Here is a 66,446-nt window from a genome sequence, read left to right as displayed (position 1 = left end):
ACAGTTACCCAACAAACACCACTGACTATTCAATAAAATTCAGTGATGCAGTGGATCTTATGTTTTTCAATTGTTCTGTTTTTCTCGAACCATATACCATTTGCAGTCATTTATTGTGCGCGTATTCAGGAATTGTATCATCTTGCTCACTGCTCTTCTTCCAATCTACAGAAGAGGGAAATATGTAGTATTTAAGTGAAGAAGAGAGAGAAACCAGATTGTTTTGAAATTTGTGAATAAATATTATGAACCTCCTCCAACTTCTCTATTACCCTTAAGTGCCCTCATGTTTTCTGCATTGAAATGACTAGCAAGAAGTTGGAAGGCCATTGCTTTTCTAATCCGGCATAAACAGCAAGAACCCTTCAGACAGCATGTTTATTTTTCTTCACGGTTACATTTTACTCAACTAGATGTTCAGACCACTGTGTGGCCTTCCCACCATATTACGTTTGTGATGTAACACATGATGTAACATCTGCATTTGGACAGAAATGTCACGTTTGTTTGACATTTTTGCACCCGTTAAAATGATGTTTGTGTTGTCCCAGTCAGAGTTATAAAGGATAGAGTGCGGACTAGGAGCGACAGCCCCACCCCCGCTATAAATTTCAATGGTAGTTAGTGGCGTTTTGAAGCACCCGGAAGACTGCTGGAAGTACAATTATAACTCAATGGCTCAAGCGAGCGGAAGTTGAGAGCGGTCTCAAATGTGTGGTCAGGGTTGATGCACGTTACGCACATGACGTCACTGAACGTCCGTCCACCTCCATGAAGGTGCTGCAGTTCCAGTTTTGGCCAGTAGGTAGTGGCTTCATAGTTTGATGGGGGCACACCACACATGCCAACTGTAATAGGCTCCCCTCCTACTATATTTCTCCCCTCCTTCCACTGCTCCTCCCCTCCTAGCTGCCACTTATATTGACTCATGTGGCACAAACGTTATGCACAGACAATTGGCTCATGAAGCGCAATGGACATGCTGGCCGATCATAGGTACTGCACCATACATTATGGCTGAGGCTTAAGACACATGAACGAGCGAAAAGGGTTTTGTCCAATGGACTCAACTCACGAGCTTGCGCACAGGGGTGCGCACGGAGGTGAGTCAGGTGACACTACTGCGCATACGAGATGACGCAAAATGCGTCACAAACACCCAAAATCGGCTCTGCGGCTACCCGTCCTTTTCCAACCCGGTGAAAAGGGAGTATATGCGCTGGGTGAGCAACTCCATACAAGTGAATGGAAGGCGATTTCCTGTGCTCTCTTTATTATTTTTGAGGAGCTCTATCCCCTCCAATGAATGGCATGTAATTATTTGCCAGTCAAGTCTATGGACTTTAATGATTGTTTAGGGCAGTAAATGATGACGTAAGACGTCATCTCGCTGATATAAACTATATTTAATGCCCTCACTTCACATGAGTGGGATTTTTTACTTTATGATGTAAAGTCATATGCCATGTCATTGTACTTGGTGGGAAAGTATGTAGAATAGATGGTCTTCCAAGAGTAGTACTATACTATAAATGTTGCTTAACCGTATGTATACATGTTGCTAATATTTGTAGTCAACCTACAACCATCTTTGATGGTCACTCAGAGTCGAGTTTGACTGTCCTTGTGGGTTTGATTGATTGACTGAATACTTCTGACTTCTGTCTTTAATTTGTCTTCATGTGTGTGTGAAGAGGAAGATTCTAGAGCCACGTATTTTGGGGCAGTGTGGTCAGGGGTGAGCGATGGTGGTTGTCGGTTTAGTTTGGGGGTGTATGGTTGAAGCCCGGCCTTTCCTTCCTGAGTGCGCTTGTCTTATGCAGCATGGCAGAGGTCATTTTCATGCAGCATGTTGCCAGACAAGTTTTCTCCAAGTCTCCAAGGTGTGAGTCAGATACATAGATGACATGGCCAGGCCATCTGAGCTGGTGTTGGGCGATGGTGGCAGTGCATGATTATGATGGAGATATCACCTTCATCCATGGTGCTGGTGTTGGTGCGTCTATCTTCAGAGCTGATCTTGAGGATTTTTCAGAGGCACCTCTGATCCGTTGCTGCTGTTGGGGAGGCAGCGTGGAGTAGAGCGGGATGATTTTGATGTCGCCCGCATCGGGGCCCAGGTCATCGATCTCCCTCTTGATTCGCTTGCAGGCCTCGTCAATTTCCTCTTGTCCGGTGAGGAAGAGCAGGAGGTCTCCCTCGTCCTCCTCGCACATGTGGATCTGGATGACGGTGCGAATGGCCGCCTCCAGGTAGTCACTCTCGGGCTCCGGCGTGTAGAAGATCTCCACCGGGTCGCCCAGGGATGGTCAGCAGCGGGCAGCTGTCGAAGTACACCTGGAACTTACCGGCGTCTAGCGTGGCGCTCATTACAATGACCTTGAGGTCAGCCCTCTGGCGGACCACCTCCTTCAGGACCCCCATGAGGATGTCGGTGGCGAGCGTTCGCTCGTGGGCCTCGTCCAGGATGATGACGCCGTAGCGCTCCAGCAGCGGGTCGTTCATGGCCTCGCGCAGCAACATTCCATCCGTCATGTAGTTGAGTATGGTCTTGGCCGAGCTGCAGTCCTCAAACCTGATGGAGTAGCCCACCTCTTGGCCCAACATGACGTCCATCTCGTCGGCCACCCTCTGGGCCACGCTCATGGCCGCCACTCTCCTGGGCTGGGTGCAAGCCACGGCTCTCTTTGGCCCTGGGACGGCCTTCATCATGTCCACACACCACTGGGGGATCTGTGTGGTCTTCCCGGAGCCTGTCTCGCCCACCAGCACGAAGCTCTGGTTGCGGGCCAGGATCTCGTTGAAGGTCTCCTTGTACTCCTAGACGGGCAGCTGAAGCCTCTTCTTGAGGATCTCGTAGTAGCCTGTGCGGCAGGTTGGTGAAGGGGTTGATCTGCTGCTGCATGGCCGTCTGCTTGAGGAAGCCCAGGGGCTCAGGGGCGAGTTGAGGGGCACCGACGTGGGCAACTTTATGGCCCTGTCTCTGTCGCGCCCGTCAGAGGACGATTTATTTTTGCCCGACGAGTGATCGTCGCCCAGATCTAACCGATGTCGCTTCGACATGTTATTCACCCGACTCTCCCAAGACTAGTGTTAAAGATAACAATATTATAATGCTGTTGGCGGTGGTGGTGCGTCAATAACCAATGCTGCAGTTTTAGCCTCCGCAAGTCAAAGTCTTAATTTCACCTTTTAGCCGGGCCCATCTGAGAGTCAAGACATTGTGGGACGCTTTTTGAAAAGTACTGCCCACTGGGCTAAACTATGCTCCAAAATCAAATTTTTATGACACCAATATGTGTCAGTCAGTGTCTGGTGCTTTGTCAGAGTACCTGTTGTACCATCTGTCTGTGTCTCTTTTGTGCCCATATATAGGGAGATTTCTGTATGTATCTGTTTACCTGTGTCCTTTTTATGTCCATATATGGAGATCCCTGATGCCATCAGTTTATGCCCATATATTGGCATTCCCATATTTGGGTATATCATTTTGATCCGATTTTGGATAACTGCATATCCATACATGCCGATATATGGACATATCGGTCAGATCGGCGGTTCTGGACAACCGCATAACCGAAAGTCTCGGCGGCTGATTTAGCCATGAGAGACACCACAGAGCGACATGCGCTAAAAGCGCATGTCGCTCTGTGGTGTCTGACGACCTTCCCCAGTCTGCCAATCACTTCCCCCACTGGGAAAGTGCCAGCCCAACGAGTTTGAGTAAGGTCGCGCTGTGATTGGCCAGTGCACTTGAGCAAGGACGTGCTGTGATTGGCCAGTAGCGGCTAAAGCATGCAAGTTGCCGTGTCAAACGTTGCTTCACTGACTCAGCCCCGTTCGAATTGCGACCCGATACTGCCACTCAAAGTGGCTACTGGCCAATCACAGCACGTCCTTGCTCAAGTGCACTGGCCAATCACAGCGCGACCTTACTCAAACTCGTTGGGCTGGCACTTTCCCAGTGGGGGAAGTGATTGGCAGACTGGGGAAGGTCGTCAGCCACTGAGCCTCACCTGGGGTTAATTAGGGGAACCCATATATAAAGCTGTGGGAACTAACAAATTTCACCCTGTCTCTTCTCCTCCAGTGAGCAGCTTCATTCTTTTTGTTTGCACTGTAAATAAAAATAATATCTGTGATTACACTAAACTGCCCTACACTACACTGACACTATACCATACTATGCTATGCTGTACTACTGCATGCTTTGTTAAAACTGTACTAGGATTAGTGAAGAACTAATTACTTTTTGCTTTTTTGATTTGTTGTCTCTACCAGCCGTCCAGATATTGCCATGCTGTGGTTCCTCATTCCATTCAAAGCAGCAAAAAACCTACTCTGCAACCAGTACAGGTGGCTGACCATCAAGATTGTCTTTGCTCTCCTGCTCTTGGCCATCGTGGGATTGTTGGTCTACAGCGTGCCTGGATACATGGTGAAGAAAATGCTGGGGGCTTGAGGTATTCTGGGAAATGTATTTCTTCATACTTATTTTCCTGGTATTTTGCGTGTCACTTTGGCATTCAGCACCTATACCTGTCTGACCATCACAGGGACTTGGGTTAATGAAAGACACACTGGCATACTGTAAAGACGTTGTTTCATTAGTAACATCTTTTTTATCTTGTCATTTCTTTAAAACAATTTTGCCACTTAACAAACATTCTGTTAAAGGACCACTTCACCACTTTTCAACCTCTCTTCATATAATTGGTCCTCACTAATGATAAAATAGCCAATTTCTTTTTCTATTCAGTCTGTGTCTCATAGGAGGGCTCTGGGCAGTTCAGAAAACTGTCCACCAGTGACATCATCGATGGGGAATCCAAGCTAATACAAACTGCAGGCTTTCTATTCCTGACAAGTTGCAATGCGAAAATGGAAGCCATCGTTCTCACAATAATACAAATCTAAATATATATATATTTAAATCTTGTTTAAAAATAATCTGCCTAACGATGATGTCACTGGTGGACGGGTTTCTGAACTGCCAATGGCCCTCCTATGAGACACAGACCGAGTAGACAAACATTGTGGTATTTTATCATGAACATTAGTGAGGACCAATTATATGAAGAGATGTTGAAAAGTGGTGAAGTGGTCCTTTAATCATATTCTTGAAATATTATTGGAAAGGCTAAACAAAAGGGAACCTTTAATTCATTGTAATGAAAGGATTTTACAGATTGACAACATATTATCTACAGTAGCCTATATAATAATCAGTTAAACTATTAGTGGTGGCGCAAAATTGTCATTCCACAGAACTTTTTGTTTTGTATTGCTGTCCAAAATATACGTATTGGTCTTCACTAACATATCACTACCATCTTAAATAATGATCATTTCTGTCTACCTCCTACCTCAGTACCTCACTGTGGACAGTTCAGAAATATTCCTCCAATGATGTCGACGGTGGTCATTTCAAACTTGCGTTTATTGTTTTATTGATGCAAGTACAATTGCTCCTATTTCAGTAGCCTATGCTAAATTTCCTAGGTTTCCAGGAAGAGAGAAGCTAGTAGTAGTACACAGTCCACTGTCCACCTGAGACACAGAGTGAGTAGACAGAAATGGTGCCATCTTGTAATATGCATTAGTGAGGACCATGAAGATGGGTGAAGTGCTCCTTAAGGGAACTACAGTGTGTCTTGTGTTTTTTGTTTTATTGTCTTCTTTTGGTCCAGCACCTGCCTTAACTTTGGAAGTGCGTAACAACTAGGCCTAGCTACTAGGCTACTGTTTGTTGGTAAAACAAGCAATTCATTTATTTCACAGTGAAAAAGTGTGCAGTATGTATGACTTGAAAATTCAGAATAAACTGGCAATAACAACCAACCTTTTTTAATCATCTTTTGTAGCTTAAAGTCAAAAAACATATACCCTAACATGATGTAAGAGTTATTATTTTAACAACTGTATGGGAAGGTTGCCCATGTTAAAGGGTATACTATACTGTACTTTAAAACACTTCTGGGGAATTTTAAAGGTATATTCAGTGATTTCACTTAATTCAAATATCACTTTTTGTTTTGTTGTGATAATCCTCCCTACTATAGAGTGTGCTGACCATATAAGGAGTTCCTCCCTGTCCCCAGTTAACCCCTGGGGGTTAACTGGGGACGTGCAGATCTTGTTAGCGGGGCGGACCGGGGGTTTTCCAAATCACCAAAATCACTGAATGCTCCTTTAACATGTACTCAGGCTTTTCAAATGATCACAAATGTCAAATCACTGCTTTGGGGTGATCATTCAATCATCAGCCAATGTTTGTGTTCACACAGACCTGGAAAGCTGGGCATAGGAGGGGCTAGCGCCCCTAAAACAAACAGTATATATAGTGTGTGTGTGTGTGTGTGTGTGTGTGTGTGTGTGTGTGTGTGAGAGAGTGTGAGTGTGAGTGTGAATGTGAGTGTGAGTGTGTGTGTGTGTGTCAAATAAAGGCTTCTGCAATTTTACATTCATGCAGGTATATAATCTAAAGCAGACAAATTGACACATGTATGTGACAAATCTCCCACATACATAACGGATAACAGACTAGAGCTGATGTTATATGTTGCCCCCTACTGTAGCAAAATGGTATAACCAGAGCTCTTGAAAGAGAAGTTCCAATTCCAGAGTGTATACAATTGTTAAATATTAATTCAGTTGTCATCTGGACAGTTTAAAATGTGCCACAGAACCAACATCGTTATTAATTTTATATTTTACTTGTGTAGCTGGAAATTAAATTAGGCCTGTGTACATTTGACAATGAATAAACAACAAAAATCAAATTATTTCACAACTGTTTATTTTCTCAAAACTCAAAAGATGAGTGTTCTGCAAACATTTACACACGTTCATTGAAGGCGAGTGCAGATGACCAGTGGTCAGTCTTTGCAGTAAAAGTAAAATAGCAGGGGATAGACACTCCTGTAGATTAATTAGATGCTAATGACGACCAGCATCATTCTGAACTGGTCACAGACCCCTTCATTCTGACGTCCCTACTCTGTTAGCGTCTACTTATATACCCCTCAACTGGGCAACCCTTTAAATAAAAGTGTAAACGTGATAAGTGGCAAAAAGAACAACTGCCAAGAAACGATTTGGCCTGTTTGGCATGTTAATTCGGTGTGAGAATTTGGATAGGATTAGGAATAGGATAAACATTGTAATAACTACAATCTAAAAGCCACTTGTCAGTGGCTTGACAGGGGGGCTTAAGTTATAGCCTCACATAAGTGTATAATGGCCTAATAAATACAATGCCAGATAACTAGAATTGTCAAGTAAAGATCCCCACATAAAATACATTTGACAAAATGTCACTAATTCACAGTCGATGTGTAACATTCTGATGCTCAGATATGTTGCTTGCTGATCAATCATGAAGAGTCAAAGAGCATTGATCATTTATGCATTAAGTAATTACATCACCTCAATTCCTTCAGTAATTTCAACAACACATCAAATCTTTCATAAGAACAAAACCAAAAGCTCTATCGACTCGAACACAAACCAAAAAGTTAATGTGGGCCATCAGTGTTTCATTTATGTACAGTAGATTTTGCACCAACATTTGCTACCAAGAGTTGCTAATCTAAATTAAATTAATTAAATTAAGTTGCATAAATAAGAAATTATACTTTAAAATGTGAAATGTTTTCTTGCTTAGAGCTTAAAAGGCTGTGGAATATCTTGATTTAAACATGGGCGCAGTGCCTGTCTGTGCTCTTCAATAGAAGTAAAACATAACAGAAGAAAGACAAATAAAGAAATGCGTGATGAGTGAAAACTTTGTTCTATTAGCACCATATACCATAATAACCTCCATACCATTGTCTCGGTTTGGCTCGAGTTTCTGTTACTCATGCTGAAATAACTTGGATTATCAACATTATTTCATTGTCGTTGCTACAGTGTCTGTGTTGGGCGATGGGGGAGCAGCAAATGATATCGTTTGTTGTAGTGTATAGTACATACTGTAGACAGCCAGAGGGGGCAGAGAGGGGACAAACAGATATATGTATGACAGAAGGAGAGGAAAAGAGAGCAAGAACAAGGAAGAAGTATATTTTAGACAGCGTGCAGAGAGAATGTTAAACAAATGGACAAAGGACAAAAGGGGAATGAGGGGTGGGGTGGTTGAGGTATGGATAAAGATCTACGGGAGAAGCTTGGGAAGGGTTTCAGTATTCATCTTGGTCCAGATGGGCCTGCTCATCAAGCTCATCCTCCTCCGGGGGCGCAAACCCATCCTGAGGTAAAAAGAACAAAACGGAAAGATTTAGTCCAACTTTTATCAGAAATAAATACAACTCTGTTCAGTTTAATTGAATTCTCAGTTAAATCATCCATGGGCAGAAATGTGACATCTTGTTTCTATGTTTAGTAGTAAGATTCTCTTAACATCTCATCCAGTCAGGGCCGGTTGGCACCTAGGTGGCGCTATAAGCGAGATATTTTTTTGTTGTTTATCTTTTTTCCCCTTCCGGTTCAACCCGGACCGGAAGGGTCAGCTGTTAAACCTGTCTCCTATAGGCAACGCAGCGTAGAGGATTCATTTTTAGACGGTGGCGACTACCCCCCCTAGCGTCTAACATTTGTCACCTCATCCAATGTGAATGTGTGGGTTCCCAGGTGCCCGACCGATATCCCCCCACTTAAAGCAGAAACCAGTGAGGGTTTAAGTGGCGCCCCTAAGAGGTGGCGCTTGAAGCGCCTGCTTCGTCGGCCTGTACTAAGAACCGGGCCTGCATCCAGTCTGGTCACAGACGTCATCTTTGACAATTCATTACACAGTGCACTTTTATGGGTCAGGTACACACCTCTGTTGCGTAGAGAATGTCAATGATCTTGCTGAGGACAGTGTTGGTTTCACTCTCGTGTTCCTGGCAGATGAGCTCAATGTCCCGTAGTTTGCTGAAGTAGAAATCTCTCTCCTTTTCTAATCCATCCACTGTCAACTTCAGCTCCATCAACTTAATAGAAACATACAAAGACAAAGTGTAAAAGGAAGAGTTGGTATCAACCAGTTGGAAAAACAAATTAAAATTAAAAACAATAATAAAAGTGGGAGAATGGGGTGGAATATTGTATACATTGTAAATTCACTGAACTAAGTGGAGCACTTTTCTCAATGTCTGGTCCGGGATCCACCAGGGTCCAAATGGGAGTGTACAAATGGAGCTCCATTACGGAGCTATGTGTGTCCGTATGTATGTCTGTCTCTGTGTTTGTATGTCCGAGCACGGAATGCTGCAACACCTAAAGTGGCCAGTACAGCACAGAGTAAAGTGGCACAGAGTACACTAGAGCAGTGTTTCTCAACCTATGTACCGCGTACATATGTACCTATGTAGTGACTAGAGTACGAGCCCTGGGCCGTTCCTGGGGGATGTTCCGGGGACCCCCATACGGTAACTCCATCATTTCTCGGCCTTTTCGGACGAGGGGCGGCTCCCTGGGCACGTTCCTGGAGGTCTGGATGTTCCGGGGACCCCCGCACAGTAGAGTACATACAGACTGTAACTAGAAAAAGTGCCCCCCAGGGCACATGTCTCCACCAGGGCAGGTCAGGTTGTGGCCTCCTTGTGCCGCTATAATAGGCCAATGTGAAAAGGGTGATTTCTTCTTACAACTTGGATTGGATGATTTGAGGCATTTTGTTCCAAAAATGTGTTTTTCAAAAATCCACCTGTTGGTGGCGCTGTAACAGGCCAATGTGAAAAGGGTGGGATATATTCCTCAGTCTAGTAGGAAAGTCCGTGAACGATTTCACGTAAATTGCACGCTCCGTTCATGATTTGAGGCTTTTTATATCGGACAGATCCGTCCTGACTAGAGATAGTGTGTAACGATTTGCGGGATTTTTGGACAGGTTTTTGGACAGAATCTGGAGGAGTAATGTAAAATTATAATTTTTTTCAAAATTCGGCCTCCTGGTGGCGCTATAACAGGCTGGACGGACACAAGCACACACGGACGGACGGAGTGCAAAACATACTCTCTCCCCATGCCTTCGGCCTGGAGGAGACAACTATAACAATAAATGTCTGTAGTTGCACCAGTTCACACAGGTGTGATGTTTTCAATGTTTTCACACAATCTACACTGTAAAATCCTCATTGTTCATTTAACTCTCAGAGTTACAGACCTGGGTCATCAAAACCAGTAGGGTTATAGCAATCTGCTCATTATAGTATAGGTATTATAGGTTTCGTTTCATAAATATGTTATAACGTCCTCAGAAAATGGACAACTTTAGTTTTTTTCAACCACAGTTCATGTTTTAGGTTGTTATTCGAGAAAGTAAAAGATGAGTTTTTTCATTTGCTGCTTTCTTTCGTTTTAGGGATTTTAGCTGTTTTTGACAGGGGGCGAGGGCATTAGAGCATGGGGCTAAATATGTACTTTTTTACAAAATGTTATAGCGATTTATTATTTTATTTACTCTAGTCCTACTAGACCCCAATAAATGACACCTGGCCACAAAAGATCACGGGATCTACCGAATTTTGAGCCTATGACACACACTGTGGCTTACCCCATTAGGCTACCTTCACATTCAGTAGATCCTGTGATCTTTTGTGGCCAGATGTAATTTCTTGGGGTCTAGTAGAACTATAGTAAATAAAATAAAAATAAATCACTATAAAATTGTGTAAAAGAATACATATTTAGCCCCATGCTCGAACGCCCCCTGTCAAAAAATCCCTAAAATGAAAGAAAGTAGCAAATTAAAAATAATGAACACTCATCTTTTACTTTCTCACAACAACCTAAAACATGAACTTTGGTTGAAAGTTGTCCTTTAAGTAGCATGTGACATTTTTCATGATTTTGAATCCATTCCAAGCATTAGTTTTACACAAAAAACATTCCTTGGGTTAAAAATGGCCATAGCCATTTGTGATAACATGTTGTGATGATGAAACAAAAAAAAGCGTTTCTGTTGCAATTTGTTTGCGGTTAACCCCTTTTTATCCATAGAATGCTAGATACTAATAAGATTGAGATTTTATGCATTTTTGTCTGAAAGTGGTGCTAGAGGTTACAGTATAATATCATGGGGTCCCTCAATGCCTCAGGTTAGAGTGCATCCACAACTCTCAGCAATATTATTTTGATAGTATGTTTAGACAGATGCTACAATGATGTTTACCTGCTATCCTAGTTACTTTGTAGCAATTCATGTCTTAACACTCTTATTACTTGTTTTTGGCCACATTTTGAGCTGTACTGTGTGCTAATTGAAAGTTTTGGGCTAATGGTGGCACAAGAGGCAAAGGCCATTTGTTGACGAGAAGAAGCACAGTTCTTTCTTTGAGTTTAAAGGCTAATTGCACAGATTTAAATATTGTGTCTAATGTGTTGAACTTTTTAGTGTGGAGGCCTCCTCCCAATACCTTACCTGTTGATTTAGCTCCATGATCTCAGCATCACTGCCCCCATTTCTAGATAAAGTTGGGTTCTTCCTCACTGTGGTGTGTTGGACCCTCTGTGGTGCTGGCATGTTTTTGGGAACTGTAGGAGATGTCCTCTGTGGTCCTGGGGTGGTCAGATATTGTCAGCCATGTTTAGCATACGAGTGAATATAGAGAGTAACATCATGGCAATGTATGTATGCAGCATTTTACTGCCAGCTAAAGTTGAAATCATAGCAAAAATGTGTTGTGTCTTTGATATGGCGATTTAGTTTTTTCCCCAAAGTTGGACATTTCAGATTGTTCTGCATCAAAGCCTATATAAAAGGCACAACGCTGGGCAATCCAATGTCAAAGGCTAATCAGATCATTTGATTTAAACAGAATTGCATTATAGACAGGGAATATTATCAGAAAATTTCCCAATCTGAGAATAAATTCCTTACCAATAAAGTTCTTCACCAAGGTGTCTAGCAACACATCTCACAAAGACTGAAATTCAGTTTCCTTATGGGAGTCTGTGACAGCTGCTGAAAGTTATTTGCAATGAATAAATATACAGGCAAAATTTAAAATGTTGTAGATGTTCTGCTTTTAGCATGTGAGGTGTCAAACTAGGGATTTTTCATGATATGATTCTGAATTCATTGCAATTCATTGTTTTTAACGGAACACTATGGCCGTTTTTAGCCCAAGGAGTGTTTTTCATGCAAAACAAACGTTTGCAATGGATTCAGAATCCTATCATGAAAAAAACTATAATTTGACCCCTCACATGCTACTTAAGTGTTGAAAATGTTGCATGCATATATGGGTTATTATTAATGGTACCCCAACTTTCAGCAGCTGTCAGATTCCAGATTGTGAAACTGAATTTGACTTTGTGAGATATGTTAACTAGTCACCTTTACAAACACATTGATGAAGAAATGTATTGGTAAGGAATTTATTTTCATTGTTTTAATATCCTCCAATAATTAGTATCTGAAAAAATAAACAATAATAATAATAAATCGTCAATGCTTTAGTGTTTCAAAAACCATGCCAACACACTTTATCATTATTTTGTAAAATATTCTCTTTTCAACCAGACTGCTTGGCAGTAACAATGTCACACAGCAGGCTGAGCAGTGTTGCAACCTTATGCCAAAGGCGAAGCAAAAAGAAAAGCTCTCACACAGACAGTGAAGCTTCAGCTTAAGAGTGAGACTTCACTGTTGCTAGTATGAAACAACTGAATCATGTATCAGTCCAACACTCCAATCAAATAATGATTTGATTTAATTTAGTGATTTTTGAGACATGGCAGATCACAGTCAATTGAGCAGGTATTTAAAACAACAGTGTGTTGTTTCATGAAGTTTCATCAAATCTACTGCTGCATCCCACTAGTCATTGAGGTGATTAGTGCAATCCCAGCAGTGACTCTACACAATATCATGTTGCTTGTCAGTGCTGGGCAGTGAGATGGATCTAAATAGCAATCATTCTGTGAATCGTGCGCACACCACTTGCTTGGAGGGAGCGCTTTTGAGCCATCCAAAGCTCAGCAAGACCGTGCAGCAAAGGTCAAACCATTTGGTTACCTGGGTTTCTCTTTGGTCTGTGGATAAAGTGATCACCTGGATTGGGGGCAGGGGCCATATCCTGCCCCTGTCTGGCTAGTAGGGGGTCATACTCCTTGCCATCATAGTTTGCATCAAAGAACTTCTTGAACCATTGCACAAATTCAAAGTTGTCCTGGAACTTTCCTTTTACGAGTTTTTCTACAGGGATAATCTGCAAAAATATGAAGGTGATAGGAATACATTATGCTGATGTACAATAGGACTTGGAAGAAAGCTAAGAATACACTGTACACAAACTAATTAACAAGGTATCATATGAATGATATATTTATATGAGACAAGAACAGGAATCTGACTTTATCAACACTCATCCTTTTGAAGGTTGCCTGAAGAACTTTGAAGTTATGAATGAACTCGTGTTCCAATTTGGCTTGAAATTTGACCTTTTTCAGAAGAACACAACCTGGAAACAGCATGTCCATAAACTGGCAATATGCTGCTCCTGGAAACAAGGACATTCAAAGATATCATTAACAGACCAAACAAAAGTAGCTTGTCACCATCAAACGCTGTTCCTGATTGAATGGTACATTTGAGAGTACATTTTGGCATAATTCTGTATTCGCCTGAAACTTGCTTAACCCATTAAAACCGGGAAAGTATCTGTCATTTTAGATTTTAGCGTTGGCCAAAAACAGCAGCTCGTCCCTTTGTGCCATGCTGCGAGCTTATTTGCGACCATTTATGAAAAATCTTGAAAGTGTTTGAAAAATATTGAATACTTTTCAATTACTCTGCCTCACGTCTTTTTTCTGTTCAAGCCTCACCTGAACATAGCTGTTCAATCTTGGTGTAAGTGAGCTGCAAGGAGTCGTTGACCCATGCCAACATATCATGTCGACTTAGGTTGTCAATGGACACAGACGTGGCATACACATTCACTGCCATCCCCTATACCTGTAACACACACAGGATTGAAAATCTGTTATTTTCGCCAGGTGAAGCGGTCATCATACCATGTGGAAAAATGTATAGGCAACTCTTTTCAGGGTCTATACAAGTGCAGTTGCTGACACAGCTCCCCTATGTATTTTGATAGACATATGCATGGCGCTTGATGTTCACATTGATTCACTAAAATCAATCGCATTCAACCAAAATGTTGCAGATTTACCTCTTCATTGGCACAATGTGTGATACAATATTTAAACATTTAGCAAATAATCAAGTTTACTAACTTGTAGTAACTTCCCAGAGCAGTCACTGTCTGAGAAGCAATCAACATTTAATCTGTTGTATTTATGTGTTGTAGCTGTAATCCTAGATTCGATTTTAGTTCTTAATGCCCTTGTGAGGGGCACACATTGCACATCTGGGCTGGCTTTCCTGCCTGCTCTTTAGTAATGCCATTGCCTTCCATGGGTGTCAAAAATGGTCTTCTATCATCATATGTTCATTAGCTTAGGCCTACTTCATATTGCCTGTGTGAGGTATGAAGACATGCATGCAGATATTATAGCCTAGCTATTAGGAATTTATTCAGAAGTGAGTAGGCTATACTTGTCTTGGCCTAATCACAATTATAGCTTTTTGGTCCAATTTATATTAGACATATTATTCTAGCATTTATATATATAGCAGATATAACTACAAACCTATTAAGATTAAAGGTAATTATGGGCTGGGGAACAAATTATTCTATGAAGATGGTGATTGATTCTGATACCTCCAGGATTAGAACTGCACTTTCCATGAGGCTTGCCTACAATTAGATGATTACTTTCTGTCCTATAATTATAAATCTGTATATGAGGAATACTACATAATCTCATGTGCCAAATTCCACCGCATAGCATAGGCTTCATGCAGTCCTAACTAGACTATTACAATATATGGAATAGGATGGTTACAACCGTTGCACATGAAGCTATACCGGCAATCATAAAGACCTATCCGACCGGGCCTTTAAAGGGCCGCGTGTACAATCATTGCAGCGATGTTAAACGTTTAAAGCAACATTTTAAAATCTGTTGGGAATCTTGCGGGGCCCTGGCATTGCAGGCAATGCATTTCCGAGAGAACAATAAATGTGCACATTTGTTGTGTGTCGCAACGTTGTTGCTATCCAAGCTGCCCCCTCTACAGGCCTCCGCGAATACCTCAGGACTGTCAATGCAAGCGAAATTATTCTTACTGGGTGGGAATAAAAGACCGGTTTCACCGCAAACACAGCCGCATGCATGCAGAGATTAATGCAGAAAAGCAAAAGCAAAATAATAATACAGATTTTAAAAAGAAGGCTAATTTGGCGTGCTTGCATCAATACTCACTGTATACTAGGGCTATCTCTGTTGTTATCACGCTGCCAGACAGTAGTCAGTAATGTCAAAGCCCGTTGCTGTTGTCGCTAGCAGATCCTGCGCGCCGCGGTGCAGTGGTTGGTAACGGGCCACCCCCAGTCCCCCACCAGTGCACCACCACAGCCGCTCCGTCTGGGCTGCAACAACACAACGCCCCAATGCGCATGCGCCCGACTCCATGCTGTTTAGAGGCTCATTATAAATAGGACTTTGGCCTATTCTAACCAGGGGGGCAGTCAGCCAGATATTTCGTGAAGCCTCATTTGAAATCGGTAGTTCATATAATGGCCTGTTGTGGCGCTGGACCGGACCCAAAAAGCCCCATAGCTCCATAGAGGCCCATGTATTTTGGCCCAACTTCACCTAGACTGTATTACCTTAATAAACATGGTCATGAATACTTTCTTCTTCCAGTCACTAGTTTAAAGTCTCATTTCTAATGTCATAATATTCTTTTTGGAAAATTATGGTCCCATTAATTAAAAAAATGACCATAAAGAAAAAAAACCATCGCGTATGTTCTGAGGGGCGTGGCTACCATTACAGTCTATGATCGGGATTCCCCTCCCACTCGAGTCAAAATAAAAACCAACGGAGAAGAAGGGGGGAAGTCCCGCCTCGTTGTCTGGGCAGCCAATGACCAGCTGGTATACAAAACGGAGCCAGCCAATGGCCAGCTGGTACCAAAGATGGCGACTTACATCAGGAATTAGCATATTATTACAGGCTTCATTTTACGTTCATGTTAGACCCGGGGAACGCTTTGTCCATATTTTTTACAGTCTATGATTCTAACAGACACATGATGTGTCTGGTTGGTTTTTAGGCCTACCACCAATGAGTAATGTTTTGTAATAATAGGCTAGTGGTTCTCAAGCATGTTCAAGTCAAGGGACACCCAAATTAATATGTATTTTTGCCACAGACCCCCACCTATAAAGATTTTGTGCCAGGGTCATGCAAGATTTGTGTAGTTAAATCTAAATGTAAAAACAACAAACAAACAATAAAAGAGATATGGAAAAAATGATCTACAAGATGACAATGTGTTCTTGTGCCCAAAAGGTAGATCTGATCTACCAGATCACAATAGGCTGTATAGGTAGACCACACCCCCAAAAATATATAATTTAAATATAAACAACACTATTTTTGGCATCTGCCTGCACTTGAATTAAGCTGACTTGATTGATTGACATAAAAAATGGGCTGTCAACTCAAACCCAGAAAAAAGCAATATTTTGCTATGCTAATATGTTGCACACAAACAATATAACATTACAAATAATTAACCCCCGCTAAATTAAGGACACAAGCCACTGGGGTGCACGGACCCCACTCTGCAGAGAATCAGTGTTAGGCGACCATACAGCTACGGCATACAGCCAGTATTAAGTTAATGTTTTGTCTTTACAATATAGGCATTAAGCAGGTCTACGCTCTTAATCCAGAGTGATTTACAGTAAGCAAGGGAAACACAAGGCAATACATCAAATGTATAGAAATAGGTAAACTAAATAAATCATCAGCCTAAGCAGTATAATATCGAAAAGATCTATAATCAACATTGAAACACTAGGATGCCAGGTCTAAAAATAACCTGGTACTGTATCTGTCTACATAACATGCAATCTTAGTTACATTTTAGCCTTTGCATAAGCCTGCAAGGTCATCAGGGCACATTCGAAGTGAACTTCAAGCCAGGCCATTATAGATGATTATGGAGTCAAAGGTGATTCAACTTGGGATTTCATTGTGGTTTATTTGCACTCAATCATGTGATAAAGAGCTGCAAGAACAAGTGAAAGATAGAATAACCAAACATGATAACACTTCATGCACTAACTAGATAATATACACAAGTGTGTTTTTGAGTTGATTTAATAATGTATTTTATTGAGCCTATAGTTGCCATATCTGGCCAAATCCTAAAAAATCTCACGTCAGAATTAACACACCTTGACATTATTATGGATTATTATTATTACAATGTCCAGGTGAAAGACCAAATGTTTAGGTGTCATACAAAATAAATATTTTCACTTTTTAATTGTTTGTAATTGTTAAATGTGTATTTCTAATTGTTGTGTGTATCTCATTGTTTGTATTCTTCCATTCTGTATGCCGTATGCAGTTTTCCATTGCTATACCTTGTGTATTATGCAGTACTACCCAGTGAACAATTTATGACAAAAACAAAATCTAAATCAAATACAAATTCATTCACAAACAAAAATTATCATAAAATCTAACAAACAATGATAGACGATAATAATTCATAGATGCAGTGCTTTTTCTCTGAAGTTGCTTCCTGTTGTGGCACTGAGCTGTACATGGCATATTATGAAGACATTCGATCCCCTAAAAACATGACATTTATTTATCTAAACTGTAAAAGTTGCAAAGATACAACAGACCAAGAGGATCAATTTGCCCTCTGTATGCATCACAGTGGTGGTATAGGTTACATTGGAAAGTGCCAGGAGGTATAAGCACAACAGTCAGAGGGAACAATTAATTGTACCCATTTCAGTGCAAGACCAGAAGTACATAAAAATTGCTAAAAAGAATGCTCTGTCTAAACAATATGACAGTTATCAACATGATCTATAATGCTGACTGGTCTATATGGTGGTACAGATTATGTGCCTGGTGTGTGAGATGATTACTGTGGTGAGATAAAGGCAGTTTGTGGTGGTGTGCATTTTCCTTACAGTGGAAATGTACTACTGTATGAGCATTTTTGCTTGGAATGCTGCATGATTCCAGTGTTTAAATTGTGAGTTATGGGCTATCTATGGCTGCCACCATAGGCTACTGTATGTACAGTGTGTATTAGTAGTAGGCACACCATAGACTCATTAACATGTGGTGTGGTAATGAAGAATAATGCTAGAATTTGTACAATGTTGTAAACATGTTTTGGAATGCTATTTTGAAACGGCTAAGTTACTGTACTTAGACATCATACGTATTTTATTTTATTTTGGAGTCTGTTTTGATAAAGATTGCTAAATACAATGTTTACATAGAATAAATAAATAGACATATAAAAAAAGAAATTCCAGCCTGTATTCAAATGTTTTTCATTAGCTGGTTAAATGTGACCTATGTTTTGTATTTACTAGTGATGCCATATTAAAGTCATGTCAGTTCCTTTGTAGTGACTTCACTGACTTATGACATTTATTTCACAATGGCATTGCGTAGAAAGACTCCATTTGTGACACATTAAATCATGTAAAAAAGGCAGCTAAGTAGTACATGATACAAGTGCAATGTCGTATTTAACAGTGTGGTAAAAACATCATAATGCAGAAACCAACTCGCTCTCATATCCCTAAAACTATTAGTAAGTTACAGCATACAGTATACTTTCACTAATTCTGATCCAGTGGTCAAATTAACTACCTGTTATCTGCTGCTGTCATTTGGTTAACATTCAACTGAAATGCGTTATGCTTATCTTATGCTATTCTTGGCTAAGACATACCGTAATACAGTATAATGTTCCACTGACCCTGCCCTAAACAACTGTGTTGAAGTAAAAATGTGACCTTTAGCCCCCTCCTCAGGTTTTCTTGCTTGGCCTTGTGACATTTCCTTCCGGCTTGGTGCTCTGCTTTGTGGAACCGCCATTGGTTACCATAGTTACCAGATGCCGCTGGACCTTCCCCCGGGAGGAGCCAGAATCCTAGCTGACGATCTCTTTGGAATCTTGTCGTCAAGTTGGGAGCCTGACAAATAATGGGTAATGGGACTGTGTTAGTCTTGCAATTTTCAAATGCTTCCGTCATATATTGTCTGGAGCACGGAAGCTCTGATCATGAGTAAAATATAAAGCGGAAATATCTAATATCTAATTTAAAATATATTTTTGTGAACGGAAATGACAAACAGATTACTCAGATTTTGGGAGGTGTAGTTCCTGACTATAGCATTCAGAGATTGTGGAATAGTTGTCTGGCTACACGAGACTACTTGCTTCCTAAAAGGTACCATCATCACCCCTACTGTTATCTAGAAGAGTCAACAGCACTAAAGCAATAAAGCATGCAATAAAAACTAAGTTTTAATTGTGTAACACGCATGCACGCACACACGCACGCACGCACGCACGCACACAACATTTTGTTATTATGCCGATTATCCATCCCTACACATTTCTGTGTTGCCTATTGTACCATGCTGGCTCACCTGCCTGTTAGTGAGGTGCCTGAATACTGGTACCTCTGTCCTACTCTTTCCGTTCAACACACCCAATCAAACGTTTATCCACAATGGACCACAGCACCCCTAAATAACATGGATACTTCCCCCAAACCTGTGGTATGCACTCCCCAATATACTATCAGAGAAGCCCCCACCCTCCAATCCTTCCAAACCGCTCTCAAAACCCACCTCTTCAATATTCAATATTATTGTAAAATGATGATGGTGGCCACAACATTCAAATTAATGTGCAGTTGGAATTATACGTTCAGAGGGGTATGTAACCCAGGTGTGCCAAAACACTGCTAAATGTGTTTGCATAAACACTTTGCATTGTCGGATGATCCGCGTGGATTCAAACCCCTAGATGCTGTGGTGGTAGACAGGTATTTTACCCCTGTTTCACTTGAGTACAGTAGACCACTTAACTGTTTTAAATGTGCACAGTAGTCTTGCACAGCCAAGCCAGACGATCAGAGATCTCCTCCTACTGATACAGTACATCTAGGCTAGGGCAATCTAAATTCAATGTATGAGCGTGCTAACAAACCTACGACCACTGCTTTGAAAATCAATCCTGATACCAGCCCAATATTTTTATTTATTTAATTTAGTTCCTTATTTATTTCACAGAAACAAGTACAAATGGGAAATGGGAAATGGGATTTTAAATGATTTGACAATAGAATAATACATATATTGCACTAATAGTTTAGTGCAGGAGTTTCTGTGTGGCAGCTGTGTATGATTTGGGTGTCAGCTGTAAGCAGCAGTGACAACATGGGTTGGCGATCAGGGGCCTATTTCACGAAATTTGGATTAGAGATTAAACCGGGCTTTAACACATATCCTGGCTTAATATATCCTGGATCAGTGCTTAACCGGTTTCATGAAAGCTGGTTGATCTTGCCAGATTAACTTAACCAGTTAACCTGGATATGTTGAGGCTTGATTCGGTTTCATGAAAGTGATGCTACATAAATTACCATGGAAACTAATGCTTTGGACTTAGCCTGCTCCGGACCAGGCTAACAGCCAGGTTTAACCTAATCCTGATGTCTTTACTGTTCATTAAGCAGTCAAACTGATCACAAACCAATGATGTTTTCCAGATTTATTAAATTATTATGGGTTTATGTTGCCTTATTTGTATCGGTCTGCATTAAAGGACTAATTTAAGCACTATATAAAATCAAATAACCAAAATATATAGGCTGCACAACATCATGACAGCTTGTGAGCTTGTAGATCAGCTGCTTTTGGTGAATGTTCCCCATGAATAGGTTTGCTGTCGTGCAAGTGCAGTGCACGGTTAAGAAGAATTATTATATTATATTATTATTATTATTATTTGTAAAAGTGAAAACCACTAAATATTACCATTACTCATTGTTTTACAACATATTACCATTGTAACGTTTCACCCACTACTAGTCCTACATACTTACACCTAGAAACCCCATTCAAACCTATTTAGGTTCATCCTACGGTGGACATGTGTGCCTGAAAAGGAATCTTTGAAATGTTTCATAGTTTTAGAAATATAGTGCTTTCAAATTTGAGACATTTATAGGCAGATAGTGGCACTTCAAAAAATCACTTTCACCTAGAAACTCCATTCACACTTTGTAAAATTCAGCTTACTGTGGAGACACATGCTGGAACTTTTTACTTTGAAATGTTTTGTAGTTTCTGAGTTATTTAACTTAAACGCCCAATGCATTCTCAATGGCAATAGCACAAACTTTGGCATGCTCCCATGACCCTCACCAGTCTGGCCCCTGTCTGGACAACAACCCCCTTCCCCAAAGGTAGCTCCCTCAGAGGAGGGAGTTAAGGCCAAATATCACAATGCGACAATATCATTATGCTTACAATATTAAGAATTCTGTTTTAAGTTAATAGTAGTGGTAAAATGTAAACTATATTTTTGGGGTAGTTAATCATTCAGTCTATCCACTATTGAGAGTATGTTCTCTCTTTAATTACAGCAGCAGTATTTATTTTAGAAGCTTAAGTCCTTGTATCAGTAAGTCTTGAATAGATTAGTAAAGATAATGAGATATACAGAAGGGGGCTGTAATGCAACTATTAAGAATGCAAACTGCCTTAATACCCCATGAAGAAGAAGGATCAGTAAATCTGTGTTCTACAGAATGGGTCTAGAGACAAAAAGCCAGACTGTCTATTAAGCCAGGCTTGCTGATCCCGGCTCGCCAAATCCACCAATTCTGAGCCTCGCTTGGCTTTAGTGGAACGGAATAAACCAGGCTGTAAAGATCAGGATTTAAAAAGCCTGGTTTTGGCCTAAATCCTGGATTAGTTAATCCAAGTTTCGTGAAACAGGCCCCAGGTGCGGCAGCTAACACCTACAAGCAATTGCTCTGATTGATACCAGGTTTGTAAGAGGCTTGCAGACCTACACTGATAAGCTGCTGCTAGAGACTGTTATGAAAAGATCAGCTATTAAAGCCTTGGTTTTTAGTTTACCTTTTGATGAAAGGACAACTCCAAAATGTCTTGTAAACAACATGTTGACTGTCAGTGGATATTAGGACAGGGGAGCTTCTGTATTATGTATTACGCCTTACCAGAAAGACTGAAGCTGGACTCATGGAGGTCTCTCACCCCCCCATGTCTGGTACAGGGGCGTGTGGGTGTGTCCAGGTCTGAAGCCCCAAAGTCCTTCTTTGAGTTGGTCACTGCTACAACATCACCTGTGTAGGGCTCTCGTTCCACAGCTTTTACAGCCTGGCTCTGTATGGATGGATCACACGCATGTACAGAGGTGAGTGTCACACTCACACACACACACACACACACACACACACACACACACACACACACACACACACACACGTTACGACATAAGTTACTCTGGATGAGGGCATCATCCACCTAATGTGTATATTATTTACAACATACCGTAAATGTGTCTGTATTCACGGGATTGGGATGCCTCTGCACTACCCAATACCTTTTAAGTTTGAGCATCGCAGATTTATATCTGTTAATGTACCTTTTCTCTCTGGACCATCTTCTTGTAAAGGTAGTCTGGGAAAGTTCTGAGTGGGTAGAATTTTCCGGAGCCCTCTGCGCATGTGAACATGCCATTTTCATAAACCAGACGGCCACGGCTAATGGTAACCAGGGGTACACCATGGCAACGAAGTCCTTCATACAGATTCATATCTCCCCCTTGGAACTGGTTTTCCACAGAGATGGTCCTGTAGAGAACGAAAGTAAAAAGTAAGACTAAAACCGTATGTATAGGCCAATAGTAAAAATATGTAATATATTGAAATTTAAAAGCAATAAGGAATCTCTAAAACTATAACAACTGGTACAAAATATATTACACTCTTCACTGAAGTGTGTCACTGTACAGTGTACACAAGCATTAACAAACATTAACAGCCTCAGGAGGCATGATATATGATAGATCAGCAGAGAGAAAAGATTGTCGATTCAGGGATGGATAGGGTTCCATACTTAGATCCCTCGGGATCCCAGACCACCACATCAGCGTCTGCCCCGGGAATTATCCTGCCCTTCCTGGGGTATAGGTTGTAGATCTTTGCTGCGTTCGAGCTGGTGACCGCTACAAAACGGTTCTCATCCATCTTGCCTCCGACCTAGGTCACATGACAGGGTTAACCTCTTAAAAACAAGCACATAATACTTAATAAGCTGAGACTGGCTCCCTTGATTTGCACATGAAGATTTCGGGACGACCGATTTAGTTTAACCCATTTTGCACGGGAACCCCTTTTGGTGTTAGCATTATGTTATGCTTTATCTATTGAAAAATAGCAGATCTACAAGCTCATAGAGCGCCACTTGGTGGCGTGCTATGAGCTTGTAGATCTGCTATTTTTGAAAAATCGAAGAACGACTGACATAGAAACATAGCTTTATCAGAAAACTGTCATTTTCAAACAGACATTTTTAGAATCTGATCTCAGATCTCAAAATGGGTTAAGACATTGTTGTTGTTTTTATTAGGCACAGTAGCAAGATGGGAAGGAATAAGAGCACCACGAGCTGGATTTGAACACATGATACTAAGGTCTGTGGATAAACAGTGCACAAATAATTGGCTGAGGGCCTACAGTAGGTGGCCCCAAGGGATTCTTATCCTAACGCAGCAATAGAGACAACTAGAAAATCGCAGTCAGTGCAGAGATTTAGCATGTGTGGTGCCCACTCCATAGCAGGCACCACATATGGTAAATCTCTGCACCCCACAAATGTCATAAGTGCAATAACCTTTTGCTAAATGGGACACTGCATTCGTGATTGGAGCCATTTTGTGTGAAATGGGCCCTCCTGCAAACTTTGAAATTGTAGCCAATCAGAAAGAAATGTGAAAATTGCACAGATAACTCGATGTAGGAGTAGTAGCAAAACGTATGTTTTGAAGGAAACGCAAAATCTTCCAAGTGTAAATGGTAGAGCCTATTATGTGGAGTGGCGTCACGGAATCTGGGGAAACTAAATGTGTGCGTCCGGTCCTACAGTTAAAGAGTTAAAGGCCAAGTGATACATTAGCATGGCCGATTTGAAAGTTGAGGTTCTTCCTTGGAACTGCGGACATGCTAAAGAAGGCATTTTGCTCCCAAATTTGTATGCACCCTAACCATTCAGCTCTGTTGGATATCTTTGGAGGAGTTAGTTTCCTCACAAGCAAAGGAGAACAAAGGGTTTACACATACCACTCCTCTCTCCCAGATGACGCTCATGCGGTCCTGGATGCCTGGGAGTCCATGGGGGATCTTTGTGAAGTCGTCCTTGCCCATGGACTTCTGTTTTATGGTGAAGGGCCGGTGGTCAGACGCCACAACATTTAGGGTGTCACTGTTGAGAGAGGAGGGGCGAGAGACTGGGATGGTCGTTGTAACGATGTGTGCTGTACGATATTACCTACCCTGAAGAAGGCATTTTGTGCCAAAACGTTAGTCATCATAAAATCAAGTTTTTTGCATTGTGACTATACGATTTGTGAGACCTCTTTCTTTTTAAAGTTTATCTCCCGTGGTCAGCACCTCCCCATACTATTGGTGTGCACTCCTACCTCTTTGTTTGTTCTATACGGTATTACAAACACATTTTAGCCATTTAGATGTTTTTATAATTCACACCAATTAATTGATGAGATTGAAACAATGAGATTAAAAAACAATGTGCCCACACACAGTACAAATACAAAAATGTGGCAACTGGCAATATCATGCTGAGCAGAAAAAAGAGACTACTAGAGCTACATAAAAAATGTACTAGTTGCTCATGTATGACATGTTCTGTTGTCCTGTTATCTGTCCCTTTGACTTACCTTCCTAGCAAGCTCATTAGATAATTTGGTGTGTTTGGATCTAGGCGGAGGGGAGGCACCGTAACATAGGCAGCAGCGTGGGCCCAGTCCTGATGATAGTACTGTAGACCGTTCAGCACAGCATGCGCTGTGGTTGTTTCCCCATGGACAACCTTACCTGTCCATAGATCACAGCACATGATACAATTATGCTAGAAACACATGATGTCGGTGACCAGTGCATAGATGGTGCAAAAAGGTGCAAATCAAGTGACACCGGCTTAATATCTAAATAAACTTATTTTACGACTAATTAGTGATGTCTCGATTGGGTCAAAGACTAGTCAGATCTGGCCCAGAATATCACCTGATTTCAATCAACATAAATTCTGCCCACTAAGACAGACGGACGTCCCTGGATGAATCAGAGAGAGCACGATCGAGGCCAGATCAGCTTAAGTCATATCATAACTAGTCAAATCTGGCCCAGAATAAGCTATATTATTTCAACTGGTGAAGACGTCCTGGAAATGACGTAAAGACCATCCCCATATGAGCTGGGATCTGGCCTAGTCCTGAACGTCACCGGAGGACGAATCAAAATCACATTCAAAAGTGTTTTTACTATCCAAGACATGACTAAAAGTACAACATGATGTTTCAGCAATAATTCTGTAAAAGTAACCATTGATATCTCAGTGTGGAATTACATTCTTCACATGGAAATAGTTAAATACATTTGCCTTACCCTGCATCTTGGCTGTGGCCACAACATCTCCAGCAGACATACTGGACACATTAACAAGGTAAATGGGAGAATGGGCCTAAAATAAAAAGTACATATCATAAATTGTAGGGATATGTTACGCTTTGTCTTTTATTATGTGTTTCTATTAATGTAATAGAGATTGTTCTCACCCTGTTGGCAATGGTAATTGCCCTGTGGGCTGCCTCTGCTTCCAACTGTTAAAGGAAAGAACATTGTGATGTGATCATGCAGCATATCGGGTGGTCTTTTGAGTTTGCTGACATCTAAAGCAGAGGTTCCCAACCACTGGTACTAGTACCACTGGTACTATAGTACCACTGGTGGTAATTGAGCCCCCCTCTGGTGGTACACAGAGGAGTCGCCCAAAAAAAGAAAAGTGGAATGAAATATTTAGATTATTTATTATTATTATTCTGACCAAGCAATTGGTTGAAATAGGCTATCCAGCCGTGCTGAAATGAGCATGACAGCACACCTAGCCGATAATAGAAGATTTGAGAACGGATTAATAACATTCGAATTATCACCAGTTGTGCTGATTACTGATTACACAGAGTTTTGTCAGAGCATTATTGGATTAAGAATGTAACAAAAAGGGCAGGTATACGCTCCTGTATCAGTTATGGTAGTACTTGGAGAGCCAAATATTTTCTGAGGTGGTACTTCAGTATAAAAAGGTTGGGAACCAATGATTCTAAAGGATAAAAGTCATCAAGAGTTAGACTGACCTTGGTACAGTATTAATGCAAAAACACAGCTCCAGCTATTAATAATGTTAGGTGTTGACGTGTGTATTAGGTTTAGACAATGTATTTATAATTTTCTATCCCACATTTCTTTCTCTTTTCTCTTTTGCGCTCACTCTACCTCTATCCTCTCTTCTCTACAAAATACACCAACTTTCTTTTACACCTAAACCTGTGACGTGACAATAAATAAATAAATAAAATGTAGATGCCTGCAAACTCTCTAAAGTTACCTAAGGTTTAGTTCCCATTAAAGTAGATGCTGAATTTGGTTAGAAATTGCAGTAAAAGTCTTGATAATCACAAAGAATCGAAACATGTCTCACCTCTTCAGGTCTACTGATTTCAATGCCCTCTGGACCGCTGATTCCTAAGTCCAATGCTTCCTTTGCACCCTGGAAATATGGAATGTCAGAACAGGTTTAGCTCCATATATGGAGATCTAAGGGTTTGAGGTGAGGTCAGGGGTGTGTGTGTGTGTGTGTGTGTGTGTGTGTGTGTGTGTGTGTGTGTGTGTGTGTGTGTGTGTGTGTGTGTGTGTGTGTGTGTGTGTGTGTGTGTGTGTGTGTGTGTGTGTGTGTGTGTGTGTGTGTGTGTGTGTGTGAATGGGTGATCGTCCTTTAATTGAATTATTGCTACTCACCTCCGCCACCAGTTCTCCGTTTTCAGCATGAACCCTGGCTATGGCTCCAATGTCTTTACAGTTCTGGAGCACCTGGTAGAGTTCACTGTCCCGGAGCATGTATGTATCCTTATAGGCCATGAACATCTGGAAAGAATTCACTCCTTTCTCTCTCACCAGCTTCTCCATCTCAGCCCGCACCTGCAAGATCAGAATGTGAATGTGTATCCACTTCCCTCAGTTAGCACTGCACTGTAATGTCAGAACAAGTGCCTAACAGCAGAGAGGAAAGTGGATGCAATATATGGCAGCTTCCAATGTGTGTGTGTGTGTGTGTGTGTGTGTGTGTGTGTGTGTGTGTGTGTGTGTGTGTGTGTGTGTGTGTGTGTGTGTGTGTGTGTGTGTGTGTGTGTGTGTGTGTGTGTGTGTGTGTGTGTGTGTGTGTGTGTGTGTGTGTGTGTGCAGTGCACGCACGTGCATGTCTGTCCTGTGTCATGTGTGCAGGTGCGTGCGTGCACACTGTCCTGTGTATACATAACTTATACAAAATGATATGATTTGGTGTATAATTTCAGTACCGGTATGTCAAATTCCTTATATATGCAAATATACTTATATATAATGTCACAATATAGAATTAGAATTCTGTACTGTAGGATCTGTCCATTTGTGTACACTCACATTTTACTGTATGAGTTCTGATTTTTGTTTCTAGACAGACATCTATGATACGTCTGATGGGGGATGTGTGGTGTGACAATACCTTGGGTCCCCACCAAGTAACTCCCACATGCAGAGCGTAGTCACAGCAGGCTTTAGGGTCAGCCATGCTGCGGCACTTGTCGTACGCATCCAGCAAGGACTCATTCTTCTCTGGTAGCACATGTCCTATCACCATAGTGGTACCACCAGCCAGAGCAGCCTTGAGGAAACACACACAAACAGTAATATTCAGACATTTGGGCACATAACGTTGTGTCTGCTATTGTCATCTACAGTAGGATCATGTCAGTCATCACAGAATGTATGTGTGAATGGGTGAATGTAATGCACAATCATCGTCAAGCACCTTGATAAAGGCGTAATATAAATGCACTACTTACCATTTATAACTGCATTATAATGCATTATAAATGTGTTGTATAACTTGTATACTATTGTAAATTTGAAAGTGGTTGTATAAAAATTGTCAACCCTGCAAACCTATCGGTGGTTAAGAGCTACTTCCTATTCAGTATTTAAGTCTGACGTCATTTTGTAGTGCTACGTTACGTCCGGGTCCAAGTGGCACCAGCTCCCGTCCGCATCTCATTGTAAATAGAATATCTAAACGCGTGAATCTTTTTACAATGACGTTATTTTTCATAAAGGAAGCCATTGAGGGTTAAAATGGGTCTTAATGCTTCCAACTCGAGTAGAATTCTTAATGTTTTGTACAAGTGTCCATGACAAAGAAAATATATGATGTGGAGACAATAAAGACTATTATTATCATTATTATTGAAGGTGGTAACAGTCCATTTGCTCAGTACAATATTTCGGGGGCATATTTAGAATGTATGCAGGCTTGAGTATGTTGAATCTAGTTTGCAATTAATGAGGATTTAGTTGACACAATGAAATAAAATGGCGATAGTATTCCGTGTGGGGCAGACGGCCTGTCACATCCAGATTTGGGAGAGCAGCAGCTTTGTTGTTCCGAGGAAAGCGGTAAAATTAGACTTTCGTGGTTGTTTTCATCTCAGATTTAGTCAGACGGAGCGTCACAGTATAACTCTATGGGGACACAAAAGCGACACAAAAGTAGGACCCGGAAGTATCTCTGGAGGGGGCGCTCATGTCATGGCTAAAATACTGAATAGGTGTATAATCAAGAGTCACGACACTTTTATAGCCACAATCATCTACTGACAGTACCAACTACAGTATATCTTAATAACCCAAGCAGTGCTCAGAAATAATTACAAATGCGAGGACAAACTATTTTGTGTCTAAGTGCATGCTTCACTGAGCATCTGTCAGCTGACCCTAGAGAGTAGAGTAGTGTCTAGGGGTGGGGTGGGGGGGGGGGGTTGTCTGAGAACTATTGTTTCCTAGCACAATTGCGTTAAGTGAAAAAAGGCTTTGCAGCAGCCCCCCTGTAGCCATGGAAACCGAAGCCGGTCCGTATTTGTCTCCGGAATTGGTCGAATATGCAGCGGGATTGTAGGGGGAGAGGGGCAGGGTAGAGCGAGGGATGAGGGGCGGGGAGAGGTAGAGAATAGTAACCCTCTGTTTGAAGCAGTGTATGCCAGCCCTCATTCCAGTGAATAGGCCCTCCTGACGTGTTTCTCTTGACATAAATACTATATGCTGCTCCCAGCTTTTATCATTTCTGAGTGCTACAGTACAGAACCATGACTCACCATTGTGGCTCTGAAGAATAATGGGGGTATCCCTTGTAAGTCACCATGCTGACTCTACTATGTCTGGAAGCGTTATTGCCTTGTATTTATACTGCTTGCTATATAGCATCGAGAGCAAATTGCAACATCATAGGAATGTTTTCTGTTGTGCATTTTGTTGAGAATATTGTTGGCCTCAAAGAATGCATCAGTGAATACAGTATAGTCATGCATCACATCAGTATAACCTGAGCAGACTGTTAATTTATATCAGCCTCAGAAGGGTGCTGCTGATTAAAGTTCTCAAACTCTGCCCGAACCCGACCAGGCCCGACCAAGCCCGACCCGACCCGACGTTTTAGGGCCGGGCCGGGCCCAAAAAATATGCTAATTAGTCGGGCCGGGCCGAGCCTCGGGCTCTGTGATTTTCCGCAATTTTGTTCTTTTTTTTTTTTTTTTTTTTTAAGTGTTATAATAAAAATAGCAATTCTGTTATTTGTGTAATGTGATTGTGTATACGTGTATGCATTTATTATGAAGAGGGCTGGCTAGGCGATTCACTTGTGACAGGAGGAGGACTGGAGACGGGGTCGCATCGCACTGGCATTTCAGACTCGGAGGCCTCGTACACACATGTCAAACCACGTGACTTCCATTGGAAAAGCATTGAGAATGAGGCGGCCATGAAACACAGACAGAACAGATCATGTCAGTCCAGCATGTGTGTACGAGGCCAGAGCAGCATTGTAGCCTGCCCCGCGCGCAGGCAGTAGACTAGAGAACAGTGAACGGTGAGAGACTTGCGTGCCTTGCTACCGCTGGTTTCCCTCTGGTTTGCGCACCAAACGAGCTACTAACCACCAGTTAACTTGCCAAGTTGCCATATGCTTAAATATTTTATAAAATCAATCGGATTATCACAGCTGAAGAAGCGTCAGGTTTTCGTCATGTTGCACCGAGAGTCTCGTTAACCCAGCTGGCTGCGATGAATAAAACCTAATTATTAATCAACGTCACCAAACGATCCAGTGATATATAACTTATAGCTACACGTAAAGCAACTTCACTTCAGAGGAAACTAAGGGAGGGAGATGCAGCAGCTATTCATGTTTACTCACCAGTCACCACCACCACTGTATGGAATCCATTAGAATGATTGGAAATGGAAGTTATGGAACATTAATAGCCTCTTCTAACGTGAGTTACATACATCCTTTATTTCGATAAATCCGTTGATCTCCGTTCTCACTTTCACACTGAAACACGGCGCCGCTGCGCTGCCATTTAGTGCTGCTTTTTTTTCTCTCTTTTTTTTGCCGGGCTTTTGTCGGGCTTCGGGCTTAACATTATGGCAATTTTTAGGGTAGGGCCGAGCCTCGGGCCCACCCAGTTAGGGTAGGGTCGGGCCGGGCCATAATTTTTGGGCCCGTTGAGAACTTTACTGCTGATGGTGCCATTGGCTATCTGCAATGGGCTAACTCTAACTCCCATATGGATGGGGCAAGCCTCACCAATACTATCTAGCCATTTCTGATTGGGGAGATGTTGAGGAACACATGGATATGAAAACCAGCATGGTGTGGTGGATCACAGACTGCCTGATGAACACCTGTAGCTGTAAGCCTATAGAGTTATGTGTCAGAAGAATGAGGGGAGAATACTCCCATTTGTTGTAAGGTATGCCTGTCCAGTATGTGTATAAAGTACTATAATGAGCTACAGAAGTTAGAACGGGATTTGGCAATGTGTGATTGTGGTGGCCTGTTCTCTTGATGGCTCTCAATAAAGAAAACTTGCATCAACATACAAGATCTCCAACATGTTTCCTATATCATTGTGCTGCTGTATCATTCTGGGTCCTTCTCATGCCTATATCTCTTTACTTCCCTTCCAGCCAGGACCTCCCTACCTTGGTGCCGCTGTAGTAGTCATCCGCTGTGGTTGCATTCATGAAGGTCTCTTCGAGGTGCACACTGGTATCGATGCCGCCTGGCAAGACCAGTTTACCTGAGGCGTCGATCACCTTGGCCCCGCCCGGGATCATCATGTCCTTCCCCACCTGCTGGATGATTCCGTTCTCGATGTAAACGTCAGCCTCCAGGGTGCAGTCATCGTTCACCACCTTACCACCCTTTATCAGAATCCGACTCGTTGCTGTGTTAGAAGACATGTTGGCTGTGCTGGCTGTAGCTCTGGAAGAGACAAATACAGGTACCGTAAGTAAGCTGTATTATTGATTCATTTATTATTTTTATTAATTTATTTTTTGTTATGTGTCTGTTGAATGCCAGTACGGATGCACAATTGATCCTGTGTGGTTGCATCGGTTTTATTTATTGGTTTTAGTTTACAAAATTAATTCACCATTTTATTTAATCAGCAATATAATATTACAATTTTGCCATTTAGCAGATGCTCTTAATCCAGAACGATTTACAGTAACTACAGTAAGCATATTCAAACATTTAATTTCAGGAGACACACTGTAGTTGAAGATACATAAGCTACTGTATTGATTTAAAATGAATATATAAGTGTAATAAAAAAGTGTAATAAAACAATTATATTCCACGAATCATCAAACATTATTATTCATTCTCAATAATAGCCTAATGGTCATCACAATATTTTGCTAAATAAAATTGATTATTATTTCAGACAAGGATAAAAAACTAAAACTGATATTTGCTATTAACTTCACAAAACGAACAGCTGAACATTCAGCTGAAAACACAACTATAAGTGAAGAAGAAAAACGACTTTTACTGTACCTCATTTTGACTGGCTGCTATAAGCCTAGCTGACGGAATGGTCAATGAATGATATTGCTCTGTGTTTGGCATGGCCAGTCAGTCAGGCTGTGTAAGTGACATCAGCTACAAGACTGTGTCAGTCACTGCCTGTGACCTACAGTACATCACAATGGGCAGTGATGGAGTGGTAGCCAGTGGTAGCTCTACAGTACAGTCTACTTGCTAACTATGTATGTACAGTATGTGTGTACTATTCTATTACCAATACCACCATGCAGCTATACCAGAATAAAAACGATGTTCTGTCAGAAGAGTCTTTAAAGCTATTAAGATATTATCCAATCCTCCTCCCACTCCCCTTTGTCTATAAGTGTGTGTGTGTGTGTGTGTGTGTGTGTGTGTGTGTGTGTGTGTGTGTGTGTGTGTGTGTGTGTGTGTGTGTGTGTGTGTGTGTGTGTGTGTGTGCGTGTGCGTGTGCGTGTGCGTGTGCGTGTGTGTGTCGACCTGCATGCATGTGTGTCTATAGACTAGATGCTGTCCGGTGTGAGTATGCACGCATAGACGGTGTGGATGGTGGGTGCGGCAACTTTACCGCATGGACTCCATAGATTTAGATTTCATTTGGAAGCAGATAATGACATGGAAATGAGCTCATTTGTCCACAGGCGTCTTTAAACACTAATTGGCAACATGGTTACATTACACATGCAGGGATGTCGCCTCTTTCCTAAATTATGAATATAGCTAGAGAAAACACATATTAAAAAAACTATAGTTATCTTTTCATTTTTACAGACAGCCACATTGAAAGTAGGCAAGTAGCCTACTAAAAGCAGCCAAGCAATTCAAATGAAATGGCTTCATCCACTTTATATAGTGTTTCCAATTCAGTTAAATGTGATTAGCATTTTGGTAACATCAAACATGTCTGCACCTTTCAGTGCTTTACATTATTGCCTAAAAATGAATTCATAGAAAACGAAAATAGGATTTCAAGACAATGCAGATTGCATTTAATATTCTCTTTAAAGGGCGCTGGCGCTGTGGGCATTTTACTGAACCGGGATTAAAGCAATAAAATGACACTTGTTTCACACATTATGACTTGACACAAAGAACCCGGTCTCCATCCTGCATAATGTTCGTTACCGACCTAGAAACCGCGTTTCAAACAGCTGTGCTCTCGTCTCGTCCCTCCCTCCTCTATACTAAAGATCAAGTTGCTATGGCACAAAGCAGCGACACGTTACAATTCTACATCTCCCCTGCTCTCTCAAGTGGTCCAGATTGCACTTGAGGTGATCGATATACCAAAAATGATGTCAGGAACAGTAGGCTTAGGATGTGGGCTACCAATCAAGGGACATGTAGCCACCCAGCACCCAGACATGCTGCAGCTATATGGGTAACAAAGTGTCCAGATCGCTCCCTGCAACTAAACATCTCTGCTGTATGTAGGCTAGGCTAAAACCATGCTAGATTTAACGCTACCTGCTAGAATAATTCCGGATACCACATACCTGTTCTATGGGCCTATACAGCTCCAGGCGTCTTTATGGTTACTTTGTGTGACAATCACAGTATGCTACAGAATCCGTATAGCACATACAAGGATACACAGCACTGATGCCTCCGTGCTGGGACCAGAAGCCGATCGCAGCATCCCAAGGCTGCAAGACGGAGAGAGATGCTCCAATCACCAGCATCTAAAGCCGGCTGCTGTGGCCAGAGAAACCAATTGCATTGGAGTTAGGGCGTGCCCACTGAGATGCTGTTCCACTGTTAGAGAAAGTGGGTGTGAACTGGGAGGAATAACATAATGAGGGTGTGTAATAAATCATGTTTAATCTATTTTGAATGTGATATATTATAATTATGTATATTTGTATTAATTAAAACAGCATTATGTCCTATAGCCTATATATATGGGCTAGCTACAGGCTTCGCTTGACCATTAATAATAATAATAACAAACAATTACAATTCTAGATTAGGCTAAATGTAATTAATTATATAAATGTATAAGTTAGCGTGCTCTTTCTTAATGAATGCCTGGTGTATGCCCAGACTCTGTAGGATCATCTTAACATCTTTGATCCAGTGCTTTGATAATAGAGGCTGTGTAGCAACTCCCTTTTTTCCATCTCTCTCTACAGTGTGTGTGTGTGTGTGTGTGTGTGTGTGTGTGTGTGTGGGTGGGTGGGTGGGTGGGGGGGGGGGGGGAGTCCGGGGAGACTCTGAAATCTGACTGGGGGTATAAGATTCGTGCATGGGTTATTGAGTCTAATGGTCATTAGGCCTACAATGTCTTGATGTGAAAGAAATGATTTAAAAAGATGGAGAAAACAATCAAAATCAGTTGAAAATTTAAAAATATATAATAATTTTGCAGTGTTGTAAAAATTAAAACTATAAAAATGAATATAACGTTGATATGGCACACGGACTACCAAGAAAATAAAAACATGGCACTTCAAAAAGGTTTCCGATCCCTGCAGTAGAGTAGGCCTATATATGTCCCTTGCTCGAGGGCATGTCCACCGTCCACTTTGACAGCCATAAGGTTTAGGACTAAAGAACATTTCTAACCTTCTGCTACGTTATGAAACATCCTGACCTCTTAGGTCGTATCTCGCATGAGACAGGACTGTAATCTGTATCCAGACCAGAATCATAACCAAGGTGGAGAATCACCATTTAGTCTTCAATTCATGCACCACTATCTGGAAAAAACTCCTAGTTGTGATCATTACATTTGCAGATGACATGACAATTATACATGATAGCCAAGCCTTATCCCTGCATGGCAGAGACAGCCTATACATACAGGATACAGGTCAACAGCCTGACCCAATGGTGCCAGAAGAAAACCATCTCTTTCAACACTGACAATACCAAGGAGCTGATGGCGGATTACAAGAAGAGTGGAGGAAGGTTGGACCCCATCAACATCAATGTGTCAACTGTAGAATTTGCTGCTCAATTCCCTCCGCTTTCATATCACTGAGAACGTCTCCTGGAATATACACAGACACAGTACACACTGGTACTGTCAAAAAGGACAAAGGCAACACTTTTTCACCTCAGGCGTGGCTGAAGAAGTTAGGCATGAGGCACAGGATCCTATAAAGACCTTCTACAGAGGCACCACAAGAACATAACTGGCCTCGGTACTGCACTTCCCTCAACTGCAAAGCGCTGCAGGGAGTTGTATAGACAATGCAGAGGATCAGTGGATGAGCTTCTTTTTTTGCTAATTAGTGTGATTGCCTATAGGGCAACCGGACTATAGTAATTGCCTGACTTCCTTCTTTTATTGTTATTATTCTTTCTAGAGCAACTCCAAAAGTTTGCCGGACTAACAGGCCCTCTGTGACGTCATGAGTAATACATCATCATCATCACATGAGACATCATCATCATACGTCATCATGCTAATTGCAACCACACTTGGCTTGTTACATAACGGTATCAAGAAGCCAAAAACAAATGTACTCTTCATGTGCAGTACCTGTATATGGGGTCTAATGAAATCTTGAATCTTGAAAAAACTGCAGGTCTGCTATAACTTTCAATTCCTTTAAATCGAAGATGGGGGAATATAGAGCTTTAACCTTTTAACAAAAACATTTTGTTTTAACAACAAAATATCACTTACGCTACCGTTAACATCAAAATGAATAATAACAAAGAGCTATGGTATTTTTGCACAAAAACAACACATTTATTCAAGTGTTCTCCAGCACAAGTACATAAGGAGATTTTTGTCTTCTCCCTGGACACTAAACATAAGTATGGGGTAAAAGTGGAGAATGACTGCTACATTTGCTGTATGATCTGGTCTTGGAAAGAATCACAGGTCATAAACAGTTATGACAGAAAGGAAGTCACAGAGCGTGTCTTTGAACAGCATCACTTAATATAGGACTGACCTTCCGTGAACAGTGAAATGTAATATTGTTGTCAGTAAAAACTAAAACTAAATAAAAATAAGAACAAATAAAGAAAAGGTATGCATCAATAAAAAATAATTGTTTAAAAAAAAACAGACATGGAGGATATTATGGCATGGAATGTAGGATTAAGATGTGATGTGTATTAAGAATACATTATGCTACAGTAAAAGTTTTTTGGATCTTTTTTTCCCCTTATGAATATTTTCCCCACAGATAGCACTGACTACAGCAATCTCTAGGCTAAAACAATATAGTAAACTTTCATTAACTGTTATTGTTACTTTTCTTTTCAAGTACAAAGTTAAAATACCTTTGTTGATATATTTTATGAGTGAAATTATAGTGCTTCATCCCCATTTACTACAAGGAACTTAAAAACAGTCATTGTCCATACAAGTTTTATTTCTCTTCAAATCAAATATATTTTCCTCTTGATTAGATAAAATGTTTAGCACCATTGGAAACACCTACAACCGCTCTTTTAAAACGGACAACAGAAATAAAAGCATGAAACAACACCATGTAGGGCTGTGCAGTGAAGTTTAAAGCATCCACCTTAAAGCTGTTCTGCAGGCCTCCATTTAGGTCAGCTGACATTTTAACCACAATTCACTTATCACAAAAAAAAAAAAAAAAAAAAGATAAAATCAATTTAACAGTACTAAAAATAATTAGACTTGTGGAGTCTATCAATGCTCAAAGTATGTTTTGAATCAAATGTTTAATTCATTTGATTTTCCATTTTTAATCTAAGATTTTCTAATTTCATGGTGTATATATATATTAGCAAAAGAATTATATTTGTACATCTCATACGTAATGACAATTAAAAAACAAAAACAAATTGGAAACAGCAACAGCAAAACTATGTACATAACTTACAAAGAAATTAGGGTTGCAATACAACCGTTGCATGTTCTATGGAAGAGGGGAAAATTATATCTGGTCAAAATAATATTGTCGCTGTTGGGCAGAAACCTTGTATCTCCATATTTCATCTGTTTTTTTTCATAAATGAATGCCCTATTTCATATTGTGTCTTATGACAGTGTCACACAAAAGTAGCACAAATATAACAAGCTCATAATGCATTACATAATCATGCGTTGTGAGCTTGTACTGTAGATCAGCATTTTCTTTTTAGGTAGAAAAAGCTGATTACAATGGCATGCCTAGGGACACCAGGTAATCAATTCCAAATGTGACTAAATAATGACTACATTGGATCCATTGAAACACAGGTTATTCTTTTCCATTTAATGTAAAGTAACAGTTTTGCACATATAGGTTTCCGTCCGACAGCAATGATATTCCAAAGCACAAGGCTTCATATCAACCCAGGGGCAGTGGACAAAAAACGTCAATAAGGTCACTTAAGAACTTAATTACACTATGAAATTAAATTTCTCAAAACATTTGTCATTTTGAATACTTAAATATCACATAAATAAGTATAACATGTTTTGTTTTGATCGCCAAGCTTGAGAAAATAACATCTTGCCAGTTTTGAGTTCTGACAAACTACAGCCTAAATCCTCCATATTTAGCCTAAAGGTTACAATCAAGAGAATTTCAATGTTTTGAAAGCAATCCAAATTTGGATAAATATAAACATTTTCTATTTCTGTACTACTAATTTTATGGGGACAAACTCTGTTTCACAAGGGGACAAAATATAATACAAATGACATAGTTCCTTAAAACTCTGCCTTAAATTTTACAATCTTAATAGAAATAGAGACATTCTTTCAATGGGGTGGCAACAGTGTGTCACTGCTTAACCACGGAGGACAATATGAATGATGCAAGAGAGGGACAGCAAATTTCATTCCATTGACTGTACAATGCGTCAAATACATGTTTCACATATCAATATCCAATCTTTCACTTCTATTGGCACAGCCCTACTGTATACAGAAAGTATTACACAAGGGTAGTATCAGTTCACATCATAAAACAAAACAATTCACAAGAACCAAGATTTCCCTTAAGATATCAAGGAAATAAAAGGAAGTGTACATATAAAAGTGCTTTATATTGTTGGTAAAACAGCACAAAATTGCTATAAAAGGGTAGAACATTGTGAAGCCGCACCATATTATTGAAGATTTGCACCTGACAGTTTTGTTTGTTTAGGTTTTTTTTTTCTCTTTTTTCTCCTCAGTTTGCAGAGGTGGAAGTAGGGGAGGTTCACCTGGATTGTTTTGGAAACACCTGGTCACCCTCTCTCCATTAACCACACTTACTAACAGTTGTACAGTAATGTCACTGGTCAGGATGAAACTAGAAAAAAGTAGTTCACCACAGACTTTGATTTCAAGGTTTTTTTTTCTTCCTTGAATGACAGAAAACATCATCTCCCATGTGGCTAGCTTAATTTTCTTTTTGTGCAGACACAGGTAGTTGGGGCCTGAGCATAGCGAGGCTGAGTGATTAAATAAGCACCAGTAGAATCATTTATAAAAGCTGTAAAACTCGGATAAGAGGATATGCAGAGCGTCTCTCAGTCTACTTTCAATCCTATTTTCTTTGAAGTAAAACAGAACAGCATGATGTGTTTTTTTTGTTTATTTCTTTTCAAAAGTGTGAAAACGGTTTTCCAAGCGACCGTTTAAAAGAGCTGCATGTCGTCTAGGTTGTCATGCCACATGGGCTGTGATGTTTCTTATCATATTTGAGCACCATGGTGTTGTAACCATATTACAGTAGTACCTTTATAACCTTCAGTTGTGTATATATATAAACTGTAAACAAAGAGGTATATGTGATCTGGTGATTCGGATTCTCCGAGACACAGCTGTCTAGACACTGAATAAACTTTTTCACCACATCTCTATGGACCCTTTTCCACCGGGGTTGAACCAGTTTGGTTCTTTTCCCCCGCCTAATATTGAACCAGTTCAGAGTGTTTCCACTGAAGATGAACTGGTTCAGAACCCTAAAAGTTGGTTCGGAACTGAACCAAAAAATGGCCTCTAGTTCCGGGAAAGCACCAAGGTTCCAACAATCTAGAACAGAACAAGTTCTAGAACCAAAATTATTTTGGTGGAAAAGGTGCCTATGAGGCTCAGTAGATGGAAGCGTGGCTTCACTTTATGTAGGAGTTGTAGTCCACCTCTGATGTTGTAGTCCAGCACCTGATGTTCAGCTGATGTAATTTTATCAGCCAAAGCATTTAACTGTTAAATGCTTTGGCTGATAAAATTATGTAAAATTTTACATCCCTAGCTGTATTTCAGGTGTCTTCCATTACATCTTCGTCTCGTTTTAAATCCGATAGATAGCACTTTTCTTTCTCAGTGTCTTGAGAAGAAAGCAAGTCCTCAAGTATAGCTTGCACAAATAAATCAATAAAATAAAAAATAAAAACTGGATAACACTGCTAAAAGGTAAAATGACATATCAAAAAATTAAATAGAATAAGAATTACATTGGAAAATACAAGAAATAATGTCAAATTTCTATGTCCATGTTTCATTCCTCCAAGTTATATGACAGTATAATCTGAGTAGCAAGGCTCACACAACCAAAGCTGGGTGTCATGAATGGTTCCATGTGAGTCGTCTCATTGCTCAGTGCTCCGCACTCGTCTTCGTTGTCTCACAAGCAAAGTAATCTTTGAGTGGAGCAAACAGGTGGCGGATCACTGGGACGCTCCATGACCTCCCCAGAAGCCTCTGCCTCGCCAGGCGGCTCATGTTAGACACATCTGTATAATGGATAGGGAAGCCAAAGATCCTGGCATGGCAACCCAGCAGACCAAGGGGAGAAAGCAAACACAGACAGACAAACAGACGGGAAGATGGACAGAGACACAGACAAACGGGAGAGAAAGACAGCGGGAGAGAGAGGGGAGGACATTCTTAAGGCTTTGAGTCACATGCAATTTTATCCACAGCACCTTTACACTACCATGACTGCATTCATTTTTAGCATGGGTGGTGGTCCGAATGGGGGAAATTAGCTTCTAACCTTTTGAAGTGCTATCTAAATACTCTACCCGCTAATACTAACCCTAACCCTAACCCTTTATATCAAACATTCATTGATAATCAATAATTGAATAAAATAATAGATTCATAAGCGATCACTATTAGCAAATCTACAAGCTCACAGCGTGTTGCGAACTTGTAGATGAGCAATTTTCTAGTTTATTTGTACTATATTTGATGCAGTATAAAATAGGGCTTAAGTGGTCTTGATTATTCTATTAATCAAAAAGTAATAAGTAGAGTAATCACTAAGAAATAATACACTAAGAAATAATGCAATAATAAAATTGTAGCCCTACAGTACTTCTTACCTTTCCATTTCAGTACACCACAATATGTCTTCTTTTTCATTCATGTAGACTGGGAAGTGCTGGTCTTTGCCTTGTTTTATAGAATTAGACCTGGTGGTAATAGTCCTCACCTTTTCAAACTGCAGAGAGATAAAATAGAGAAACATTAGTACACTCACAGTCACTCATGTGAGCTTGTAGATCTGCTAAAAAGTGTGAATATTTTTATATTTATAGACGAAAACTCGGACTGGATCCGCAGATCCGGATCTTCAAATGGCAAAATCAACAGCGAATTAATTCCTTTTTAATTAAAAAAACAAACAGTAATGGGTTTTGTGATGTATTCTTTATTGTCTGAACCAGCTTAGCTTGTGTTTGTTTACAGGGTAAAAGACTGACTTTTTTATTTATTTCTTGCCCACCTCTGGAGTTATAGGTAAACCCAAACCTCTACCAAAAGTGTTCTTGCCCTTTAACAACACAAATCTTATATGGGGCCCCTTGCACAGTCAAAAACAAAAATAATACATACATATTAATTTGGGGTCCTACATAAAAACAGTTGAGAACCACTGACATAGTTCATTGGTATGCTAAATAAATACCTTTGCGATTCTGCCATGCTCTAAACAATCCTGAAGTCCCAGCCTGTCAGAATACATTGCAGACAGAGGCCTAGAGGGATGAAAGACAAATAATGATCAAACAATCAGGCACTTAAATCCTTCCTGTAGTCTTAGTGAAATGGACTTGAGTTAGAACTACCTCGACCACATTTTTCTGTCTACACCAAATAGCCGATCTACAAGCTCACAATGCGATGCAACAAGCTGCTATTTTTGGCTAATAGGGATGCTGGGGTTCAAGTGGTTAAAGGTGCTACAGTAGGTCTACTCAGGGACCAAGCAAGTCGAGAACGATGTAAGTCGGGAAAGATGACATTTTGGAATGCATGCTCCACCCGGTTATGCAATACCTCTTGTACCTGTTGTCAGAGTACATACTCGCTGTACCCACTACCATACAATCTATCGACCAAATATAGATAGTTATCCCTAATGTCATTAAAAACTGCTGTTGTGTTGATATTCTTTTTTGACAGTTTGCAGAATTACAGTACATTTCAAGCACAATTCAATACAAAGACTGTTAACTGTGAGTGGACGATCCAATAAAGCATTACACTAGGGTGGGCATAGATATGAGAAGCTGATGCCCCCCCCCCCCCCCCCCCCCCCAGAGACAGAGACATTTGGTGCGTCCTACACAGACCTGTGGGCAGACAGATGCAGCATTTGTGCCTTTTTGTTTCTGGACAACTGCCGGTCCGTCCGGATTCCCACTCAGCACTGTCAATTGTATCATCATTAATTATTTGTATTCTATATTACAGATATTTGTAAGGACATCAGGGTACTCCATATGGGGATATATATATATATATACAGAGAGAGAGAGAGAGAGAGAGAGGGGGAGAGAGGGAGAGAGGGAGAGAGAGAGAGAGAGAGAGAGAGAGAGAGAGAGAGAGACGCAATTAGCGCAAGTTCTAGGAAAGTCCCACTGTGATTGGCCAGGGGCCACCAAGCTGGGTTGAAAACGGTAAAGGCAGTGGCGTATCACGGCATATCACGGCCACAAAGCACAGGTGTGAACGGCACTTCCGCATACGTCATGGTCTATCTATGACTTGGCCAGCTGAACCAGCGCTCTATGGGCGTTGTGGGCGTGGAATTCTCTCAATTGTAAAGATCTTTGTCCGTCTGTCTGCCTGTTGTGTTATGTTTTGCTCAGGTTGTGCTTGTGGGTTTAGCTGCTTCCCATTGCCTGCTCTATAAGACACAGCCTGCTTTGCTTTATCCCTCACCATTCTACCACCAACCTGTTCATGCCAGGAAGGTTACCCCAGAAGTAGCGTGCACGGTGGGCAGCAGACACCTCCTTGGCATCGATCATCACTGGGTTACACTGATCACAGAAACACAAAACAATACACTGCTCAGACAAGAGCTAAATCAAGATGCTATGGTTTAGCTTTGGTATGGCATGACACCATACACCCCCATTTCTTATGTGTATTTCCTTTTAAACAATTTGGGGGGGCTTACATAACATATATACATATGCATATGTATGCAACATAATAGTCTAATCAACCTATTAAAGACCCTGGCCTATGCCATGTGATAAAAACATTATTGAGGTAAATACCGTACTATAAAACTAAAGAAGCACTAAGAATGAGCACTGTACTTAGTTTAAACTCATATACTGTAAATGCCAAATTAGAGCCACAAGGGGGAGTAAAACAAGTCACAGGCATGCATCATATGAGCACATTATATCAAGGAATGCCCCATCCTATAAAGGCTGCCAAGGTGATGCTGTTAATGATCAGTAAAGCGGCAGACCTCCAGGAAGCGGGATATGTCTCTCTTGTCACTGACGCCCATTGCCACCACGTTCTCAAAGAGCCAGAAGAAAGGCCTGTCGTCGCCCTCTTTCGGCCTGGCCTCATGTAGCAGCCTGTAGAACTCGAAGAACAGGCGACCGGTGCCCTCTACAGGACAGAGAAACACATTTCACACACTGCATCGAACAGTAGCCAAATTTCAATTCTCTTTTTTTCCAACCTCACATCCCTCAAGGCCATGTAAAGAAGGAAACAACAAACATCACTTTCTTCGTTCGGCAATTCCAGCTGTCAGATTCAACACACTGGGAGGCCTACTGGAGCTAAGAGTTTGATGGAATGCATTGAAGTCTAAGAGGCCTGTGGACAAGCGTATGTATGAATAAACACATCTTTGAAGGATTGTGACTCTTGTAGAAAATATTATTGCGGCAAAAAAATTAAGACATCACACATTTTCTGAAGTTTTGTTATTTGATGTACACTATTATAATTTCATTGGGTATCTAAACAGCAGAGTACGCTTCTGACTGAGTGATTTGTAAATATGGGCTGTCATTGCAAGACTGTCAATTATAAAAAGCCCAGTCAGAAACATACTCTGCGCTCTTTAGATACCTCAATACATTTATATAGCATGCACTTTGAAAACCAAGCGATCAGAAAACAATGTGTCATATGTCTTAATTATTTTATTTAACCAATACTTACAACAGTCACACAATCCTTCAAATATAATGTTTGCCTCCCAGGTGCATCGATGGTGCATGCCGTACAATGTTTCCTTTCCTTCTTTATACCATATAGCCTTGTTGCCTCTCACTCACACTGTTTCCTTGTCCCTCCCAAAGGAATGCGAACACTTCTCTCTCAGTGTAGTGTTATTTAGAATCGACGTCAATTAAAAGGCTTTTTAACTGGAATACCAATTACCAGATATATTGCTGGATAGCAGTGGATACAAATTAACATAAATTGCTGGCATAGGCAGTGTAGAGTCATTCGGTTAAGTAACTTACTGTGACTGTGCAAGATCACGAACATAAAATAAATATCCATCTGGCAGGCACAAAAAAACATCTTTACATGATTAGAATATGAGCAGATCAAACATTTCGTGGCTTTTGGATCCCCTCTCCCGGCGTGTAGCTTACGTCACATAGCCGGGGAGACGGTAGGCCGCAGTATCCAATAACTAAACAGATTTACATTTTTACATCACTTCTCCCGAGAAAAAATTGAAGGACGGAGGAGGTGAGGAGGCCGAAAAAAGAGAATCGGAATTTGGCAATAGAATACAGTATAATAGTGATGGGTTTGTCAAGACTTACCATACAGACCTTTCCTAGCAGGGTTCACTATGGAGAGGTCATTGCATGGACTGCCGCCAATAATTAGGTCAAAAGGACCCCATTCTTGTATCTTTAGAGACAGGAGATGAAGAAACAAAAAGAGTGAAATTGCCACACTACAAAAACAGTGTGCTAAAATGAAAAGCATTTTGGGCATGTAGATCTGCTATTTTAACTATTTTTTTAAATGTTGTTAAGATTTGGATGTTGCTTATGGGCCTATAACGACATACGCAGGAGAGGGACGCCAGGTCGAAAGTGGTTAAGAAGGAGAAAGTGAGCTAACAGGGATATTTGGTTTATGTGTAGTAATTGAGGGCTAACTGATAGGCCAGGTATGAAAGAAAATATGGGACATTATCTTTAAGGTAATTAGAGCGCGCAAGTACTGTGGTCGTCTGCGTACGGTATGTATGGTATGTACGGGTGTCCTTGGTGGTCCCTTATTGGTTGTTGATGTTGACGTAACTAAGATAGGTTTCAATGTTGGGAGGGTAAAAGGTACTGCGATCGGCTTGGTAAGTATGTAGGTCGGTGTTGTTCACGAATCTTAATGAAGTAACTAGAGTAGGTTACAAAGTTGGTATAAGGTCGGTAGAGGGTATGTAAGTGTATGTCGGCATGTTGATGGTGACATAGCTAGGGTACGTTTCAAGGTTGGTATAAGGTCATTAGCATGTCTAAAGCATGTCTCTGGTAAAGATTTGGAACAGCAGTTTTACTTTACTTGCGCACGTATTTACTTGTGCAAGCAGAGCTTGCAAGTACTGTAATCGGCTGCGTATGTCGGTGTTGTCCATCGGCCAATCAGGGATTGGCTGATGACGGAACTAAGGTATGTTTGGTGATCGGCTGGGTGTGTGTGTGTGTGTGTGTGTGTGTGTGTTGGTGCGTGCGCGCGTGCGTGCGTATGTATGTACAGTATGTATGTCAGGGTAAGAATGGTGGTCCCTTATTGGCTGTTGATGGTGACGTAACTAACGTTTCAAGTTGGCAAGTTGGCACCTCGACAGAGTGCATTTCTAGTTCTTTTTTGGGCCAGTCAGGTCTGGCTTATCCAATGCTAATGCATACCCAATGCTTATTTTTAAATATGTGTCATAATCTCAGCTGGGAGGGAGGAGAAAGGACCAGATTTATTGATATTCACTCATTCCCTTCATACCTCCTTGATATAAAATCTTTTCATACGATAGATGGATGGATTTCATATAGATGTGTGTAAACTCACATGTTTGCGTGTGACGTTTCTCACATCGCCGACATACATGATGCGGCCTTGATGCCGGACGATACCCACAGTGATGGAGTCTTCACACACCTCAGATGCAATGTAGCGTTCAACGTGGATACCCAGGTCCTTCAGCACCAGCAACCCTGTGTGGATCAATGTAAGGTGCAACAGCCAATCGAAACAATCAATGTAATCGATTATAAAACATAATCCGACCAAAAACTAAGAAAAAGTTTCATGATATAAACTCCCTTACGTGTAATTTATTGTTACATCAAGCCTATGGTCTTCTTCAGACCCAACAAAGGTCAAATACAATTAATACAGCCATTACATTGACAGATACATGGATTGTCATTCTATAGACCTAGCCCAACCACACGCTTTTCATTTTCTCTGTTCTGACCCAAAAAGGTGACATGAAGTTAAAAGAGTTTGGATTGGCTGTAAACACACACACACAAAATGCAAATGCAATTCCTGAAAAGTTTCCATTTTAGAGATGCAACATTTTTAATAGACAAGAGCAATTATCTGTTCTCTGCAGGGAGAAATTCAAATTTGTATGGAAGGGAGCAGTATGAATAGATTTAAGCTGCCTTTGCATTTATGTGCCAGTGTTATGTATTTAGTAAGAAGTGGGACACTTTGATGTAACTTAATACAGGGAGAAGCTGTTGTACAGACAGGGACTTTTTGCAGGGTGTTTTGTTAGAAGACAGAGGGGAATTCCTTCTGGTCTAACCTGTTGCTATGCCATCAAATAGTGATAGGACACGAATGGGTTTCCTCTTCTCCACCATGACTGGGGGGTATAGCTTTGGTGGTGCCTGAAAAATGACACCAAAAAAGGGTCAGGGGGGAAACAAAATCAGAAGAAATTAGACAAAGTTGATGGAAACTACAACTGCATGAAGTAGTGATTGGGATTAAAGCCTGATTTATACATTGTCGTACAATGGGATTGTGTACCGAAAATAGCCAACCTACAAGCTCACTATGCATTACATCGCAACACGTTGTGAGTAAGAATAAGGTGCAGCACTTACAAAATCCTGGTCATGATTGTTAGCGAAGAAATGCTGCAGACGGCATGGCCAGTCGGTACGGCGCTCCAGTAGACCAAACACACCCTTCTGACCACACATGTAGCAGTTCCAGGGGTCCTCTTTAATAGCTGCAACGGACGCACCTGGCCCCACCAGGAGATCAACACACTCCACACAGAAACACCTGCCCACACAAATGAAGGGCTTTTATCATTATGGTCATGTGTAAATCACAATTGGAGGGAGGGCAGAATCCATTTCTTCCGGCCTACGTACCGGCCGGTAAGCACCATAGTGAAATACGTCGGCCGGTCCGTGATTAGGTCGGCCGGTCCGTGATTAGGTCGGCCGGTCCGTGATTAGGTCGGCCAGTCCGTGATTACGTCGGCCGGTCCGTGATTAGGTCGGCAGGAGGTTAGACGGGACAATAGTCCGATACGGGAGGGGAGGTGCGTGCGTGCGTGCGGGGGTAAATGTGTCAAGTCACGTGACCACTGGCTGTGCTACGAATATGAATTCTTATTATTATAGCTAACTTAATAGTTCCTGCTGTAAAACACCCAATCATATGACTGTCTGTCTGTCTGTCACCTACGGACCGGCCGACAGTGCGTGGGCCGGAAGAAATGGATTCTGCCCTTGCTGGACAATTGCCTGGGACCCAATTTTGGGGGCGCAATTACAACATTTTCAAAGTATTTCAAAAGATTCTCAAAAATCTTAATATTTTGTGAAATCCATTCTAAAGTGCTTTTTGATAGAAGCACTACAGAAATGCAGACCATCTGAATACATAAAAAAGCGAGCGGTTATATAAGCAGAATAAAGCAGCTCTCACCGGCAACAGTTGTTGTTTCCACACATGAGGACCTCTCGTCCCCCACAGCAGATAGTGCAGTATGACTGGTAGCCATCGTCATCGTACTGGTACGCACATTCTAGGAAGCAGTTCTGCAACAGGGAGACGGATTAAAGGTAGCTGTAAATGTGCCCTTGAAACTTTTATTGTCCCCAAATGGAAAATTTGGTTTGCAGGACGGCATAACATCCAGTGTACACTCAATATTAGACAAAAGATACAGAAAACAGGATGCATTTATATATGCATGAAAGATTTTTGTTAGGCTTTTTTATGCTCAAAATGTTTTCTACATCCATGACTATCCGCTCAAAGCCACTACACCAGAGCTTACCTTACAACTTTGGCAGATTCCTCCAGCAAACAATGGATGTTCAACAGAAACATTCAGACTTCCACAGGAGATGCAAATGTCTGTGTATAAACAGGGCAACGGAGCATATCAGACATTGCACAAATGTACCAACAGTAAACACACACACATCGCCCCCAGAGGTGCGAACACTCCGCTGTCACACAATGAAAATCCTCTCACTTCAATACAAGTATTTGGATAGTTGTGACGCACATAGATCTCATAAGAAAATTATACATGAATCCAAAAATAGCCATTTACAACAAAGTATACATACATTTTGGAGCATTTGAATGTGGTGAGAAGTGGTTAACATTAGCACAGCCACACATGCAGTGTTAATCAACCTCAAGGGCAATTAATCTATGTGTTTATGTCCCCTGAGAAGCCCTGTGGTCCCACTGGTGGCCAGAACACACAGAGAACACATCACTTACCCTCTATGCTTCGGCACTTCTGTCTGACTTCATGAACAAGCCGCTCTGAAAACACAACATAAAACAACTGATTGAGGAACGGATAGGACAACGCTCATGATTAGTCTTTTTCTCTCAACAGCCCATTTCAGAGGTTGACAGTTTGAAAATAAACATATTGTTTTCGCTTTTAATATTTGCAGCTAAACAACACATTATGATGTTGATAAATCTACTAGATGTAGATGTGACATTTGATTGATTGATTGATTGATTGAATACTTTGTTATTAGAAGTTTGAAAACAGTACAGCAGTACAGTAAAAACAAGGGTTAGGGTTAACCCACAAAGAATACAAAGATTAGGTAAAGGCAGAAAGATTTCAAAGTACTCTCATTCAATGAGTGAAAGTTGGAGCCACATAAGTTCCTATTTCCTCTTCATGTCATCTAATATATCCCAATCTTGGATGACAGTAACCTTCCAGAAAGACTGAAAGATTCATATCATCAGGTCTAAAACTTAGAACAGCCCTACATAGAATCCACAGGGAAAAGGTGACTGGGAGAGCACAATTGGGAGAATTCCTTGGTTAAAAGGCCTCTATAGAATCTCTGTGAATAAAAACTCAGACTGGGTGGGCCTATGCAGTCAACACAATCAGTCTCCTATTGCAGTTCCAGACATTACACCTGTTTTTTGTTTTTTTTTAAGATATTTTTTTGCGGCTTACGCCTTTTATTGATTTTTGAAGGGACAGACAGTAGGCTGACAGGAAACGGGAGAGAGATGGGGGGATGACATGCAGTAAGGGCCGTGTCGGGTCCGGGAGTCGAACCCGCGGCACACTGCGACTGGATTACCAGTCCGGTGCCCAGACCGTTACGCTACGGCCTGGGCCAACATTACACCTGTTGACGTCACACAAATGAGTGCTATTCCCCTTTAAATCTGCCCAGCTAATGGGCCTCTTGTCCATTTTCTTCCGTGCACTAACTCAGTTGAGTTCTCCCCAAGGGACTGGATATAGGCATGACTGCTGTTTTAGCCCCATTAACAAGGCAGCTTACCTCTTGTCCTTTCGTCAATGATGTCCCTGACCTTGGGCTTCTCTGCTGTGCTTTTGCGAGGTTTTTTGGCTGGAGGGGGCGTGTAAGCTGCGGCCTCCGGCTCCACCCACATCTCTGGGTAAACTTCTTTGTATGGGTTACGCTCCTCTGGTGAAGCGGCACGTGATATTAGACAATTGGTAATGTGTTTAACATCTTTATTTCATTCATGCTGACTCCCTTCATTTAATTCTTAATTTCTCTACCTTTCTATCTCTAATTACCTTAATTGTTTTTGGTACAATGGGACGGGCAACAAAGAAGCTAGTTTATTATTATTATCTCTATTATTTATTCATGTATTTATCTATTTCCAAATTATTCCAAGCAGCGCAGCGAGATGTAAACTACAATACTGAGTGTGTACAGACCGTGGCCATAAAGTCACCCCAGTTGACTATCTTTAACTCGATTTAAAAAATGACTTTAAATTCATTTTAGCTTATCTAACTGGCAGACTTCCTCTTACCCTCTGGTGGCTCTAGCCCCTTGGGCCCAGTGGGCTGGAACCCCGTCATAGCCCATTCAATCATCTGCTTATTCTGCATGTCCACTGATTTGGATGTTTCCGTCTCATCAGTGTCAGGGCAGGCCATGAAGGCTTTGCCTGCCCTGCTGCTTGCCACCTGTGAGAAAATATAATATACAACATTCAGTTTTGGGGGAAATAAAACAACCAACTAGCCTATGAAATGTTCATCGTATCTAAACTACATCTGACATATTACCAACCTGCTATTATCCTATCAGCAACTTCCATAACATGAGAAAATTAGAAAGATGCTAGATGAACCAGCTCAGTGGCCTTGTGGTTAGAGTGTCCGCCCTGAGACTGGGAGGTTGGGGTTCAATCCCTGGCCGGGTCATACCAAAGACTGTAAAAATGAGACCCAATGCCTCCCTGCTTGACACTCAGCATCAAGGGTTGGATTGGGGGTAAGTCCCTGCGACATACTAGCGTCATGTCCAGGGGATGTACTTGTACATCAAGCTGCCTCACGCTACAGAAACAGGAGATAGGCTCCTGCCTTATGGGCCTCATGGCTTGGCAAGGCTACTTACTTAGATGAATCACTCTAGGAGGAAACTGAACTGATTTCTAACTTTCTGATCTATATTGAAAATGAATACAGGGATACCAGATAAATTATTAATTATCAGACAATCATTATTATATTTTGTCATGTTTGTCAAGCATGTGACTGGTGTGTGGTTGCATGTTGCACTGTAAATGCTGGTAAACATAACTGCAAATTGTTAAGCGAGCTACAGTAATAGACCTATTTCACTGCAGCCATATTGACAGGGAATTGTAGGGTAAACACACACAGTTGTCACCAATGCTACTAATTAAGGCTCTGTTCCAGTGTAGCAGAGCATTTCCAGTGAGCCAACATGCACAATAGCAGCACCCAGCGTTTACCTGAATGGAACACAACAGTCAAATAGCTGTTGTCAAAAAACTATATTGGTAGTACTGTTGCCAACATTTTCATCAAGGGCCAAGGACTGTTACATGGACACACATTTGGATACATATATTATGTCGACCATGTGGCTATATCAACAAACAGGTGCAGCAGCAACAGGTGTAGGAGACTGATGACTCCATTCAGGACAGAAGGACCAGCACCGCAGAGATAAAATGAATGAGTGAGTCAACGTTTTATATTATGATTTGAGTCGCCAGTCAAGTTTAAAAGGTTTCTGCTGTTGTTCCTCCCTTTGGTGTGGCCTGTTATTCCCTCACCTCTGTTTTCATTTTAATACGGTGCATAGCATATGTCTTGTTGAAATAAGTTGGCAACTGGCCCCTTTGGGATCACTTTAAGTAACTTTATGCTTCTACTGGATAAGGCTTCTTGTGTTGGCTTAGCTGCAATTTGCAACTCTAGATTTCTTTATAATGGGATGAATCTAGAGTTGCAACACCCTCCATTGTTTTGCACACCTGTTGGTGGCGCTATAACAGGCCAATGTGAAAAGGGTGGGATATATTCCTCAGTTTAGTAGAAAATTCTGTGAAAGATTTCACCTAAATTGCACGCTCATGATTTGAGTTTAAAAACAGGCCAATCCTGCAAACTTTGAAAGCCAATTTTAGCCAATTAGGATGGAATATGAAATATCGGAGAGATCCGGCTTGAACACATGACTATAGAGATGGAGTGAAACGATTTGCGGGATTTTTGGACAGAATCTGGAGGAGTAATATATATAGATTTAGTATATATAGTCGGCCTCCTGGTGGCACTTTAACAGGCCGTTCTGGAGAATTTGAGGCAGAGGTTCATCGTTGGCATCCAGGGAGTGTGTGTACAAAATCTGGCATCGACCGGGTTAACGGTGCCAGAGATTAGCTGTTAACAGACGGACGGACACACGGACACACACACACGGACGGAGTGCAAAACATACTCTCTCCCCATGCCTTCGGCCTGGTGGAGACAAAAATCTAGAGTTGCAAATTGCGGCTAGTGTTGGCTCAGTCAGTCGCCTTAGGACCTGGTTCTGGTTCTGGATTCAATCACGAGTAGCATGGCATGAGCAATACAGTTTGAAATAGAAACCGTAATCTTCCACTATCTAAGAAATTTGTGCATAATAGATATACCGGTACACAGTATAATGACACTGAGAGAAGAACATATTTTATAAATGTATACAAGCTATGCCTTCTTTCTCAGTGAATTTGACACCGAATTAGGGCTGGGTGCAATAACCGCAATATCGCCATACCACCGGTATGTAACACATACCGCGGTATCGGGTTCATTACCGTGGTAAAATAAAATAGATCTATTTTTTCTTCTTCTTCTTTTCGTGCTGTTTTGCCGACCTAAGTTCTAGGCCTACGTGCATATGGTGTGATATGAAATGAAAAGTCTATCATAATAAACCCGGAATCAGTGAAGCTCAGTCTAATCATGTCAGCAATAATGCAAAACGAGCACAAACCAAATGGTTGCTGCTGGCGTGGTGGAACAGCAGTGGCTGGAGCCTTTTAATTTATCAATTTAATATGTGCGGTAATTATCGTCATACAGACGGTTACCGCGGTAACAAAAATCCCATAGCACCCCAGCCCTACACCGAATATACAGTATGCTCACCTGCAGTACTTCAAAGATGGCCTTTTTGTATGTCGGCTTCTTGTTATAGGTTGGCTGGTGAAAGGCATTGCAAAAGGAGCTTAAAGGCATGAGTTTCTCTACACAGACCTGTGAGGGAGAGAACAGAGAAACAGAGAAATTAAACTTTTTTTTAGTACCTTTAAAAGAAAAGGACAATTGTGCAGATGAGGTTATAAAACATTCCGTCTTACAAAAACAGCCTGATAAAGTGTAAAACTACAAATCTAACAAGAAAATTGAGTGAATGATGAGAAATATTTTGTCACACTCACCACTGAGAACTTTCGATCTCCATACCACATGACCCATCTGGTTCCCTCTGCAGCTCTACTCCGACCCGTCACGTACCAGGACACGATACAACCAGGCCACCAAGAGAACCCCCGCAGCTTCCCCCAAATTAGCTCTCCAATGCCAAAACCACGGCCATCCTGCAGCCCGATATAATAGACAATTTCACATAACCACACCAACCAAACGGTCTAATTTAAAATACATTTCTAAAATGTCGCCTTAGGGTTGCTGACAGGCCATAGACACTTGTTTAAATGAACAAATATACAAATCATTTGTAAAAATTGTGAGATTCGGGAGATTAGGTGATAGTGTAAATAAAAATGATGGGCTTCAGAGATAATCATAAAAACATAATGAAATCCCATTTTCCCAATAGTCTCTATTGAAAAACTGCATTAGTCTAGTAGTCAGTGCCAAATATCTTTGTCCACTACTTTGCTTAATACCTCCTTGTGTGTGTGTGTGTGTGTGTGTGTGTGTGTGTGTGTGTGTGTGTGTGTGTGTGTGTGTGTGTGTGTGTGTGTGTGTGTGTGTGTGTGTGTGTGTGTGTGTGTGTGTGTGTGTGTGTGTGTGTGTGTGTGGTTTTCTATTTTATTTTAGTTAGTGTTTTTAATCCATAGCACATGAAAAAATGTATATATATTTTACGGCAGTTTATTCTTTGCTTTATTTAGATAGGAGAACATAGATAGACAGGAAACCAAGGTCAGAGAGAGAGAGAGAGAGAGAGAGAGGACATTCAAACTCTGGTCCTCCTCATGACTCACAAGTACCTCATATTCTGGCTCAGTGTCTGCAGATTTGGGGGATGTCTTCTCTCCCCCTCCAATGGCCATTGGCTCAGGGGTTGTGGCCACAGTAGGGGAGGCAGGGTCAGTGGGCTGCTGCTGCTGATGTTGTGGTGGCAACGGTGATGGTTGTGATTGTTGCTTCTGCAGTGGATGGGACTGGGGCTGCCGCTGAGGTTGAGACTGAGGATGGGACTGAGGTTGAGACTGAGTCTGTGGGTAAGAATGAGGCTGAGGTTGATGATGAGAATGAGGCTGAGAATGAGGTTGAGAATGAGACTGAAGTTGACGCTGAGAGTATGACTGGGGCTGCTGCTGTTTCTGTGGCAGAGGACGCTTGATCACTGAAACCTCTTTCTGGGGCTCTGGTTCCATCTCCTCATGGTCCTCATGGTCTTCTGGTTCCATCTCCTCATGGTCCTCATGGTCTTCCATCACGTTCATCACTGGTACCAGCTTTTTCTTGTCTGCCTGAAAAGCAATCCCATGGACAACAGAGATGTCAGCTATGGAATGGATTGGAAACTGCAGAAAAAAAGGAACAGACCCTGAATTGGGTCCTGTCTCTTCAAAATCAGAAAAGAAACGTAAATTCAGAGATGCAAAATCTAAATGGTTGCATGTGCTGTTCATACACTATTCTGTTAGCAGTGATACACAAATAGCATAAATAGTAGAGACAATTTATACTTAACCCATTCTGGGCGGGAACCCTGTTTGGTGTTTTAAGCATTAATTTATGTTATACTTTAGCTATTGAAAAATAACAGATCTACAAGCGGTGCCGTGCTACGAGCTTGTAGGCCTTTGTAGGCCTTTCAAATTTTGAATATATATTCTTTCAGAGCGTACATTTTTAACTCTTAACTATCTTTGCTTCTGGGGTGTCCCTGGAACAACACATTTTCAGATGCGGGTCAGCGGCCAATTTCATATAGTTTTTGGGGTCCTTGACATGAAATAGTTTGAGAACCACTGACAGGATTTGGTGTCGAAATGGGTTAATATGTGCAAATGTTGGCTAGGCCATTCATATGAACCGCTGGAAAAATCTATAACGCAAAGGCTAGCTTTCAAATTATAGAAACATCACTCCTTTTACCTTTTGAATACACTTACAAAACCTGTTAATTGTTTTAACATACCATTTTGAGTACAAGTAGCCATTTAAGATGCCATTTCCCTCATGCTGTATAAATCTTCAAGACATATCAACAGCACTGACCAACAAAGACAGCAGTAACTGATTTCTCTGTTTTCATGGTCTGAAGTGTTGATTATGGTTTTGCAAATATTACAGCGTTATATGCTACTTGTGTGAAATGCCCATCTTGGTTCAACATTTCTCTCAGTTTCACAACCCATGAATTTTCCTGTTTGCCTTTGTGTGGTAGAAGACTCATTGTAAGGCATATAGAGTGTAGATGGCAGAAGGCATAATGAACAGAATGGTACAGTCTAGAATGTCAAGCTACTAAAGCCTGAGCAAACACTCCTTTATCTCTGTCAGACTGTGAGACCTATTCATCAGCAGCAATGTATATAGTAACTCTATAGTTATGCATAGATGACGGGAAAAACAAAGACATTGGAGAAAGTGAGAGAGGGCGATTGAGGGAGACATGAAAAAGGAACGTCCAAAAAAAGAAAATGATTTTTTTCAATCCAAAAGCACTTATTTTTACATTTATTCAGTGGTTAACACATCTAAACCCTGGTGTTTGTTTTGCCTGTCCTGTTGATAGTTGACTTTTTGCATATCTGTCTGTGTCCGCTAGCCACAGACCGTGAAACTGTATTAAGGATGAATGTTTTCTGATTATGTTTAAAGGCCTTTCTGTTTGTGGGGTAGCTAGTGTATGACACTGATCATTGGACCGATTTGAACCCATGATGTCATGAGGTCTGTTCCCGTTTAGCATGCATACTAACCAGGCCTGCTTTTACAGTGTGGCTCCTAGGAGCTGAGCAGACTAGAAGAGGGTTTTTGTGACGCACTTGACATTTTCACAAATCTCAAAGTGCTACAGGGTTTAAAAACAATGGCATAAAAACTGCATGTGCGTCTCTCCAGATAATCTTGATAAGCGCTGGACCGTTCAGCACCAGACTTCTTGTGCATGCTGCCACAGAACAAGGAAGTATATCCCAGAATACTTCGAATGAATCTTATCCTGTATAAGTCAAAGTAGGTTGGAATGGATTGGGCTGAAACTTTGCTGTCATACATGATTGATGTCATAGACTGGCTTTGTTGTTGTTCTTAATACTATAAGAGGCATTTCTACACAGTAAAATCCACAGCATTTTACAATGCATGATTACAAGTATCCTGCTGTATGTGTGTCTTTACTGTATAAGGTGGATAGAGATAGTGGGACTAATACAGCCTTGAGTAAACATGCTTTTATCTGCGACTGTAAGGACCTATTCATCAATAACTGCATGTACAGTAACTCTATAGTGTCTCAGGCTTTGCTGGAAGCGAGTTCACTGGGTTTGTGGTACCTGACACTGAACCATTAAGCCTGATTTATACTCTGTTGCATGCTGGTGTTGTGCATCAAACATATCAGATCTACAAGCTCACAATGTGTCACGGTGCGACACGTTGTGAGCTTATAGATCTGATATTTTATATTAGATGCATGACACGATACGCATCAGAGGACGAGTCCCAGCCGTGATTTAAGCCCCTCACACACTAAATCCCCAACAGCTGCGCTCATTCTGATGTCTCTGTTTCTCCCTCTCTATAGTCTACACTCTAAATGCACATGCACTCACTTTATTGAGTTTATTCATCTATCACACACTCCCTCCAGGCTCTTGTCTGTCACACACGCACGCACGCACGCACGCGCGCATGCACATGCAGTAGCCCACGGGACCCCCATAAGCGTCCATTTGTACAATCTCAGAGTGGTCCCAGGACCCAACAACAGTATATACCCGCAGTCACATGCAGTACGTAAACACATGCTACTCATAGTATTAGGCTCAACGTGTCTCCCCTGCACAGCTGTGCTCATGCCATTACTCTGTCCCCAAAAACATTCTCAGGTTTCTCTCTCACACACAGTGTTAATGGCCCAGGCCAGATTGACTGTGGGGAGAGATGGATGGTACTGTACAATATATAGCACGAGAGAGAGAGAGCAGAGGGGGAAATGAAGACAGAAGAACAGTGAGAGAGGGTTAGAGAAAGAGGGATAGATTAGACAGTATACATCAAGGCTACTCAACTTAAGATGGCTCAGGGCCCAGGGGCCACTCAGCAAAATTCCAAAAGTCCAAGAACCGCAAGCTATGTGTCAGTATTATTTTGAAACGTTTACAAATGTATTGACTACACGGACTAGTTTAAAAATCAAGAAAACATACAGTAAAAAAAAGCCACATTTCCATCATGAACCAAACCTCAAACAAAAACATTGTGATTAATTCATTATGAAATTAGTCTTCTTCATTCACAAAATGTGAAGAGAACATAATGAACAGATTATCACAGGTGAATAAATAAGTGGTTAATACTCATGGGGCTTTCACTTTCTCTTGGAACAAACAATACCCACAATCTTGTTCAAAACAATGAAAATAAATTATACATAGCTTGCGAAGTTAGTTCAGTCAGATATACTCGAGGGGTTTCATGCTGTGATACAAATACTCAAGGAGTTAATATGCTGCATTACTATGTGGGTGTATTCAGTGTGTGCAAGACCCACATGTCATTCTCTGATGTGGCAGTCAGCTGACCAATTGGGCGGGCTACTTAAGCTCACAGACGTTTTCGGCTGTCTCCCAGACGTTTTCGGCTGTCTCCCAGCTTCTTTTCCATTTTTTTAGACAGCTGGTGGATGGAAATTAAGCTCCACCCCCGCGGCTGACTGCCGTGGGGGCAAGCGTTTCCGGCAACCTGCCGCGGGGGTGGAGCTTCTTTTCCATCCACCAGCTGTCTAAAAACCCGGAAAAGAAGCTGGGAGACAGCCGAAAACGTCCGCGGCTTTCGGCTCAGGTGTGGAAACACTGTCCTCCTGCCTTCCTTCTGCTTATGGTTCCTGGTTGTTATGTGATGTTTGCTCCCACCACCATCCCAGCACCACCGGTGGGCTCTGTTATTTATGTTTCCCATGGGGGGTTGTTATTGTCTCCACCAGGCCGAAGGCATGTGGGGAGAGTATGTTTTGCACTCCGTCCGTCCGCGTGTCCGTCCGTTTGTGTGTCCGTCCGTTTGTGTGTCCGTGTGTCCGTGAACAGCTAATCTCGGCCACCGTTAACCCGGTCGATGCCATATTTTGCACACACACTCCCTGGATGCCAACCATGAACCTCTGCCCCACACTTTCCAGAACGGCCTGTTATAGCGCCACCAGGAGGCCGCTTTGTGCAAAACAAGTTTTTCCATGCCATATTTTGCACACACACTCCCTGGATGCCAACCATGAACCTCTGCCCCAAACTTTCCAGAACGGCCTGTTATAGCGCCACCAGGAGGCCGCTTTGTGCAAAACAAGTTTTTGCACAGTACACCTACAGATTTTGTCCAAACATCACGCAAATTGGTACACAGTCTCTCTAGAGCCATTCAACGAAACGGGTCTTTCAGATTTATCAGACTCCATCCTGATTGGTTAAGATTGGCTTCCAAAGTTCACAGGAGTGCTCAGTTTCAAACAAAATGCTGCAAATCATGAACACATCGCGTGATTTCCGTGAAATTGTGCACCCACATTCCCACTAGGCCGAGGACGAAATGCCACATGAACAATTTCAACTCAGCCTCAAGGTGGCGCTATAACTGGCCGAAAAGTGTTTTTACCTCTAACTGCACGGATCTGTGGATAACCTGGTGGAGACCTGTGCCCGGAAGGGCACTTTTTCTAGTTGTATATCTATTTCCCTGCTCTTAATGTTTAATGATGGTGTTTGATTGTGCCGAGCAGGGAGAAAAATGTAGGAGAGCCGAACGCTAAGATAAAATATTATATGCACACTTGTATTCTCATTCTACAATAAATATTGGTTAAATCTATTCGTGAGTTATCTGACTGAACTAATTATATTTTTATTGGTATGACCTTAACGGGCCGCAGATACATTAAGCAGGGGCTGCATGTTGAGGTGTGTGTGTGTGTGTGTGTGTGTGTGTGTGTGTGTGTGTGTGTGTGTGTGTGTGTGTGTGTGTGTGTGTGTGTGTGTGTGTGTGTGTGTGTGTGTGTGTGTGTGTGTGTGTGTGTGTGTGTGTGTGTGTGTGTGTGTGTGTGTGTGTGTGTGTGTGTGTGTGTGTGTGTGTGTGTGAGCTTGTAGATCTGATATTTTTGATGCACGACACCAGTGTGCAACCAAGTGTAAATCAGGCTTAATAGTTCAGTGTCAGGTTGGTACCACAAACCCAGTGAACTTGCTGATATCGTTTACTCACTCTCTGATACAATTGACCGCTTTGGCAAAATGTTTAGGAGTAATATAATCGTGTGTGTGTGTGTGTGACACCTGAATGCTGCTAATAGTTGCAACTAATACTTTGTTTAGGGATGTTCAGCAATACAAATGCAATGCATTTACACAGTGCATACACCAAGGTCTGCAAATACTTGAGTGTGCATATCCCTGGATATATGAGAGAGAGAGAGAGATCCAGTGTGTCTGGTTAACAATAAGGCCTTTAAGGGGGGGCTTGCTAGACAGCATGGGGAGGGGTTACGGCGTGCAGAGTAGAAACATGTGCTCTTCAATCAAGAGGCTCCACTGTGGTATATAAATATCAGTACAGTAGGCCTGGTTGGAAGTTCAAAGGCCTGGGCCATATGTGTTAGGCCTCTTGGCTCCAGCGCAGCCACACTGGAGTCAGTGTTATTCAGCCCTGCTTGGACGGTGCACATCGCACATGGCTTAACGAACTGCAAAAACTAACCCAACATCAGTTAGATTTGTTTAAATGTGTTGTTTTTGAGTAGTGCTAACCGCTGCAACGTGTGGCTTTGTGTGTTTGTCTATTCCCCCCCCCCATCATGTGGCATATACATCATCATATCGCAGGGGAAACGGATCTGTGCACCATCCATGCAATTCAGAACAACAAGCTGGAAAGGAGAGAGGCTGACAGACACTCATTGTAGGAGAAATTATCCTGTTTGCTCTGAAGTGATTGCTTGTCATCTGCAGCAGGAAAGATACTATACGTTTTATGATACGTGTTTTGGTGTAAGGGTTTGACTCTGGAGGTACAGCCTACGGTTACTACTCCACTATTGGAACCAATGGGAAAGTGACATAGAAAATGCTGGGGGGGTCATAGGAAGAGGGAGGGGGAGAGTACAGTGGCTATAAGAAGCAGATATTTGTCTCTGGCTTTCTTCCCAGTTGTAAATGCCCCCTTTTGGGGGCCTCACAGTGTGAGCTCTGCTACACCAGCAAGACAGGCTCTCTGGGTCTGAGGGGGAAAATAGCAAAGGAGGTTCCCGGAGACACAATGCCGTCTTTATCATTTACGCACGCCTGCCTGTCACTGACAGCTTCAGGAATACCAAGCAAGCACTTACATAACCTGTCAGTCTGTGTCGAAAGACAAAGGCAAACAAAAAAGACACCACACTTGGGATTATTACATACAGAAGAGTCTCTGTTGTCACAAATAGCTCAAGATTCAAACCAACAAATTGTTATTCCTGGACAAGAGCCTGGTTAGAGAAATGACTACAATGGAAACCTACCTACTGTACATACAGTAATAGTGGGCTTTTGCTGCAGATTGAAGAACAGTGAAAACACAAGTCTTCTATTGCGCTGGCAGAGTGCAGAGACATGTTGGGTGCACAATAGGGGCTAATCTGACTTAGAGCTCTGTACAGCATGATACCCTGAGGGCTCAAGGGGTGATGGAGTGCATTGGGAGTCAGTGGAAAAAGAAAAGAAGAGAGAAATTGGTGGAGTGTAGACATTTCAACACATGTATTTTGGGAATATGTTGGGAATATGTTGGGAGATGGGGGAGAAAAAAATACAGTGACATCCAGTCAGTGCTGAATTAAGCCCTAAAGTGCCTTTCCGCTCATACACAACACTTAATGGTATATAGAGTTGACTATACTGTAGCAACACAATGGTTAATTCTTCTTTTATGAGGTGAACACCTCATAACCTCAGTTGATTTCATGGCCTTTCTCCTGACTACACCAACAGGTATTTTCACAATAATCAAAGTTGTTACTCTGATTGTAGTGATACAGGTCACGGATGCTAAGCCCCATTGCTACAGAGTAGAAGCAGCATAGGTAGAGTTGTTATTATCTAGTAAAGACAGCCGGTACTGTACAAAGACAGCAGTCGTACAGTAGAAAGAAAAATCATGAATATTCTTATATTGAATTCAAGTATATTTTGAAGGGGAGACACATTTTAAGGGGAAAGCTTTATCAGGTATAATGATGAACATTACTTCATTATACCATATGACAGCCGGCCTTTGAAGTCTTACAAAAGATTTTGACCTTTGAATACAGTATTCTGTCAACCGCATCAAACAAGAAAGACGCTGCAGGGGACTGTGTGGCTGTTTGATGGATTATACAGTGAGATATGACTTCAGTGCACTCACTTCCATAGGACCAAGCTCGTCTTTATGACACAAACAAATACCTCTTCAAGTTATGACAGATGGAGCTAACAAACTGGACTCATTAGAACCCATTAACGCTGGTCTCGAAAAAGGTTCTTTCAAGCGTAAAATATAAGCTAGCATTCCTCAAGATCTGTTGTGTGCAGCAGTGTAGCTATTGCATTCATTAAGGCAGATTTTAAGCACTGGTCCGCACAAAAGGCACGGCGTATTTCATTTATAGCCTTCTTGGGGGCGGGGGGGGGGGGGGGGGGGGGCGAGGGGGTCAGAGAAAAAGAGGCCATCTGGTCTTCATTGTGTTATATCCTTTTAAGAGATAATTAGGAATATTACAGGGTCAGCCATGAATACATAAACATAATTCCCCATGAATCCACAAGTGGCATTGTTAAAATAGCTCCCCAAGGAGTTTGCCTATATGGCTCCCAAAAGCTTTTCAAAAGGTTGTTAAGTAATCCCTTTAGTGCTCCTGTGGTTATAGACCTACTTAATGTAGAAACAGAGGGGGAAACGCACCATTCACTCTTCAAAGAGAACAAAGTACAAGGTAATTACATGATTTCGGTGACTGCTGGGTAACAAAACAGGACTTTCAGGCATACGAACTTTCTCCTAGTTCTTATAATCAATATATCAGATAAAGACCCAGGTCAGCGTAAGTTCAAAAGACTAAAGCATTTGTCATGTGTTCTAACACCTCAACTTACTAGACTACCGGAGCACAGAGCAAATCATAAGAATAATTTAATGTTAGTCTAATACAGTTTTGTTATCTCCAAAACAAATAGGCCTATGTTATGTTACGTAAGATGAAATCATGTGATTGCTCTACAAATATTTGCCGTAAACACACTTGATCTAAGAAATCAACATTTCTTGGCCCCGTTGTAAAATAGGAAATACTTTCTGCACATTCCCCCCCATGGGATCACTCTAACCCCCCCCCCCAAGCAACTTTTCCCCTCAGCACATCTGCAAACGCCTGCACTCACTCACCCGCTCATTCTTTTTTTTCTTTTTTTTTTTAAAGAGACGGTTTCCCTTTAAGCCGTGCAGAGAGCAGATGGTCCATAACAACTCGTGGAAATACCTGAAGTCAGCATATTCTCCCTCTCGCTGTAAGCAGGCTAATCACACATGCACACTTTCCTACTGTGTTATCAAACAAACAATGCATTGCACATACCCATACACGCCGGTGCGCGACACGTCTAATCCAATGTGTCGGGATTGGAATTTTTTTTGCCCCTCAGCTCTCCTAAGGGGTAGGAGAGATTGCTTCAGAAAAAAAAGAAAGCATGAACATTTCTTTGTCTGAGAATTCAGGGTCAGGTGATTCCAGACAGGAATTCTGGTTGGCTAGAGAGGACTTGCAAAATGTTGGCAGCGATCCAAGAGGCTGTCTTGCTTTGCGAGAGCAAGCAGGGCTGGAAATTTGCTGCAAACCTCATCTTCACCCTCATATCCATAACACAGAGTTTATTTCCATAGCTGGGGGAGGGGTCAGGAAGAGAATGGGGTGGGAGAGAGTGAGAAGTGGGAGAAGTCCACTGTAACACAAGACACGTAAAAAGAGTGATCCCATTCCCGGAGGGAAGGCGCGAGACAGCAGGGTTTCAGACCTCCTGAAACTAACCCATTCAGGCAAAATGTCCTCACAGACCCGACTGCCCCAGCAACATGCTAGAACAGACCCGACTGCCCCAGCAACATGCTCACAGACCCGACTGCCCCAGCAACATGCTCACAGACCCGACTGCCCCAGCAACATGCTAGAACAGACCCGACTGCCCCAGCAACATGCTAGAACAGACCCGACTGCCCCAGCAACATGCCAGAACAGACCCGACTGCCCCAGCAACATGCCAGAACAGACCCGACTGCCCCAGCAACATGCCAGAACAGACCCGACTGCCCCAGCAACATGCTAGAACAGACCTGACTGCCCCAGCAACATGCCAGAACAGACCCGACTTCCCCAGCAACATGCTCACAGACCCGACTGCCCCAGCAACATGCTCACAGACCCGACTGCCCCAGCAACATGCTAGAACAGACCCGACTGCCCCAGCAACATGCTCACAGACCCGACTGCCCCAGCAACATGCTCACAGACCCGACTGCCCCAGCAACATGCTCACAGACCCGACTGCCCCAGCAACATGCTCACAGACCCGACTGCCCCAGCAACATGCTAGAACAGACCTGACTGTCCCAGCAACATGCTAGAACAGACCCGACTGCCCCAGCAACATGCTAGAACAGACCTGACTGTCCCAGCAACATGCTAGAACAGACCCGACTGCCCCAGCAACATGAGAACAGACCCGACTGCCCCAGCAACATGCTCACAGACCCGACTGCCCCAGCAACATGCTAGAACAGACCCGACTGCCCCAGCAACATGCTAGAACAGACCTGACTGCCCCAGCAACATGCTAGAACAGACCTGACTGCCCCAGCAACATGCTAGAACAGACCTGACTGTCCCAGCAACATGCTAGAACAGACCCGACTGCCCCAGCCACATGCTAGAACAGACCCGACTGCCCCAGCAACATGCTAGAACAGACCCGACTGCCCCAGCAACATGCTAGCCTAGAACAGACCCGACTGCCCCAGCAACATGCTAGAACAGACCCGACTGCCCCAGCAACATGCTCACAGACCCGACTGCCCCAGCAACATGCCAGAACAGACCTGACTGTCCCAGCAACATGCCAGAACAGACCTGACTGTCCCAGCAACATGCTAGAACAGACCCGACTGCCCCAGCAACATGCTAGAACAGACCCGACTGCCCCAGCAACATGCTAGAACAGACCCGACTGCCCCAGCAACATGCTAGAACAGACCTGACTGCCCCAGCAACATGCTCACAGACCCGACTGTCCCAGCAACATGAGAACAGACCTGACTGCCCCAGCAACATGAGAACAGACCCGACTGCCCCAGCAACATGCTAGAACAGACCTGACTGTCCCAGCAACATGAGAACAGACCCGACTGCCCCAGCAACATGCTAGAACAGACCTGACTGTCCCAGCAACATGCTCACAGACCCGACTGTCCCAGCAACATGCTAGAACAGACCCGACTGTCCCAGCAACATGCTAGAACAGACCCGACTGTCCCAGCAACATGCTAGAACAGACCTGACTGTCCCAGCAACATGCTAGAACAGACCCGACTGTCCCAGCAACATGAGAACAGACCTGACTGTCCCAGCAACATGCTAGAACAGACCCGACTGCCCCAGCAACATGCTAGAACAGACCTGACTGTCCCAGCAACATGCTCACAGACCCGACTGTCCCAGCAACATGCTAGAACAGACCCGACTGTCCCAGCAACATGCGAGAACAGACCTGACTGCCCCAGCAACATGCTAGAACAAACATGCTCTGTGGGCACAGAGCAGAATCAAGCCCAACTTTAATCTGCACCGTTTCGAGGTCCTCTAGAAAAGGGCTGCAATGACCAAAACAAATCAATCCTTTATTTAGATGAAAGCGTGTAATGAGCCAAATAACAAAAAGGGGAAGCAACAGACAAGCTTGCACAGAATCTGCATCTTTGCAACAACAAGAAAAGTGAAAAACAACCATTTTCGATATTCTATTTGTAGAGAAAATCCCTCTGTGGAAAATGTGAAATGCCTATTTCCTCCCTGTATTTCACAACATTTCACTTGTGAGACCCCAGCATGTCCTGCTAATTTGGCAATATTTCCTTACTTTAGACACTTTAACGGCTTCTCCTCAAGCCTGTTCCAACAGAGTGTGTGTGTGTGTGTGTGTGTGTGTGTGTGTGTGTGTGTGTGTGTGTGTGTGTGTGTGTGTGTGTGTGTGTGTGTGTGTGTGTGTGTGTGTGTGTGTGTGTGTGTGTGTGTGAATTCTTGTTACTATGGAGACAACTCATTATGTAACACTCAAAGTCGCTCTACATCACATTACAACCAGGAGTAATATCTATCATGACTAGCCGTAGTAGTGCAGGGGTTGGGCAGGCGAGTTGGAAACAGTACATTTACGAGGATTTACACACCGTGTTGTTTTTGGGAACAGTTATTAATGGTCTGTAATGAAACCACGCTTTGCACCCATATTCAGTGAGACTTAAGACTGGCTATGTGTCGTGATTATATAGTGGGATAAAAACATTGTACCATCTTATTGTTCACCGGCGTTGATACATCCTGTTAAAATTACACTATTGATTTAGCTGTGCAAACAACCAGGAACCAGAGTGCTACAACAGTACCCAATAAAACATATTTTTAATAGGGTTAATAGGAACCAGAGTGCTACAACAGTGCCCAGTAAAATCATCAGTGTTAATTTGTCAAAAGGAAACATTTCCTGTCATCGTACAGTGTTGTGAGAAGAAAGCCATGTGTTGTCGAAGGAACAAAACCTTTAGGGAACGACGTTGTGCATTTGCCAACAATAGTTATAGCACAAAGACAGGAAACCCATGAACCGAGTGAACCAATGCCCCCACACAAAGCCAATGAAATAAATGGTACCTTCATGTGATATCAAATGACCCATCAAATACACTTGGACACAAATGCACTATGGTGCCGTACTCTTAACCCTAGTGAACCCATGACCAGCCAGCACGCCAACTTGAATCCTCCTGCGCAATTCTAGCCCTAGAAAGGCAAAATGGCAAACAGCTTTTTGTGTTTCTGAAGGTCTGATGTCAAAACTAGGCTTTTCAGTATAATATACTGAAAAGCCTAGTATATTATACTATAGTCCATTGTACTGTATACATTACATGCCATAATATTTTACACTGTACCCACATGATCTACAATTATCCACTTCTGTACCAACAATCCTTTTCGCAGGATAGGAAATAAACTTTGAGGTAGATTTTCACCCTGCCTTTTTAGTACTTTTAGTTACTGTTCTTATTCATAATCCTTATTTCCTACTGAGGAACAAATAGGTTTGTTATACGACAGTACTGTCTAGCAGCCCCTAAGACAGTGGCCAGGACCCAGAAGGGGTACTCACCTCCCCTAAGACAGTGGCCAGGACCCAGAAGGGGTACTCACCTCCATTTTCCACTTGGCCAGCCATTCCTCCCTGGTCCTCTTGCTAATGTAATAAGGGTCACCAGCCTGGAAGGTTACTCTGGGCATGGGCCTCTGACGAAGGCTGATCTCCCCACCAACTCCCCCTCGCAGCCTCCCCCGATCTCCCTGTTTAAAGGGATAAATAAAAATAGATAAAGAAAATAAATAAATCTGAATCTTTTTTTTTGGGAGGGGGGGGGGGGGGGGGGGGGGGTTGGGGGGGGTTCTGTGACAGACTCTGAGAGGAGGTGGTGAGTTTTGCTGCTAAACTGAAGCTATCTCTGGAGCAGCTGAGGTAGACTCTTGTTAAAGATTCACTGATTTGTTCTATGGTTGAGGCGCTGGAGGGG

The 66,446-nt window shown here is 42.0% G+C and overlaps 3 protein-coding genes across 6 annotated transcripts in view; all 3 read right to left on the bottom strand.

Moving 5' to 3' along the window:
* Positions 1-6,831: 6,831 nt before the first annotated feature.
* LOC310877827 (microtubule-associated protein RP/EB family member 3-like) lies at positions 6,832-15,443 on the bottom strand. 2 transcript variants are annotated; one of them, XM_083791783.1, is made up of 7 exons: positions 15,316-15,443; positions 13,813-13,942; positions 13,342-13,487; positions 13,004-13,196; positions 11,405-11,541; positions 8,820-8,972; positions 6,832-8,249 (listed from the first exon to the last, which is right to left on the bottom strand). In XM_083791783.1, exons 2-7 carry the CDS (start codon positions 13,931-13,933, stop codon positions 8,181-8,183), a joined length of 819 nt encoding a protein of 272 aa, XP_083647909.1. In that variant the 5' UTR covers positions 13,934-13,942; positions 15,316-15,443; the 3' UTR covers positions 6,832-8,180. The 2 variants fall into 2 exon arrangements, with proteins under 2 accessions (XP_083647909.1, XP_083647910.1); XM_083791784.1 differs by having other exon boundaries at positions 13,040-13,196.
* Positions 15,444-18,996: 3,553 nt separating this feature from the next.
* On the bottom strand, positions 18,997-33,715 carry LOC310877610 (dihydropyrimidinase-related protein 5-like; the record flags this gene model as incomplete). Its single annotated transcript, XM_083791551.1, has 13 exons — positions 33,663-33,715; positions 31,299-31,581; positions 27,769-27,927; positions 27,027-27,206; positions 26,710-26,778; positions 25,787-25,831; positions 25,617-25,692; positions 24,890-25,046; positions 24,273-24,414; positions 23,050-23,192; positions 22,577-22,784; positions 22,149-22,314; positions 18,997-19,082 (listed from the first exon to the last, which is right to left on the bottom strand). The coding sequence occupies exons 2-13, from the start codon at positions 31,557-31,559 to the stop codon at positions 18,997-18,999; spliced, it is 1,692 nt and encodes a 563-aa protein (XP_083647677.1). The 5' UTR covers positions 31,560-31,581; positions 33,663-33,715.
* Positions 33,716-36,479: 2,764 nt separating this feature from the next.
* The window catches only part of LOC310877436 (DNA (cytosine-5)-methyltransferase 3A-like), a 53,112-nt gene continuing 23,145 nt past the window's right edge, over positions 36,480-66,446 (bottom strand). Inside the window, exons 6-23 of one of the 3 annotated variants that reach the window (XM_083791289.1) lie at positions 66,076-66,222; positions 53,372-53,857; positions 52,574-52,732; positions 52,281-52,388; positions 49,637-49,793; positions 49,129-49,275; positions 48,080-48,124; positions 47,622-47,701; positions 47,267-47,379; positions 46,429-46,612; positions 46,125-46,209; positions 45,377-45,522; positions 44,125-44,215; positions 42,792-42,940; positions 42,248-42,348; positions 40,989-41,058; positions 40,402-40,520; positions 36,480-39,836 (exon numbers count right to left, since the gene is read on the bottom strand). In XM_083791289.1, the coding sequence (XP_083647415.1) occupies positions 39,671-39,836; positions 40,402-40,520; positions 40,989-41,058; positions 42,248-42,348; positions 42,792-42,940; positions 44,125-44,215; positions 45,377-45,522; positions 46,125-46,209; positions 46,429-46,612; positions 47,267-47,379; positions 47,622-47,701; positions 48,080-48,124; positions 49,129-49,275; positions 49,637-49,793; positions 52,281-52,388; positions 52,574-52,732; positions 53,372-53,857; positions 66,076-66,222 (2,553 nt within the window). In that variant the 3' untranslated portion in view covers positions 36,480-39,670. The remainder of the gene's footprint in view (positions 39,837-40,401; positions 40,521-40,988; positions 41,059-42,247; positions 42,349-42,791; positions 42,941-44,124; positions 44,216-45,376; positions 45,523-46,124; positions 46,210-46,428; positions 46,613-47,266; positions 47,380-47,621; positions 47,702-48,079; positions 48,125-49,128; positions 49,276-49,636; positions 49,794-52,280; positions 52,389-52,573; positions 52,733-53,371; positions 53,858-66,075; positions 66,223-66,446) is intronic. The other 2 variants (XM_083791290.1, XM_083791291.1) reach the window with 2 other exon arrangements.

Source organism: Protomyctophum parallelum, assembly GCF_964188405.1.
Source record: "Protomyctophum parallelum genome assembly, chromosome: 20".
Lineage (NCBI taxonomy): Eukaryota > Metazoa > Chordata > Actinopteri > Myctophiformes > Myctophidae > Protomyctophum > Protomyctophum parallelum.
Note: the sequence above shows the minus strand (reverse complement) of the source record. Positions and strands in the feature narration are given on the sequence as shown.

What these genes read in the sequence shown, in the direction of transcription:
- LOC310877827 (XM_083791783.1), bottom strand. Translation starts at nt 13,933, where the DNA reads ATGGCAGTGAATGTGTATGCCACGTCTGTGTCCATTGACAACCTAAGT. An exon ending in CAGACCAAAGAGAAACCCAG is followed by an intron (nt 11,542 to 13,003) that starts GTAACCAAATGG and finishes TGACCACCCCAG; the next exon opens with GACCACAGAGGACATCTCCT. An exon ending in TCATGGAGCTAAATCAACAG is followed by an intron (nt 8,973 to 11,404) that starts GTAAGGTATTGG and finishes GTTTCTATTAAG; the next exon opens with TTGATGGAGCTGAAGTTGAC.